At 38.2% G+C, this 72,089-nt stretch overlaps 2 pseudogenes; both read right to left on the bottom strand.

Moving 5' to 3' along the window:
* Window positions 1-1,089: 1,089 nt before the first annotated feature.
* Window positions 1,090-3,161, bottom strand: LOC149140284 (DNA (cytosine-5)-methyltransferase 1A pseudogene; annotated as a pseudogene).
* A 1,496-nt stretch (window positions 3,162-4,657) lies between these two features.
* On the bottom strand, window positions 4,658-36,054 carry LOC149140285 (DNA (cytosine-5)-methyltransferase 1A pseudogene; annotated as a pseudogene).
* Between the last annotated feature and the right edge of the window lie 36,035 nt (window positions 36,055-72,089).

Below are 72,089 nucleotides of genomic sequence, written 5' to 3' on the forward strand. Positions count from 1 at the left end.
TTCTTATATCCAGCACCAGAGTGTCAAGTGATGGTTGCAAATGGAGGAACAATAAATTGCTCTGGAAAGTGCCATAATATCAAGCTATTGATGGGAGAATATGTATTGACTACCCTAATGCTTTTCATTCCAATGGGAGGTGCTGATGTTGTACTAGGAGTCCAATGGCTACAATCCTTGGGTACAATAGCGTTTAATTTTCAAGAACTTTTCATGAAATTTTACGTGGAAGGTGTTAGCGCTTGGAATTCACCTAGGCTAAGATAGACAAACTCTCAAGGCTACATCAAACCATTTCACCTCGTAGCTAGCCCTACGAGGTATGAGAAGGCTCTCTCGGGTCAGATTTGATAGATATTTCAATATGATTAGGCTGACCAATTAAGAATAAAGATCTTAGGCTAGTAAATTGATGAGGAGGATTGATTTAGGGTTTTTAATTATATGACGGGGCTTTTCTGCGCTGCATGGGCAAAATCACAGCTTGAAAAGAGAAATATAATGACTACACAGGTTATCAACTGAGGCAAGGTAGGCATGCAATTTAACACCAAATCTAGATTTTAAATGAGATGGCAAGACTGGTGAGGAGCTGACAAGGGCAAACAATAACTTTGAATCCTTGTCAAACAGAGGAAAACATTGAATATGAGCAAATTTATAGGAGGAGCATACAATACTATGAATTCCTACCTAATCACTTCATTTGCTCAAATAGATATGATTATGAGGTGAATGAAACATAACAGTTTACATATGAGACAAAGGGAAAAACTTATGCTAAATCAACATACCACATGAATCTCAGCAAACAGAGCTGTGAAATTCCATTAAATTCTCTGCCAAAAACTGTACAATGAACGCTCTGTTCCAGCACTCAGCACTCAGAAAAAATCTCTCCTTTGGCCCACTGAACCTCTCTCAAGAAGAAGGATAAAATTTGATTTGTTTTGACTCGCCCACGAGATTGAATAAAGCTCCTTTCAAAACGAATGACACAGCTACAATTTCGCACATCAATGTCTGTCCTGACCATTGCAGTTTAGATCAAAAAAATTGGAGGATCGTTTTGCATTTCCGCACTCAACTTTAATCCACTGCTTCCTTTAGTTTTCTGCCTAGAGCCAATGCCAAAGGTGGAGGCACTGCATTCCCAATTTGACGATACATGCTTTGTATATTACCGCAAAACTTGTATGTGTCTGGAAAACCTTGGAAGCGTGCACATTCTCGAACAGTGACAATACGGTCTTGCTCAGGATGAAAGCACATGCCTACTTTGCCCATAGGTTGTGGATCTATAATAGACGTAGGGAAGTTCCCTTCCCAGTCTAGTCTTCCAAACAGACCTCTCCACTGATTATGCCAATCGGCAGTGTAGGGCAAGCACCAAGGAACGAGATCAACTATTTGCCCAGTAGACAATTTAAACTTTTCCTCTGGAAGATCTCGCCAATCAGCACCTGGGCGCTTAGGGATTCGTTGGCAACGTTTGAAATTCAATTCATTCAATTCCTTGGATATATGGTCATAAAGGACAACTTCCGCACCACGAACTTGTTTCTGAAACCAAGAGTCTGAACCATTCCCATATGTTGTTTCCAACTGAACTGCACCATTACCAACAGGTGGCAAGTCACCAATTGTATCTCTCACTGTTATAGGACGAAAAGGCGCACCCAGTGCAGCATCTCTCACAGTAGCATACTGTAAACCTCCAGGCAAGGATATTTTTAGCTGTGAACTAGCAAAAACATGCATAGGTTCTGGCCATTCTGGAAGAAATTCCTCAGGCGAAGCTGCCCAAATAAATACCCTTTTACGTGATTGTGAAACCCCATAGTTTCCAGCTTGAAGAACCCCAAATCGCACCTGGTACCCCATTTCCAAGAGTGATGCCAGCATGAGACGAAATGTCTGACCTTTGTTGAAGGATAAAAAATTTCTAACATTCTCCAATAAAAGGAATCTTGGCCGAAAATAATCAGCATATGAGAGAAATGTCAATATCATCTCACATCTTACTTTGCTCCAAGCTCTTTGGTTAAATCTATTCATTCCAGAAAAAACCTGACTGGTCCACCATTAATGAAATCTACTTGTCCTGGTAAGGGAAGCTTAGAATTTTTCTCATCGGTAAGTTCTAAAGATAGCTCAACCGCCTCTTGCATTGAGATGCAGTCATCAATATCTCCTCCCTTTTCCATAATTGACCTTATTATAACGTTGCAATTCTGACAAAAAACCTCGGCCTCTGGGTGATTGAGCTTGAATGCTTCTGCTGCCACTTGATCATACTCAATGGCCCACTAGAAGCATTTTCATTACAGACCATGACTGGATATATGGGATGGGGTAGCTGGTTGTCAAATTGAACTGATGCTACTTAAAGAATAAGCTTCTGTTGATGTAAGCCTTGCAATATCTGGATCTTGATCCCTCTTGCACATGCAAAGGCTAGTTCCTGTGGAACGGAGTCTATAATAGAAAGTCCTATGAAAGGCAAACACACTGTGATCTTCTCACTTAAATCCATCCTCCAGCTGAGTATTTCACAAGTAAGCCACGGTAGAGAACTTCTGTGCCATGATAGTTGAAACCATATGAAGAAATCGCTGCCAGTTGAAGAGCTGAAGAACAAATTACATAATCTGAAAAGCAACATTAATGATTTCTTCTTCAAAACACTGTTTTGAAGAAGAATCAATCTCTGACATGAGACGGAGTCTAACATCGGCTCCATTTGGGATGGCAGCTGCAGCTTCCTGGAGGTGCCAAGAACCGTAGAACTTTGGGAGAGCAGACAGTGCCTCCATCCATTGGGCAATGGAGTCATCATCAACACAACTCTTAACTTATTTTCAAACTGAAATTGAACTCAAACTAAAAATAACTTAACAATCTTGAAGCAAACTAAAACAAGATGCTGCCCTTATGGCTGCTTATTTATTTACAAAGCTACCCTAATCTGCTGTACAAATAATAGATCAGGTAATGCTAAAATGCCATATTAACCATTCAAGTAAACCTGACAATGAAGCCACTTGAGAATGCTGCCACGAAGTCACAGATGCAGATGCTGGCAGCCCTTCATGCACATACTGACCCTGGTCACAGAAAATACAGCCTGATCTGTCAATCAACCTGAAAAATGTGTCCATGTATGCCGCAATAGGATCACGGACACCGGACTCTGTTGGCTGCCCCAACTCTGCAACACATGCTTCCAGCCGCACATTGTCAATGTATACCTCTATAGGCAAGTCTGTTATTGCTTGTTGTGAAGGAAGAAGGATTTCCAAGAACTTTTTAGGGTCTTGGAAATCATAAGATTGGATCTGCTCATCTAAATCTTGAATCTCCTTCTCGATTCTTTCAACGAGTAACTCATAGACGCTCGAATGATAATTCGGAGATTTCAAACATTGAAGGAAAAAACTTAAAACTTCTTCATTAATTTCAACATCCACTAAGCATTCTCTAAATTCGTTTAGAGCTTCACACAGTGCAGGGTTTGCCACATACCCTACCATTGCATGAACATATCAACAGGCACTGGAATGTCTGGATCAAGTTGGAGTCGCCGGGTGAATGGTTCAACCTGCATAAGTGTCTGACTGTTGTCCACCATCAGCATCAGATCTGAACTTGATACATGTACTGGGGTAAAATGCAATCGAAGTGGTCGTATTCACAAGCTCACGGAGATTGACTGAAGCAGCGTTTATCTACTAACGCTGATGTAAAACAAGAGCGTTTTCGAAGGCTTCTGGCGTAACTTCAGGCTCCGTCTAAGACTTATGAAACAAACACATCAACCCACAAACAAGTTTGTTCTCCCCAGTATGGTCGCCAATATGTTAGCGCTTGGAATTCACCTAGGCTGAGATAGACAAACTCTCAAGGCTACATCAAACCATTTCACCTCGTAGCTAGCCCTACGAGGTATGAGAAGGCTCTCTCGGGTCAGATTTGATAGATCTTTCAATATGATTAGGCTGACCAATTAAGAATAAAGATCTTAGGCTAGTAAATTGATGAGGAGGATTGATTTAGTGTTTTTAATTATATGACTACACAGGTTATCAACTGAGGCAAGGTAGGCATGCAATTTAACACCAAATCTAGATTTTAAATGAGATGGCAAGACTGGTGAGGAGCTGACAAGGGCAAACAATAACTTTGAATCCTTGTCAAACAGAGGAAAACATTGAATATGAGCAAATTTATAGGAGCAGCATACAATACTATGAATTCCTACCTAATCACTTCATTTGCTCAAATAGATATGATTATGAGGTGAATGAAACATAACAGTTTACATATGAGACAAAGGGAAAAACTTATGCTAAATCAACATACCACATGAATCTCAGCAAACAGAGCTGTGAAATTCCATTAAATTCTCTGCCAAAAACTGTACAATGAACGCTCTGTTCCAGCACTCAGCACTCAGAAAAAATCTCTCCTTTGGCCCACTGAACCTCTCTCAAGAAGAAGGATAAAATTTGATTTGTTTTGACTCGCCCACGAGATTGAATAAAGCTCCTTTCAAAACGAATGACACAGCTACAATTTCACACATCAATGTCTGTCCTGACCATTGCAGTTTAGATCAAAAAAATTGGAGGATCGTTTTGCATTTCCGCACTCAACTTTAATCCACTGCTTCCTTTAGTTTTCTGCCTAAAGCCAATGCCAAAGGTGGAGGCACTGCATTCCCAATTTGACGATACATGCTTTGTATATTACCGCAAAACTTGTATGTGTCTGGAAAACCTTGGAAGGGTGCACATTCTCGAACAGTGACAATACGGTCTTGCTCAGGATGAAAGCACATGCCTACTTTGCCCATAGGTTGTGGATCTATAATAGACGTAGGGAAGTTCCCTTCCCAGTCTAGTCTTCCAAACAGACCTCTCCACTGATTATGCCAATCGGCAGTGTAGGGCAAGCACCAAGGAACGAGATCAACTATTTGCCCAGTAGACAATTTAACCTTTTCCTCTGGAAGATCTCACCAATCAGCACCTGGGCGCTTAGGGATTCGTTGGCAATGTTTGAAATTCAATTCATTCAATTCCTTGGATATATGGTCATAAAGGACAACTTCCACATCACGAACTTGTTTCTGAAACCAAGAGACTGAACCATTCCCATATGTTGTTTCCAACTGAACTGCACCATTACCAACAGGTGGCAAGTCACCAATTGTATCTCTCACTGTTATAGGACGAAAAGGCGCACCCAGTGCAGCATCTCTCACAGTAGCATACTGTAAACCTCCAGGCAAGGATATTTTTAGCTGTGAACTAGCAAAAACATGCATAGGTTCTGGCCATTCTGGAAGAAATTCCTCAGGCGAAGCTGCCCAAATAAATACGCTTTTACGTGATTGTGAAACCCCATAGTTTCCAGCTTGAAGAACCCCAAATCGCACCTGGTACCCCATTTCCAAGAGTGATGCCAGCATGAGACGAAATGTCTGACCTTTGTTGAAGGATAAAAAATTTCTGACATTCTCCAATAAAAGGAATCTTGGCCGAAAATAATCAGCATATGAGAGAAATGTCAATATCATCTCACATCTTACTTTGCTCCAAGCTCTTTGGTTAAATCTATTCATTCCAAAAAAAACCTGACAAGGTGGTCCACCATTAATGAAATCTACTTGTCCTGGTAAGGGAAGCTTAGACTTTTGCTCATCGGTAAGTTCTAAAGATAGCTCAACCGCCTCTTGCATTGAGATGCAGTCATCAATATCTCCTCCCTTTTCCATAATTGACCTTATTATAACGTTGCAATTCTGACAGAAAACCTCGGCCTCTGGGTGATTGAGCTTGAATGCTTCTGCTACCGCTTGATCATACTCAATGGCCCACTAGAAGCATTTTCATTACAGACCATGACTGGATATATGGGATGGGGTAGCTGGTTGTCAAATTGAACTGATGCTACTTAAAGAATAAGCTTCTGTTGATGTAAGCCTTGCAATATCTGGATCTTGATCCCTCTTGCACATGCAAAGGCTAGTTCCTGTGGAACGGAGTCTATAATAGAAAGTCCTATGAAAGGCAAACACACTGTGATCTTCTCACTTAAATCCATCCTCCAGCTGAGTATTTCACAAGTAAGCCACGGTAGAGAACTTCTGTGCCATGATAGTTGAAACCATATGAAGAAATCGCTGCCAGTTGAAGAGCTGAAGAACAAATTACATAATCTGAAAAGCAACATTAATGATTTCTTCTTCAAAACACTGTTTTGAAGAAGAATCAATCTCTGACATGAGACGGAGTCTAACAGAAGGAAAGGAATTTGAATTAAGGGGTATTGCAGGGAAACCAGGAAAGATAATTAGCTCTAATGGTATGAAAAAGCTTCTAAAAAAGGAACAAAGGGGTGTAATTGCACAATTATGTTCGCTAGATGTTTCCACATTGCAATCATCTATTTCTCCAGATCTCCAAAAAGTCTTGGACAATCATTCCAAGGTATTTAAGACTCCCAAAGGTCTCCCACCTATTCGTGATCATGATCATGATATTCATTTGATTCCAGGAAGTGTTCCTCCAAACATCAGGCCGTACAGATATCCCTATGCCCAAAAGAGTGAAATTGAATGTATGGTTGCAGAAATGCAGAGGCTGGTATAATTCAACTGAGTCAAAGTTCTTTCTCTGCTCCAGTAGTATTAGTGCACAAGAAGGATGGATCATGGCACATGTGTCCAGATTATAGGGAGCTCAACAAGCTCACTATTAAAGATAAGTTTCCCATTCCTGTCATTGATGAATTACTGGATGAATTGCATGGATCAATTTACTTCACCAAGTTGGATCTTCATTCAGGATATCATCAAATCAGAATGAAGACTGAAGACATTCCGAAAACATCATTTAGAACTCATGAGGGTCATTATGAATTTTTGGTCATGCATTTTGGCCTTACCAATGCACCTTCAACATTTCAAGGTTTGATGAATTTCATTTTCAAACCATTCCATAGAAAATTTGTGTTAGTATTTTTTGATGATATACTAATCTACAGCAAGTCTTGGAAGGATCATGTTGAACATGTTGACAAGGTGCTACAACTATTGGAGGAGAAACAATTATATGCAAAAATATCCAAATGTTTCTTTGGAGTACAAGAGGTGGAATATCTGGTTCATAGTGTATCTCATGAAGGAGTTAAGGTAGACCCTAGAAAAATTAAAGCCATTAAGGAATGGAAAATCCCCACATCCATAAAGCATCTGCGAGGATTTCTCGGGTTGACAAGGTATTATCACAAGTTTATTAAGAATTATGGGAGAATAGTAGCACCTCTAACAACATTATTGAAGAAAGATGCATTTTCATGGACCCCAAAAGCAACAAATGCCTTCGAACATCTTAAAGAGGCAATGTGCCAAGCACCGGTCTTAGCTACACCGGACTTCACAAAAACATTTATTGTGGAATGTGATGCTTCAGGAAATGGAATTGGTGTTGTTTTAATGCAAGATGAAAGACCCATTGTTTTTGAAAGTCGTCCAATCAAGGGAAAGTTTTTACACAAAGCTATTTATGAGAAAGAAATGTTGGCAATACTCCATGCACTTAAGAAATGGCGACCCTACCTAATGGGAAGACACTTCAAGGTAAAAACGGATCATGATAGCCTTAAATACTTTCTAGAACAAAGATTATCCTCTAAAGAGCAACAAAAGTGGGTCACAAAGATGTTGGGTTATGACTTTGAAATCATCGAAAAAAAAGGGAAGCAAAATGTGGTGGCAGATGTAGTCTCAAGAAAGGATGAGGATGTGGAAGCATTGTTGTGCGCCATTTCTATTATACAACCAGATTGGATAAACGAAGCAAGGAAAGAATGGAAGAATGACGAAGAAGTGTGAGCACTTATTCAAAAGTTACAACAAGATTCCAGTACGTCTAATACATTTAGCTGGAAAAATGATTCTTTATGGTACAAAGATCGCTTATACCTCTGTAAGAATTCCCAACTAAAACAAAAGATTCTTATGGAATTGCACACTTCTCCCTTAGGAGGGCACTCAGGATTTTTAAAAACTTACCATAGGGTTAAGAAGGAATTATTTTGGGATGGCCTTAAATCGAATATTAAAAAATTTGTGGCGCAATGTTTGGTTTGCCAACAAAATAAAGTTGAAACAATTAAGACACCAGGGCTATTACAACCTTTATCCATTCCAAGCCAACGTTGGGAGGAGGTTTCAATGGATTTTATCACAGGTTTACCCAAGTCTAAGGGAAAGAGTGTCATCATGGTGGTAGTTGACAGACTTACCAAGTATGCACACTTTTGTGCATTATCACATCCATTTAAATCCAGTACAGTTTCTACTGCATTCATGGAAACAATTCAAAAGCTACATGGAAACCCAAAGATTATTGTAAGTGACAGAGATCCCATTTTCACTGGAAATTTTTTATAAAATTATTTTCTTGTCTGGTACTCAGTTAGCTCATAGCTCATCTTATCATCCTCAATCTGATGGGAAAACTGAGATAGTAAACAAATGTTTGGAAGGATATCTTCATTGCTTTTTATCTGATAAACAGACACAATGGGTCAAATCGTTGCCTCTGGCTGAATGGTGGTATAACACTTCCTTCCATACAGCAACAAAAATGACCCCATTTATGGCACTTTATGGATATCAGCCACCATCCATCACATCATATTTAAGAGAAAATTCTAAGGTTCAAGTAGTGGAACATCACATCGAACATCAACAACAAGTCCTTCAACTCTTAAAGGATAACCTTGTGTTGGCACAGAATAGAATGAAACAACAGGCAGATCAACATCGCATCGAAAGAAGTTTTGATGTAGGTGATTGGGTATTCCTACGGCTACAACCATATAAGCAAATGTCCCTCAAGCAAGCTGAGAAGGATAATAAATTATCACCAAAGTATTATGGTCCGTACAAGGTGTTGCAAAATATTGGTACTATGGCATACAAATTGGAGCTTCCTGCAGCTTCTCGATTGCACCCAGTTTTCCATGTTTCATGTTTAAAGAAGGTTATAGGCGACAAGCTCCCAGTTCAAACAATTGGCAGAACTTGACGACGAAGGAAAAATTATATTGGAACCGAAAGCAGTCACAGAAACAAGAACTCGACAGCTATGAAATCAATCAATTTCAGAGTATCTTATCAAGTGGAAGAACTTATCTGCTGAAGATTCCACATGGGAGGATGAGAATTTTATACAGAAGCATTCAAAACTACTCAAACGTTGAGGACAACACTTTTTTGAAGGAGAGGGGCATGTTGGGTCCCTATAATACTAGTGATTACCCCATTACTATTGTAGTTGCATCTCTTATTAATATTGTTGTGCCCCTATTATCCCCATATTGTTATTACTGTGCCCCATAGAATCCCTCTATTGTTATTTTTGTAGCTTTATATTATTATTGTTAGGTTGGCTGGGTTATATTGTGACTCCTTAGACTCCTATGCATAGAAAGGAGGTTTTGTCATTTGAATCATCCACAGAATTGTTCATTTATGTAATGTAAAGGAGGTTGCCCCCTCGAAGAGGCTAAATTCTAAGGCGTTGATCTATATTTTCTATCTTTTCTTGAGTTGGTTTCATAACAAACTCATAGTGCCAAACCAAGTCTGAAATGTAGTTTTTGGGATGTCACCTTCCTTAATCCTCAATTGATGGTATTGAAATCGCAGATCGATCTTTGAGAAAACCATTTCTCACTTCATCTAGTCAAATGGGTCATCTATTCTAGGTATTGGGTACCTATTCTTTATTGTGGCTCAATTCAAGTCCCTATAATCTATGCATAGCTTTAAGGAGCTATCCTTCTTCTTGATGAAAATCACTGGTGCACCCCAAGGTGAAATACTAGGTCTAATAAATTCCAAGTCTAAAAGCTCTTTTAACTGCATCTGCAACTCACAAAGTTCTAGATTTTTCATCCTGTAGGGTGTCTTGGATATTGGTTCTTCACCGGGTTTTAGGTCAATTGTGAAATAGATCTCCCTGACAAGAAATAATCCAGGCAATTCATTAGGAAAAACATCCTTAAATTCTGACAAAACTAGGTGTTGATATAGGGAGGGTCTTTTCTGGTCACTTACAACCTCGACCACTTATAGTTTACAATATTTCTAGACACAATGTTTTACCTTCATCGTTGAGATGAATTGTAGGGACACTCCTCTCTTGATACCACAAATCTCAATTGACCTACCTTCATCATCTAAACAAATCACCTTATTTTTGAAATAGTTTACTAAAGCTCGATGAGCTTCTATCCAGTCCATTCTAATGATTACATCGTACGTCCCTAGTGCTATGATGTGTTCCTTCAAATTAGTTATACACACCCCGAGGTTCCTGACATTGGTAAACACTGGGTCCTACTGCTTGTTTTATTCCAGAAGCCATTTCGCCTTGTTTAAAGTCATCGTGCTCATAGGCTGCCAACCCACATTTTCTAGTGTAACTGGTGAAATGAAACTATTTGTAGCACCAAAATCAAACAAAATTTTAACTTTTATATTTTTTATCATACTCGAGGTTTCTACCATGGTAGATTGGTGTTCAAATTGTTGGTTATCAAATGTTGTATAGGTTTTAGGGTGGCTACTTTCTCCCCCCATTGGTGATTTTCCTTCTCTACGGTTGTTACCAGTTTGTAATTCAAGAGAGTCATGCGAGTAATGAGGTCCCTCACATCCCCAACAAGTGATGTGTGGTAGACTTTAAATAGAATGTTGAGGATTTCTTTGGAAATATCTCCTTCCCCTGAGACCCTTGCCCCTACTTGTGGCTCCTCATGTTTGAGCATGGTTTTCATGAGTACTTTACCGGAAACCATTGAAATCCCCATTGTTTATATTCTTGGTAAAACTTCCTCCATATGGCAGTGGCCTCAAACTTACTTGATATGGAGGTGGCCTCAAACTTCATCTTCTAGAAAAGTTACGAGGGGCCTTCCCCATAAACCATGGTTTTTCTAGAAAAATGGTTTTGTTTCCACCTTTTAAGTCTAAGTGCTCTTCAACATAACGAGCATGTTCAACAACTTCTACAATTGAGGATGGTTTCCACATCCACACCACTTCCTTAATCTTAGGGTTCAATCCATAAATGAAACGATATACTTGGCACTGATCAGTATCCATCTAGGAGACAAACTTGACCAATTCCATGAATCCAATCTCATATTCCTCTACCTTGCAGTTTCCCTGTACCAAAGCATGGAAGGCTCCTACATGTTGTTCTTTATAATATGCTAGTAGGTATTTTTTCCTTAATCTCTCCTCAAATAATTCCTAGGTAACTTTTTCAAGAGTGAGGTGTAGTTGTCATTCTAGGTTACCCCACCAATTCATGGCACTATATTGGAGTTGAAATATCACTATTTTAGTTTTTGAATTTGAAGTATAATCTATTAGTTCAAAACACCTTCTCATTCCCTCTAACCAGACTTCTGCTCATTCACTAGCATGACCCCCCGCAAACTCTAGTGTTGTTGGGAAAAGTATCCAATACGGAATGACCCTATCCCACTCTAAGGGTGATAGTACCTCAGCAACAACTGATACCTCAGCAACAACTGAATACAAAGCTATTCAAGATTACTTCTTTATGAAATGTAAGAGAGAGGAGAAAGGGATCCACTAACCGTTGTCTTCCGCTAATGGTTGATCCAATCTTCCCTCTTTGCTGCTTGCTCCCAGCTCCTTACTCTTTCACTGGCCCAGCTACACAAAGATCCTGCAAAAGCGCAAGAAAGGGAAACTACAAGAAGCATACATCCATAATTGATTCAAGGATTAGAATAAATCAAATATACAAGCATCAATACACCATTAAGACACATGCATATAGAAGAACCTCAAAAGCTTTATTAATGGAAGAAGTAAAGTTCTGAGAGTGTTACAACCATAAGAGGCCCAATCCAGCAACACCTCCCAGCAGAACGAAATCTCCTCTTCACCTCCTTCAAAGCAATCACTCAATAGTTCTATGCACAAACCAACAGCACTTCCTTACATTCACAAAATTCCAGCCCCCTTAGACCTCATGAGAGAGCTCTATATATAGGAGTTTTGGAGAAAGGATGAGTCAGCTTGAGGCTGGCATGAAGCTGACTAGTGTCCTCTCCCACTTCAGTTATACTTCAGTTCTTGAGTCCACTTGGAGTTTCTTGCTTCCACTTGGAGATCTAGATCCTCTTACTCATCACAAGGCGAATTCCCTGATCCAAGTGTCATTTTGGAAGCTTCCTGGGCATTTGACACCTTGCAGAATGACTGTGCCACTTGGCCAATCTCGCCCAGCGCAGGTAGCCTTCATTGCTTTTGACATTCAGCGCAGGTACAGAGTGGAGCAGTTGACATTCAGCGCAGATGCTCAGTGGAGCAGTTGACATGATCCAGAAATAGCTTGTTTTTGAGTGTTTTCAGGTGGAGAACTGATTTTCAGTGCTGTGGTTTGCTGACCTTGTTCCTCTAGGGGTAGGAACAACATGTTTAGGGACTTTGGATCCCTTAGATTATTGACATTTCATGCTTCATGCTGTAAGGCACAAAAATGTCTATAACAGCTGCCCCCTAAAGTATGAGGTCGTTTATCGGGTGAAATGCTTTATCAGGAGGATCCAAAGTTCATTCAATCGCTGAGAGGTGCCCTGTAATAAAATACAATACAATACATTATTTTTCATTCTGCTTTCATGATCTAGCTGAGGTGGGCATTCCCATGCTCAGCTTTATAAATTCATTTTGGTACATGGAACAGACGATCGTCTGATGGTAGACTGATAATTATCGGCTGAAATTATCATCCTTTGAGTAGGATGATCATCTGCTGCAATGATGTACATAACAAATGTCTTTATATCCTGAATATATATCGTAGCCCGGATGGATGAAACTAGATCCGGGGTCTTCAAACTCGTTCGATCTTCACTCTAAGTACAAGTCTATCCATGTGAGAATTGCGCTGAAGTCGAACATGGAAAGACATCGCTTGATTACTGGTCAATAATGTAAACCGTTAACAAGTGCGAGAGGAATCACCAATAATGACAATGACCCTCAAGGTACTGCAGTACAATTCACGTGGTGTGAATAAAGGACTTGGCATCGAAGACCACGCAAAATCTTCTGGTCGAAGGTCATTAATGTATACCTGTCGCCGGAAGTGAGAAACTTGCCATTGAGGCATGCAAGCTTCAAAGTACTGAGGGGGTTGTTCCTAGATCAACTTCTTGGATAATGAGCTGAAGTCGACAAGAAGCGATCCGTCAAAGGAGGGCCTTAATGAATCCCACATCAGTGACACGGAACGGAGCTAATGATTTTAGTGGAGGTGAAAACAATCTGTGAAATATGATTCAGGGTGGCGATCATGGGTGGATGAAGGATAATGTATGGCAGTGGATGGGACACGGTTGACTCTTTCTGAACAACATCTCTTGAACATATAACGACACTGATGTGATGGATCGGTAGCATTACCCCAAATGTGGATGGTTTGGCGAGGACCATGGTGATGAGACCGGTGAATGAAACCACCCAACCCGATGTGATACGGAGGACAAAGTGTCATGTTCAAGAGCGACTTGCTACCATTAAAGCTTTGAGGTTCTCCCAATTTTTCCCCAGTCATTTCTGACCAGTACCTCTTTATTTTTGTCAAGCTTGAGGAGGATAACATATGCTTATTCTATAACCTGCCCTTCGGGCAAGCCCATCGCTATGTTTTAACGAGCCTAGCGATAGGGAAACACGTTCTCGTCTAAAGACAAGTTTGTCGCTATTTTAATCATTTTAACGAGTCTAACGACAAGGAAAACTCGGTCCTTTTCAATTTTAGAGAGTCTGAAAAGGCACAGAAAGTTAACTCCAAAATTCCTTTTTCGTCATCTAATCCCTTAAGTCCGAAAAAGTATAAAACAATACAGAAGGGATGAGTTTTCGGTAATTTTAACAAGCCGAATAAAACAAGCGCTCGACCTTTTTGTGTAATAATCCCTCAGGTCCAAAAAGATTAAAATCTAGAGGAGGGATAGCTCTTCCGGTCACTTTAATGAGCTGGAAGGCCAAAACTCGGCAAACTTTTCATATTTTACGAGTCAGGAGAAAAGAGCTCAAAGAAGACTCGTCTTTTGAGGAACGAGTGATAAACAGGGATAGCAGCAGATTCCAGGTACAGGTTGGAAATTTTCCAATCAAGGCAGTGTCACAAGGATGGCTAAGTGAAATCACTCTTCGCAGTTGTTCCTCAAAATGGGTAAACAATCATATGGAGGTGAACGATTGGCCAAATGAAATGGAGGTGGCGGGTGCAAACACGACCAAGGCTTTTTATGGCTAATAATTTTACGATCACAAATGGTTATTTACCGGGAAGTTCATTTTTTAACGAGCTTAAACTTGCTCAAGAGCTTATGTTTATTTTTTAATGAGCATGAACTATGACGCTAAAACTGCTCAGATCTCGCTTTTCTATTTTTTAGCGAGCATAAATTCCGCGGTAAAACTGCTCGATATACCAGTCATAAGATAAGAAATGTCTCCTGTGAGATAGCTATTCTTTAAGGAGCTTTATCTCACGAAGCTATGCTCCTAATTTGGCAATTTTTGACCTTTGCCCCACATCCTTTCTTTATGCAAGTTCGGAAACGGCTAATCCCAAAAACAGATAAATAACCGCTCCTAGCTTGCACTCCAAAAGGTTTGCATGCCCCCAGGTATAAAGTACAATTTCAAGGCTGCCCCTCCTCTCCTCCACCTCTGCTTTTCTTTGGGTGTTCACAGCTACTTGTCGTCTTGCTAGTCTAATGTTAACGATACTTGTCTTCTCGTTATTTTTAACGGGTCTTACGCGGTACTTGTCTTCTCGTCGGCCCAACTTTTAACAGATCTTTTGCAAGATTGCAAGAGAACAGCTAATTGCGACAAGAGAGCAGCTACTTGCGACAAGAGAAGAACACTACTCAAAGACAAAACATTAATGTTATTGAGGGAGGCTTGCCTCTTTCTGGTTACCCAAAGAATGGTTTTATTTGCTGCCGCAAATGAAACATTTTTCTTCGGCGATGTCTATCATTAGGTTACTCAAAGATGGTTACAATTTGTTGCAGCAAAGGAATCTCTTTCTTTGGAGGCTGCCCCTACTTATCCTTCAAAACATTTGTTTTAATGGGTGAGGCTTGCCTTTTACCCAAAGATGGTTACAATTTGCTGCCGCAAAGGAATCTCTTTCTTTGGTATTGCCTACTTATTTAGACAAAGTTGAATGACCTTTGTCAAACAAGTAACCTTGACAAAAGAATCCTGTTCCAGAACAACCCCTCTTCCTTCTTTCGGACGAGGTACGGACTAGTCATATTCTTTCGCGGAAATTCTACCTTATACCCAGGGTTTCCTCCGCTCGAAGCAGACCAGGATGCATGCCCCCTGGGTTCCAGTTCCATATTTCCGAATCACTCGCATTCATCGGGAAGGAGGACTGGGGGTGGAGACATTTCTTGGGTGAACAGACCATTGAGAGTTGGTATTTGACTATTTGCGATGCGTGATCCCGGAAATGAAAGTTGGTCTACGAGCTTGACCATTCTTCCTTCGTGTGGAAAACACATTACTCTAAAGAGTGAGGAGACTATAGCTCCCATGCAATATATATAGTCTCGTCCAAGGAGTAGGTTGTAATCCAAGGGTCCTTGAACGACCATCACGTTCATTTGAACGGTCTTCCCTTTCAATGTAACAGGTACATTGGGGAGGATCCCTAACGGTCGACTGGCTCCTTTATCAAAACCCGAGAGATTTCTTATCTCAGGCAAAAGCTCTGGGGAACCCAGTGCTTTCCAAGCAATAGAGGAAAGGATACTCACATATGCCCCTTCATCAATGATAGTTCCAGCCATTACCATTCTGTAGATTTGGACTATGATTCTGAATGGTATACTGGCTGGTAACCGGGGTCTGCCTAGTTGGTTCCAATCAAAGGACACAACCAGGTTGCTTGGTGGTGGGACCGAATACACGGCCGGATACGATCCTGACGATGTTCCTTCCTGCGATAAAGGAATGGGCGCATTGCCCTGATGCTCATCAGAATCTGTGTTGATGAAAAGAATCTGGATGGTGTCATCCTTATTCTCTTCAGTGAGGGTGTCATTTGAAGATGAATCTTCAGTGACGGTGTCATTTGAGGATGAAACCTCTGAAGGAAGAACCGGGTCAACTGCCGTATCGACCTTTAGACTTTCGTCTGGTCTGGATTCAGTAGGTTCATTTTCAATGACTGACGCTTCAGCTGACCACTTGAGCAGGCCAGCTGTATTTTCAACCAACGAAGGACTCGGCACGAGTTTTTTGTATCCAGGAGGAAGCATTACCGGTGAAACCGGACGATCTTCCAAAACTCTCTTCGCTTCGTCTAAGAAGGGACAACGATGGATGGCGTGACCGCCTTCACACAGTCTGCAGGGGGATCTTACTCCCCCTCTTCGTCTTGAACCTTCACTTTCGCTGGTTGACGGTAAGCATTCAACCTGACTATCAGAGGTTGACGCTCCCGAATTGTGCAACCGAGGGGACCAGTCCCTTAGTATCCGGGGAATACAGGGACAATCTCTATGGAAGTGGTCTCCTTTACATATGACACATGGCGATTTAGGCCCGGTCTGTGCTGTGTGTGGATTTTTGTCAGATGTCTTTTGCTTGCCCCCAGTCGCCTTAGGCTCCTTCTTCTTCTTCTCCTTCTTCTTCTTCTCCTTCTTCTCCATGGGAGCTTGGCTTTTGCCGGCTCTACCTTGCGAAGATGAAGGATTGGAGGAAGAGTTATAGGAAGTTGAAGGCTGGTGGGCAGCTCTAGATTGATCTAACTGTTGACTCGACTGCTCAGGAACCATGGTGGTCTGAACTACATTAGTTGAGAATAGCCAAATAGGCAGGCCAATTGTCAGCCCTGGAAGCGACAATGTGGCCATGTGGGGCGCACCAACTTCCCCCCAAGAGGAGAAAGGACTAGGATTTCCATCATGTGGAATTCCTTGGTTGGGGCGTTCCATGTTCTCAACTTTAAGATCAATGCGGGAATAGGAGGTGATTATGTTCTGTTTAAAATAAATTTTATAACGACGCTTAGACACAACTTGCTTTTTCACTTTTTAAGAGTCGAGAAAAAGCTAAAGATGACTCTAGTCTCCTTCGATGTTTTAACGAGCCCGAAGTGACAAATGCTCGGATGGACTTTTTCAGTTATAGAGTTTGAAAAAGGCCAAAAGAAACTGCTCTGGAGTTCTAGGCAGAGGGTGTGCCAAACTTTTCGCAAAAACACAGAATACGTTTTACGGTACGAGTGGTCGATCTTCGTGAATGTTGTGTTCACCGCATTGCGATCAGTAGGGCGGCCGACACGGTTTCCTATGGATAAAGGCTTTGTTCCTATAGGGGTCTCCCAATATATACGCGACGGTACGTGGGAGCAAAAGTCCGTATTGATACTTATCGCTTCACCGTGGAGGAATCACCCAACCACTCAACGCCAAGATATCACGTTTAACGACGCCGGAACACGTCTCTAGCTTAGACCTCTATGTGTTTGCGTTATGTTTCAATGCGTTGTTATGTAAATTCAATTCATTTTAAGGTTGATCTTGTTTAGCAGTTTGCCTTTATGGATCACCACGAGATGTATAGTAACACTCCTAAATGCAGTCTAAGATGATAAGCAAGCTTTTCAATCTTTCAACTTTGAAAATCTTAACTACTGAGGGAAAAGAAAGACAACATCTTTTCACACAGATCATAGAGCACACACTAATGCACTTTTTCCTAAATCAACATGCAAACTGTCATAATGCACATGCACAATGCAAGTATTTCTTTTCTCTTTCTTAATGTTTGTGTGACACAAAAAGAAAGCTGTTGTATAATTTTGAATTCAATTTCAAGTGAAAGCAAACAAGCTTGTCCAAAATCAAAAGACACCTTAAGATTTACTTGTTTCGACACTAGAAATATACAAACTAAAACCATATGACGAAAGAAAAAGCTCAATCAACTATGAACAGCAAACAAACTAACTCTTAAGATCAATACAACACTTTATCACAGGTCTAGATCTAAGAGGCCACAACAAGACTGGTTCACTTTCGTTATGGGAAACTGTAAATGCACAAGAAATACACAAAGAACAAACACAGTTTCTTTATACAACCGAGGCGGAATAGTGACAAGGAAAGTTGGTTTCAGATAGGCCCACTGACTGGTAACAAACAGCAAAAACATGAGTGAAAACAAGGCAAGAAACAGCAGGAAACCCCAGCGGCACAAGGCAAGACTGGTCCAGCGCAGGTGGGACACTGCTTGTTTGACCTTCAGCGCAGGTAGCCCCTTCGGGAACTACGCTGAAATGCAAACAGCCTTTGTACAGCCTGCACTGAAGAGCGAAACTTTCGTTTCTGGTGGTTTCCGGGTCACAGATTGCTCAAAAATTCACAGTTTTTGCTCAAATCAGAAGCTATCAGTCAAGGACACACTAAGGGATGAGAAGGAGGATGAAAAGCTATCACTAAGAGCTTATTAGAGTCTTTGTGGATCAGCTCTTCAAATCATAAACTTGCCCAGAAACTGAGCTAGAGTAGCTGCCCTCTACTTTGTATTTGAAGGATTCAAACACAGTTCGATTCGGTACTCCCTTTGTTTATGAAATGAATAGCAAAAGCACCAACAACCAACAAGATATGATCCCCAGTGGAGTCGCCAATTTGTTGTTGGGAAAAGTATCCAATACGGAATGACCCTATCCCACTCTAAGGGTGATAGTACCTCAGCAACAACTGAATACAAAGCTATTCAAGATTACTTCTTTATGAAATGTAAGAGAGAGGAGAAAGGGATCCACTAACCGTTGTCTTCCGCTAATGGTTGATCCAATCTTCCCTCTTTGCTGCTTGCTCCCAGCTCCTTGCTCTTTCACTGGCCCAGCTACACAAAGATCCTGCAAAAGCACAAGAAAGGGAAACTACAAGAAGCATACATCCATAATTGATTCAAGGATTAGAATAAATCAAATATACAAGCATCAATACACCATTAAGACACATGCATATAGAAGAACCTCAAAAGCTTTATTAATGGAAGAAGTAAAGTTCTGAGAGTGTTACAACCATAAGAGGCCCAATCCAGCAACACCTCCCAGCAGAAAGAAATCTCCTCTTCACCTCCTTCAAAGCAATCACCCAATAGTTCTATGCACAAACCAACAGTACTTCCTTACATTCACAAAATTCCAGCCCCCTTAGACCTCATGAGAGAGCTCTATATATAGGAGTTTTGGAGAAAGGATGAGTCAGCTTGAGGCTGGCATGAAGCTGACTAGTGTCCTCTCCCACTTCAGTTATACTTCAGTTCTTGAGTCCACTTGGATTTTCTTGCTTCCACTTGGAGATCTAGATCCTCTTACTCATCACAAGGCGAATTCCCTGATCCAAGTGTCATTTTGGAAGCTTCCTGGGCATTTGACACCTTGCAGAATGATTGTGCCACTTGGCTAATCTCGCCCAGCGCAGGTAGCCTTCATTTCTTTTGACATTCAGCACAGGTACAGAGTGGAGCAGTTGACATTCAGCGCAGATGCTCAGTGGAGCAGTTGACATGATCCAGAAATAGCTTGTTTTTGAGTGTTTTCAGGTGGAGAACTGATTTTCAGTGCTGTGGTTTGCTGACCTTGTTCCTCTAGGGGTAGGAACAACATGTTTAGGGACTTTGGATCCCTTAGATTATTGACATTTCATGCTTCATGCTGTAAGGCACAAAAATGTCTATAACATCTAGGAGCTTAATATTTTGGAGCTCCCTCATAATTCCGCGACTAGAGGTCCTCTATTAGAGTCTCTTGATCCCTCAAGATTTCCCAACCATGATGGGGGGTGCTCCACTTCCACCTCAGTTGCATGGCACACTCTCAGAGTGTCATAAATTGCTTCCAAGGAGCACAAGATGAGATCTAGCTTTGGTAATGGCAATGGGTTATTTGTAGGAGGTCCTTGGGATGATCCTCCTCAACCTTGATTTCCCCGTGTCTTCACCATTTTGAATGGTTCAATTACCAGTTGCATACAGTACTTATTAATGCAACTTAGGACTTGTTTTCTCTTAGTCGACTCACACACATATATAAATTATAGGCATAAGTAACTTTTTTTAACGATGCTCAGAAACAAGCATTACTAATACTAAGTAGATCCCCAACGATCTACTAAATCCTCTCATGGTGGAACTCTACATAACCTACAAATTTTCTGTTGATACTGTTAATTTTTTCAACTCTAGTAAAATTCCACCTCGGACAGCTCTAATTACCAAGATAATGATTGCATTAGATTCCTCTTTTCAAGAGGACTAAAATCAACCTAAATATCACCCAATTTGGTTACGTAGAAGTTGAGTTATGAATTATTTTATTCACACATGTATTATGGAATGGATCAACCCTAACCACGTCAGTAAGTTCTTGGGTCAGTATTAACCCCAAGTGACCCCTCAAAAAATCTTATAAATAGAAGAGACCTCAAGATCATTTCAACACATCTTCTCTTCTCTTTTGTCTTGGTTTGCATAGGTTTGATGGAAGGAGTTCACTCAAGGGTCCGAAATCATAGGCAAAAGGTTTGCTTTGGGATAGGGTCTTCTGGATCTCATTTGCTAGCACATAACAAGGCATTCTAGTCCTTGGTTGCTAACACACAAGCCTATGAGAGTGACTGTAGACCCTTGGACACTAGCACAAAGGATTATGGGAGCGACTCTGGATTTAGAGATAGATCAGAAGGTTCATGTCCCCAGTCGCTTGCACCAAGTAGCCTAGGGAGTGATACTGTCATCTTGGTCGCTCGTACAACTCGAAAAGGGTGCTACTTTGGTTTGTCGATTGCTCACACAACTTGGCTGGGTAGTGACTTCGGGTCTTTGCCGTTCAATGCCAGAATCTCATGCATAGAGACCTCCTAGGAGCAACTCTGCAGTCAAAGTCACTGGCATTTTGTATTCGTGAGAGTGACCTAGAAGTTTTAGTCACTCATACATAGTATTGATGAGGGCGACCTAGTTCAAATCTAGGGTTTGACATATTGGCTTTAGTTTACTTCAGTGATGAGGTAGATTTGGGTTTCTCTCTACTGTCATATAGATCTGTAGATCTGATTTGTTGGTTTCCACTGCAAACATATGTATCAAGCTCATTGACAGTGACAACAATAAAAAACAGTATTCGACACATTGATAATAGTGTTCAGCACAGTGAGAGCAATATACAATAATTGACATCAGTTTGTGACAACACATTACACTCATCAGTGTGAGGGTTCTGATGTCTAGCATGATTAGATCATTTTCATAGATATCATTATTGTTTTACTACATAGATAAAGCTATGGATCATTGTACTCTCTTTTGCTGCATCATTTGATGATGATCTAAGAAGAAGATTTGCAAATGTTTTCCCCATAGTGGGGTTTTCCCTAGTCTTAGACCAATCCTGGTGTCTATATGTGTGTGCATTCTTTCTTCTAATGTCCCTTTTAAATTGTTTCTTCCTATGTTATTACATATGATGATGTATAATAGCGTAGATCTGAATAATGTAGTGATGAAATGGGGAGAAATTAATGTATTAATGATGAAATGCAACCATCATAAGAAAGAACAATGTTTCCTTAAGAAAATTTAATATGGTATCAGATTTGGGATGAAGAAAATCCATGGAGATCACCCCAATGATGACACCATTGATGGAATCAAGAAGAGGATCTTGGAGAGCTAAAATAATTCTAGGGTTTGAAGGAAACCCTAGGCATCTTGGTGATTAGGGTTGATGGATTCTATGATGTTAGGGTTGGAGATAAAATCTTGGTTTATGGAAACTATATGACGTATAGTATGGTCAATGAGAAGATGCTCAAGAACTTGTGGGAGATTTAATGAAGCCCTACATGGGATAATCCCGGGAAGATCTAGTTAGATACTTGAAAACATCATTGGTATATGGACCATGGAAAATGATGGCTCTCGAAGATTGGTTCAAGAGGGAGAGTCTCACCTCTCAATTAAGATAATTATTTCTTGACTTATGATGCTTCTTACTTGTTAGACTTATGGATCTGATGATTATGTTATTGCTTGTACTTCCTACATATGTATATGGATGTTTCTAACCTCCTTGATGTGATTTGATGTGTAGATCCTTCTTGAGTATCTTTTTGAGATCTAGATCTAGAAAGGGACAAAGAGGTACTTAATGAAAATATGATAAAAGTGCTTCAAGTGGCCTATGTCTAATGAGTAGGTGCTCAGGTATTTGAATAACTCAAGGTATGTAGGGTATGTTGTGTTTCAACTATTGGATCGGTAAGCCCTAAGGTATGATGAGAATGCCTCTTTCTTTAATGGATCATACATGCATATGGAAGTGACTTGGATATATGTCTCCTATGATGAAATTATGCACTTAGTGTTGAACATATTGACCTTCTTGAATTCTACGAGGCTATCTAATGTTAATACATTGATACACTTGATGTTTGACTAAAATCTATGATCTATTTGTTGGATATCTTGATCCTATAAAGAAGGCTAGCACCATGGCTCTAGAAAATGATACTCTTGATACTTGTTATGATGGATTTCATATAGAAGGATCTTTCATTGGCTCCTATACATGTGTCTCCTGGTAATTCTTGCGATAAGCATGATGAAATCTTATGGAAAGCGAGATTGACACTCTTGTTGTTTTGGTAAAATTTTATTGAATGACCTAATTTGATATCATTGGTCATGAATAGCACAATAACCTTGATGTGAGAGGTGATATTCTAGAACTCTTACTACATGTGGTCTTGTCTTGATGGAATATGGTTAAACAGGATGCAGTAACTTGATGGAGTGACTTTGACAAAAAAATTTATTGTGTTCATAATATTTGAGATATGATGCTGCATACATCTATTGGTTTGAATCTAATCACTTGATGAAATATTGATGTCATGATGCTGATATCCATGATATATATATGTTTCTGATATAACATATCTAATGTTGCATGACCGTAGTAGAGACAGGAGGATGACATGAATGAAGATGAAGGATGTAGATCCTCAGTCAGAGGGAGAATCTCATCTCAATATTCTTAACCTTATTACTATTTTCATTATGTGTTTCTGAAGTATGATTTATGTGCGTCTGATAGTATTGATCTACAACAGAGTCTCAGATATGAAGGCCATACATAAATTAGGGTTTCTTCTCAGGTCACAATCACAGATCTGGGATATTTCATCCCTGGTCTCACAAATGCTAAGGCCTAGACAACGTGCAGGTAGGTAAAGTTGCTCCCATGCTAACTTGAAGAGAGTGACCAGAGGTTTAACTATTGTTTACCATCACCTGAAGCTTTCTGAAGTTGTTTGAACTTTGAATCATGATGTTCCTAACATATTCTGCCACTATTAACTGATTTCTAAACTGTCAGTTAAATTGTTGATCATATAATGAAGTATTGTGCATGAAATGAGATAGTCACTTGGAATATATCGGGACCACAGATGTATCCCAGATAACATCAAGATCTGCTAACATGAAAAGGTTGAATGTTTGCAATAACATGAACATGCAGGCTGAACTTGTCTTTTCATGTGATTGGGACATACATATAGATATGTCACTATGTTTGTGCTACAAGAGGTTGGCATGATTTGGAACTACTGATATATACGAAACATGTTTTGTCATGATGCTTGAAAATAACTTTGAATTAATGATTGAGATGTTCTTTGACTATAGATCTCTCTATGATAGGATTCAGACTTGACCTGATGCCTAGTGATTTGATTTGATGATTATCGATTTTCTGTTAGGTCCCTATACTACGAGTGTAACCCCTTATTGTTATTAGTACAACCCCCTTATTATATTGTTGTGCCTATGTAGTCCCCATATTGTTATTATTGTGCCCCATAGAAGCCCATTGTTGTTGTTATTGTGCCCTTACATTATTATTGTTATGTCGGCTTTGATTCTATTATGACCCCTTAGAGTCCTATATATAGAAAGGAGGTCTTGTCATTTGTATCATCTAAGAATTGTTCATTTCTGTAATGTAAAGGAGGTTTCCCCCTTGAAGAGGCTTATTTCTAAGGTGTTGATCTATCTTTTCTATCTTTTTGTGAGCTAGTTTCATAACATTTGGTATCAGAGCTTTGGATTCTAGGGTTTCATTGCTCCAAACAGGTCATTGTGGAATTGTCACTATAACTTTTTCGATACGAAGTTTCAAAAGCACAAAAAAAAAACCATTTGAGAAGAGATCAGTATGAACCTCGGTTGTGAATTTAAGATCTTGTCTCACTATATTTTCAGAGATATGATCTGAGGAAGTTAGGGTTTTTGCAAGCTCCAGAATTTCATCTCAAATAGGTCATCGTGGAAGTTTCGCTATAATATTTTTTCTACAAAGGTTCAACCTCTAAAATTAAAACCCATTTGAGCCGAAACCTTGGTGAAGCTTGGGTCCAAATCTCAGATCTTTGCTCACTATATTTTCGGAAATATAATCTGAGGAAGTTAGGGTTTTGGCAGACTCCTGAATTACATTCTAAATAGGTGACCTTGGGAAAATCGTCATAACTTTCTCTCTGAGAAACAAATGTAAATTTCTTAAGAAGTTGCAGAAGGAGGACATATTGTAGTTTTCTATGTATATTTTTTAGATCCGAAGGTTGAAACAGTGACACATGGAACATTGTACAAGTTCGATCTACCGAAACAGTATATAATAAAGTCATCTTAGGAGATTGGGCATAACTCTTTCTTGGAGAATCAAATTCTGATAAGACTTGCAGAGTTAGAAAGAGACCTTAGAGGGCTACTGCAGGATGCAATTTCAAAACTTGGAGATCTGAAATTACCGAGTTACAGTTGTTTCAAGATCAAGTTCCTAAAATCAAGAAAAGGAAATATCAGGAAGTTTGATGGCAAGGATCGGATAAATTGGATACTACATATGGAGCAATATTTTGATCTACATGAGGTTCAAATATTACAAAAGGTACATATTGCATATTTATATTTAGAACCAAATCAATTTTTATGGTGTCAAGGGCTTTGTTCTCGTAAAGCACTTGTCACTTGGTCAATTTTCATGGAAGAAATGATAGCACATTACGAGGATACAAAGAGTAAAACCTTCTTTAACCAATTGATAAATCTCGAACAAAAGGGGTCAATGGAAGAGAAAATTAAGGACTTTCAAAAATCGAATATAAGGGTAAATGATATTCCAGAGAAGCAAAGGATTGATGTCTTCATAGGGACTTTAAAGGATAACATTCAACATGAGGTTTGTCTTTGGGAACCTAATTCATTGGAGAAGGCATTCAGGTTGGCAAGAAATATTGAAAGCAAAATTATGGAAACAAGGAATCCCACCACTCACAACTATAATTATGGAAGTGTTTTTTCTCCTAGCCTTCCAAAACCTACAAGGTTTACATGACAAAAATTGGAAGAAAAAAGAGAAAAATGGCTTTATTACAATTGTGATAGCAAATACACTAAAGGTCATAAGTTTGTTGAGAAGAAATTATTTTACATAGATTATGAAGAGGAGGAAGAAAAGGATCAAGAAACATAAAAATAAGAGGATATACACCAGGAACCAACCCGAGAGAAAGAAGAAATGAATCTGACCATAAATCTTGTAAAGAATTGACAAAAATTACCACTCCTCAAACTCGCAAGATAGAAGGACATATCAAGAAGAAAAAGGTTCAAGAAGTGAAAGATCACATCTAGAAAGAAGAAATGAATTTGACCATATCTTATAATGCATTGGCTAGAATTACCACTCCTCAAACTATCAAGATAGAAGGACATATCAAGAAGAAAAATGTTCAAGAAGTGAAAGATCACATCGAGCATCAAGAAATGAAGCCAACCATATTTTGTAATGCATTGGAAGAAATTACGATTCCCTCAACTCTTAAGATAGGAGGACATATGAAGAAGAAAAAGATTCAAGAAGTGAAAGATCACATTGAGCATCAACAACAAGTTATCCAACTTTTAAAGGATAATGCCACTTTGGTGTAGAATCGAATGAAACAACGAGAAGATCAACATCGCAGTGAAAGAAGTTTTGATGTAGGCGATTGGGTATTTTTACGGCTATATCTCAAGCAAGCTATTTATGAGAAGGAAATGTTGGCAATACTACATGCACTTAAGAAATGGAGACCCTACCTAATAGGAATACACTTCAAGGTAAAAATGGATCATGATAGTGTTAAATGCTTTTTACAACAAAGGTTATCTTTAGAAGAACAGAAAAAATGGGTCAGAAATATGTTGGGTTATGACTTTGAAATCATCTACAAAAAAGGGAAGCAAAATGTTGTTGCAAATTCACTCTCAAGAAAGGATGAGGATGTGGAAGCATTGTTCTGTGCTATTTCTATTATCCAACCAAATTGGATAAACGAAGCAAGGGATGAATGGAAGAAGGATGAAGAAGTGTGGCCACTCATTCAAAAGTTGTAGAAGATCCCAGATCAAACAATATTGCCAGAACTTTACAAGGAAGGAAAAATCATATTGGAGCTTGGAGCAGTCACTGAAACAATAACCATATATATACAAAATCGATCAATTTCAGAGCATTTGATCAAGTGGAAGAAATTACCTGCTGAAGATTCCACATGTGAGGACAAGAATTTTATACAGAAGCATTAAGAGCTACTCAAGCGTTGAGGACAACACTTTCTGAAGGAGAGGGGCATGATAGGTCCCTATACTACGAGTGTAACCCCTTATTGTTATTAGTAGAACCCCCTTATTATATTGTTGTGCTCATTTAGTCCCCATATTGTTATTATTGTGCCCCATAGAAGCCCACTATTGTTACTATTGTGCCCTTACATTATTAAATTGTTATGTCAGCTCTGATTATATTATGACCCCTTTCACTCCTATATATAGAAAGGAGGTCTTGTCATTTGTATCATCTAAGAATTATTCATTTGTGTAATGTAAAGGAGGTTTCCCCCTCGAAGAGGCTTATTTCTAAGGCGTTGATCTATCTTTTCTATCTTTTTGTGAGCTGATTTCATAACATTTTCCCTGATATCGATACTATGTGGGCATGATGACTTATTTGGAGATTGGCCTCCTTATTCTTAGGAAAACGGTTGAAATAATGATAGTTGTGATTTGGCATGAAAAATGGAACCTGCAAGACTCATCCTTGATGTATGCATTGTCACTAAATATATAGAAAGGAGGTCTTGTCATTTGTATCATCTAAGAATTATTCATTTGTGTAATGTAAAGGAGGTTTCCCCCTCGAAGAGGCTTATTTCTAAGGCGTTGATCTATCTTTTCTATCTTTTTGTGAGCTGATTTCATAACATTTTCCCTGATATCGATACTATGTGGGCATGATGACTTATTTGGAGATTGGCCTCCTTATTCTTAGGAAAAGGGTTGAAATAATGATAGTTGTGATTTGGCATGAAAAATGGAACCTGCAAGACTCATCCTTGATGTATGCATTTTCACCTAGTGACAGGAAGACTTATATTATGACTCTGAGAATGACTTAGTCAAGTTTAGATTGATAACACATGGATTATTGGCATGATGTAGTCATGATTTGATATGAGCTACACCTGTCTCATGGTTGAAAGTATTAATACTATGATAATGATGAGTTTGATAATGGTTTCGATTTGGCTTATAAACTCTTATTAGTTGATCTCATTGATTGACGGTATAACATTGAGTTATGTATGGATAATTATGGTGGCTTAGAAAGGCATGGTACCTATAGAGAGCTTTGCGTGAAGCAAGCTCCCTGATCTAGATATGTTTGTATTTGATAGTTATCTGATGAAGTCAGGATGATGAGTTCCAAGGTATGGCTTTCATATTGATTACAGTTTTGGTTTTATATCCTGATGATCTAATTGTGACAGGTGATGAGCCTCTGATGATCTAAATCAGAGGGAGATGGCTTATGAAGCCTAAAATAATGTATCATGGCATGATGAATCAATTTATAGAATATGAGAAAGAAATTCCATATTGCAAAGTTATTGAAAAATGTTTTTGAATAATGAATATTGCAAATCCTTGAATACTCGGATTTGAAGTTCAAGATGTTGTTGAACTTGACAAGGCATACGACGTTTGAAGCATCGATGTTCTGTTTTGAACATCCATCTGTATATGTATGATGTGCATAGAGCCTTAATTAATTCATGAGGGAGTTTCTTCACGCACATAGATTTGCCTCTGAGCATGCTTTGAAATATCTACATGAGGTGTTCTATTTTGAGAATGTGATATCTATCCTATGATATGTATCTACATATATTTATTCCTTATATTTGAGATTATTATTGATAAGCACATTTGGATGTTGATTTAGTATACAATATGCCATGATATCTTGGATGAGAGGTCCATAGCATAACCAAGGTTGATCATGATGCTGCTAGCATGGTTAGCTATGAGGTAGGATACAAAAGCTCCTTAGAGAATTGTTTGATCATGATCTAGATATGACATGGATACCATAGATACCATGGATACATTGTGATGATCCGATTGGTAGTAAGTCCCAAATTTATAGTTGGGACCGACAGAATCTCATATATTGAGACAATACAGTTGTTCGAAACCAGCTCGGGCTTGTGGTTGGCACCTCCTCAGGAGAGAGGATGATTATGCTATCCTTTTATGATTCATATGATTATATATTATTTGACATGACATTTTAATTGTTGTTCTGTATGAACAGGAAACAACTGTTATTGAAACAAGTTGATGGTGAGAGCAATGTTGATCGAGGAAACTGAGGAAAATCTCCCTACCCTGCTTGAGCTTCGAGGGTGAGGAATTGAGATAGAGGGCTCCTGGAATTGAGGTAACTCTCGACAATAGGGATTTACCCTATATGGTACCCAGGGTATAAGAATGTTGCTCCCCTTTCTTTATAGGGTCGGAGAATGATGCTCCCCTCTTGGTATTTACAGAGTATACCCCAGTTGGCATCATACCCACAAGCATACCATCTTGATGGGAATACAACTCCTCATTTTGTCCAATGAGTTGAGAGTGTACATGGGGTGTACAACCCAAGTCGATTATGATGCAGGTGTTCTACTACATGACTATTCTGGGTCATCGATGGGAATATCAGTAGGCAATAGGATGGGTTGAGATAACCCAATATGATTCCGAGTTGAGGGTAAGATCCCCGATGAAATTCTAGGGTTGAGGATGTACTCCTTGATGTGATGAGTTATCATATTGCTTGGTATGGTTGGAATCTATTTCTCCCCAATGTGGTTCCAGGTTGATACGTGCTCCTTGATGATATGCTCTCGGATGATGATTGATGACGATATTCCGGGTAGCAGCCTGCTAGTAGAGATTCCAAATAGTAGCATGATGGATGGAGGGTGGTAGTTTGAGCTCCCCTCCGGTAATAGATTATTTGTCTTCTAGATTCGAGAATGTTCAGCATACAAGCAAGAACAATCAAGAGATAAGCAGGAATAGATGAAGGATAGATCAAGATATACAATGATGATTTCTGATGATGAGAGACTTGAGATGGACATGGCACGATGACTACATGACAAATATGATCTGTGATGATATGCGATGACACTCGAAGATTCCAGAATGGCATATTGTTCGATGGAAAAATATTGAAAAGTGGAATTCTCCCTGGTTGAGAAGGAGTGTTAATTTTTGCAACTGCGGTAAAATTCCAACATGGACAACTCAAATGACCAAGATAATAATTGCATTATATTTCTATTTTTGAGAGGACTAAAATTGACCTAAAGATTACTCAAAGTGGTTAAGCACAAGTTGATTTATGAATTATTTTATTCACACATGTATTATGGAATGGGTCAGCCCTAACCACATGATTAACTGCTTGGGTCAGTCTTGAACGCAAGTGACCCCTCAGGAAATACTATAAATAGAAGAGACCTCTGATTTATGAATTATTTTATTCACACATGTATTATGGAATGGGTCAGCCCTAACCACATGATTAACTGCTTGGGTCAGTCTTGACCGCAAGTGACCCCTCAGGAAATACTATAAATAGAAGAGACCTCAAGATCATTTGAACACATCTTCTCTTTTCTTTTTTCTTGGTTCACATAGGTTCGATGGAAGGAGTTCGCTCAAGGGTCCGCAATCATAGGCAAAATGTTCCCTCTGGGATAGGGTCTTCTGGATCTCGGTCACTGGTATAAAACATGGAATTCTGGTCCCTTGTCACTAGTACACAAGCCTATGAGAGTGAATATAGAACCTTCGATGCTAGAACATAGGCTTATGGAAGCGACTCTAGGTTCAGAGGCAGATTGGAAGGTTTCAGTCCCTAGTTGTTGCAGCAGGCAACACTGGGAGAGACCCTGTCATATCGGTCACTCACACAACTCAGAAAGGGTGTGAATTTGGTTTGTTGGTCTCTCCCACATCTCAGCTAGGGAAAGGCTTTAGGTCTTTGTAGTTCATTGCCAGAATCACATGCATAGAGACCTCCTGGGAGCAACTCTACAGTCACGGTTGTTAACACATTGTATTTGTGAGAGTAACCCAGACATTTTAGTCACTCACAAACAATGTTGATGAGGGTGACCCAATTCAGATCTAGGGTTTGACATATTTGGTTCAACTGACTTCATTGATCAGGAAGATCTGGTTTTCTCTCTACTGTTATACAAATCTATAGATCTATAGATCTTATTTGTTAGTTTCTGCTGCAAACATATGTATTGGGCTCATTGGCAGTGACAACAATACTCAATAGTATTTGACATTGTGATAGTAGTACTCAATAGTGTTCGGTAGAATGTCAAAAGTATACAATAGTTGACATCAGTTTGTGACAACACATTATAGTCATCAGTGTGAGGATTTTGATTCCTAGCATGATTAGATCTATTTCATATACATCATTATTGTTTTGATGCATAGATAAAGTGATGGATCATTGTACTATCTTTTTCTGCATCATCTTATGACAATCTAAGAAGAAGAAGATTTGCAAGGGTTTTCCCCATATTGGGGTTTTCGCTCGTCTCGGACCAATCCTATTATCTTTGTGTGTGTGCATGTTTTCTTCTACTGTCCCTTTTATATACCACTATATTGATGATGATGGTGATGTTGTTTCCTCCTATCTAATTGCATATGTTGATGTATAATGTCATAGATCTTAATAATGTAATGATTAAATGGGGTGAACTTAATGTATTGATGATGGAATGTAACTATCATAACAAAGAACAATGTCGCCTTAAAAAAGCTAGGTTACTAGTGCAATGTACCTGCCAATCATGTTGTGATGTTTTCTTAACACCAAATTACTCTCTTTAATAACTTTAATTATTATTATTATTAAATATATTTATATAATTAATATTAAAGTTAATTAATGAAATGGTTTAATACATATTCAATTAATTAAATTAATTACTAATGTAAATAATACCATTTTAGTCATTCCTTTCTTCTTTGGCCATTAGTTGCTCCTTCCCAACCTTTATAATATGTTTTATAATAATTTATGTCCATTTTATGAATCTTAGGATCTCCTAGAGGCGATATGAACAATTGGTCTATTCTCCCCTTTTTAAGAGGCAGTGTCCTTCAAGCAAGATTTAGCAAATAATCATGAATACATTTTTTTTATCCATCATTTGACATCATAGATCAACAAGTGGCCATTTGAATTTACACTATTATAACTCAGTCACCCTTTCAAATTCCAATAATTAATCTCTCTCTCTCTCTCTCTCTCTCTCTCTCTCTCTATATATATATATATATATATATATATATATATATATATATATATATATATATATAGATATATACACACATAATTAAATAAAAGAGTTATATAGACAAAATCATATAATAATAAAAAGAATATTACAATTATTAAAGAATATATCACCTTAAACCAACCATAAAATTTCAAACATATTCTTCAACTAATATAACCTGTAAATACCATGGGTTCTCATAAACATGGAGCTCAAAATCACTACCAACTTCACCAAGTCAAGTTTACCTTAGTCAAGTTTACCTTGTTTCAAAGTTTTTGTTTTAAAAGTAGAGTTATTTTTAATATCATTTATTTTATTTTTGATCAAGTAGATTTTTTTTAATATAACTATTAATTGTATGATTTTGTTTTCTTTTTATTTCTAGATTCATTTCACTAATTTTCATTTCATTAAGGGACAACGATGCCAGACATCTCTATCTCTAAACAATGAACACAACTTCTTTTGAAGAGGCAATCATCAAATTTTCCTAGCCTTGATTTAACTTGGGATACAGTAGTGAGCTTATCCTTCGTCAATGAAGTCCTTGAATCTCAGTGCTTTGCAGTTTTTGCTCATAATGTTGATGATGAAAGTTGTCATTTATTGCAGTTTTTGCTCATAATGTTGATGATGAAAGTTGTCATTTATTTTATAAGTACTTGAGAAATATACATTCCGAGATCAACATAATTTTGCTGATTTTTCTCATATTGTTGATGATGAAAGCTGTCAACATAGTTTTATAGACGTAAAGAATCACATCCCCTATCAACTTTCAATTCTCCATATTACGTAAAAAAAATTGTACAAAATTATAGCTTCGCACCTAAAATTTTTCGATTAACTTAAAAAAATCGCATCCCTTTCAACTAGATTTGTTTTTCAGTAAAAAAAAAATAACACCCCTAGATAAAGGTCTTTTCAATGAAAAGTAGTTTACGTTAGCATTTGGGAACTATTTGACTCTCTTTTACAAAAATTGGGATCGTATCATTAAATAAATAAATATATTCTTTTAATTAAAATTAAACTCAAAATTTAATAATTCATAATATTCATTTTCAACTGTACTTTCCTCTCATATATATATGCCCGCTTACACAAATCAATGTAAGCGTACGCTATGAACTATATAAATTGTTCAGTGAATCACCATCCCACGATTGCAATTCAAGCCCTTTCTTTTATCTTAAATTTCCGCCAAAATTAGAAAAATAATGTACAAAAGAAAGGGAACACTACATCGACATTCAAATTTCTATTTCTAGTGACCAGCTTCTTGGAATCCTATAAATCTAATTTATTCCTGAAATTTCAATTAAATCTTATCGAGTTGTAAGTTGAGTAGTTGAAGTGAGTCACATAAATTTACTTTCATTATAATCTCGTGAAATGGAGCATTGCAGATGGTTCCAAAGGGTTGCACGAGCAAAGTGCATTGCAACCCTAAGTTATTTCCTATCATTCTGCTAGAAAAGAAGGAAATTAAAGACAGGGACAACATCCTATTTACATAACTGCTCTCGGCTTGGCTAGCCTTCATCTTCTCAAACACCATCTTCATCTTCACTCATTAAAGTGAATTTGCAAGGCAAATTTGCAGTAGTGGTTAGCTTATATGAAAGTTGTCTGAAGGTTATCTGATATCCCAGATCCCCGGTGGTCGGGAGGGTTTAATGATAACCTCTCCACCTCATTCCATTCTTATGATGATAACCTCTCCACCTGAGTGGTTGGGAGGGTTTAATGATAACCTCTCCACCTGGATTCCATTCTTATGATGATAACCTCTCCACCTGAGTTCCAGTCTATCACCCGACTATGTTGTGACTATGTTGTAAATATCTAATGTATGTACTGCTTCGTGAATTAAGCCTGAGACAGGCTTCTTTTAGGGTTTCACAACCCTTTAAAAGAAGGTTGTCTAAAACTTTGAAAACTGGAGACAAGACATTCAGCTGAAGTCCTTAAATGAACCTTTTTTAAGCTCAATTACTCCGTAGTCAATCATCAATGATGAAGTTCGTTAAAGGAATATGCTCAATAAATATTGTTAATTATTTTGTACGTTAAAATTTTAAATTTAGTGTCCCTGATCGAGGTGCTTGCTCACTTAATGCGCCCACTGTTGTACCCCATGCCAGCACAACATATAACATGTTTAAAAACAATATAAAAAAATCTACCACTGGTTTGACAAAACTTCATTATGCAGACTCTGAATGTGACCTTCCTTGACTAAATGGATATTTAGATCACCCACAAAGCGATGATTAAATAAATCATTTTTCTTTTTTAATTTATAATATATATATATATATATATATATATATACTAATTTTAATTGTATGCATGCACAATCCTGAGATTTTGGGGAGTTATTGTGTTTTATTGATTGGGAGCACTTGAATTTAAGAAAAACCAAATCTTGCTTATGTTTTCCTCGGAATAAAATGTAGTTGTCCTCCTTACAGCCATGGAATTCCTTCAAGACTTAATTCTTCAAACTGTAACAATCCACATTATACATTTTGAACACACATGTCGAAAACATTAAAAAAAACTAAGTTCCCAAAATGGAACTTTAGCTATAGGAAATCTAGGCAATTTAAGCAAAACATTTATGCGGGTATGGGCATTTTTGGACCCCTGTGGCTAGTGACCATGTAACTAGGAGAATCCTTGTAGCTTGACAGTACGAACCACTATATACCAAGTTCGTAATAAAATAAGTAACTGTATTGGGTTTAGTTACAATTCATCACAGTTTCAGACTCTTTCTGTGATTATTTTAGAGTCCTGTTGAAAGGTAAATAAACATTGGGGAATTGCTATAATAGTCTAATAATAAATATATGTACCATGAACTACACAGGCTCTAATCATGATTTTCGAGCAGAATAAGGAGTACAGAAGAGCACCTCACTTGAAATAAAAATTAAAATTCTAGTAAAGAAGGGTACCAGCTCCTAAAAGTAGAGCCATAGTAAGATTGACCATTGTATTTTGGAGAAGTGAATGGAGGAAAATGCGTGGATTTGAAACCTATTTCTTCATTTGAAATTTCTCATTATTACATTTGACTTTAGTATATATCCATTTCATCCATACGATAGCTCAAAAAACATAAACATTCTTTATTATATTTGACTTTGATAGCTTAAATTAACAACAACACTTAATGTGAAGAGCCATCCTAATTAACTACGTGCCATTCTTATTAACTACTTATATAATATTATACAAAGTCAATTCAGTTTAATTTTAACTATCCAACTAATTTGGATATATATATATATATATATTTTGTAAAATCTACACACAAAATTTTATTCAAATTGTATGGTCATAACCATAGGGGTTTTAGTGGCAGCAAGTTTATATTTCTTGCAGTTTATATTGACTTTTCTATAGATAAAACCATGATAACAAGTGTTTTGCAACACCTTCATTAAAAAAAATGTCACAAAAAAATATTCAATGACAACAAGGGCATATGTTTTTGTATGTCTCAATGTCTACACTCCAGATTTTGAATTTTGAATTTGGGCTCTGATACCATATGTGAGGACCTAACATAGGTCTTCTAACTAAACCAAATTTATCATTTAATTTAAATGCAATAAAAAGGAAAATAACATATTTATAGCTCAACATTTATTTGATGATAATATACAAGTAAAATTTATTCTACAACATATTAATAAGTAAGAAATTTCATTGCAACAATTTACATAAGTAGTCAAAAAATGGAATAATACGTGTATCAGTAGCTTGGTTTGGATGCTTCTGACTCTATTGAAATGCTCTTGCTGGGCTACCGGACTGAATTTACATCCTAACAAACTAGGAATGTTTTCCTAGCCTAGGGAACCTCGACAGTTTCCCTAGCCCTTCGAACCCAAGTCTAACCAGTTGTAGTGTGTCCAAGTTAAAACCAACATTGTCCAATAGATCCAAGTTTTAATTCTCTTATTTTTCTCTCCGTTCTTCTCTCATCACATTCCTCCTCCCTAAAATAAAATAGGATCTTCCTTTATTCTCCTCCCATCCTCCTCCTTTTTATGTCTCTTTCTCTCATCCACTTCAACAACTTACCATTAATGCCATGACTACCCCCTCATATTTTTAATTTAATATCTTTGACTCATGTCTCTTTCTCTCATCCACTTCAACAACTTACCATTAATGCCATGACTACCCCCTCATATTTTTAATTTAATATCTTTGACTCTATTGAGATGCTCCTGCTCGGCTACCCAAACTAGGAATATTTTCCTAGCCTAGGGAACCTCCACACTTTCCCTAGCCCTCTAAGCCCAAAGTCCAACAAGTTGTATTGTTTCCACGTTAAAACCAATACTATCCAATACATTCAAGTTTTAATTCTCTTATTTTTCTCTCCATTTTCTCCCTTCTTCTCTCATCACATTCCTCATCCCAAAATAAAATCCTCTAATGCCAAAATAAAGAACAAGGATCTTCCCCCATTATCCTCTCATCCTCCTTCCCCTTATGTATCTTCCTCTCCTCCACCTCAACAACTTACCATTAATGTTATGACTACCCGGTCATCTTTTTGATTTAATATCTTTGACTTTCCTTACCATATCCTATCCAAAAGTAGATTTGAGAAAATACGTTGAGAATAAAAATATAGATATTTGATTTAGAAATAAATTTGAGAATACCATATCTTATCCAAAAGCAGATTTGAGAAGACACCTTGGGAATAAAATCATAACAAATAATAATAATCATATTAGTAAAATAAAATTACGGATTCACAAGTATAGGTATATACCAATATTACTTAATAATTGTAAGTCAATATCTGCAGTTTAAGTAAATACTAATAAAAAATAGCATGATTAGCATGATAGGATCAAGTAGGGCATTACAATAAACCTCCAAAGAAAATTGGGAGACATTCCAAGTGAACTCAAAGACAGAGTGTTGTGAGTGAGATTGTCGGTAATTAGAAAAATTTATAGAACTTCACATTGAATGATATTGATTAGGATTTGATGTGGAATAACATTGTTTATATCCCCATTTAGGAAAAAAAAGGATGAATGTGCCGTTTAAGTTGCGGTAATGTGGTCCTAAGGTGACTTAGTAATAATTATTATAACTAGTCTATGCTAGTATTAACTACAAATATATGCCTAATAAATGAGCTTTATGCTCATTGGACTATTATTGAAAGGAACACTAAGACCAATTGAGGTTCCATTGCACGGTTGGTTTTTTGGACTGTTGTTGAGACAAACATTAAAACCCATTAAAGCCCTTAGTGGACATTATACATAATTGGTGGACTAATTTCCATGTTGGGCTTGATGCATGGGTTGGTGTAGGCATGGACTAATGGAATACATGATCCAAATATGCATTAATGATTGGACTTCTCATGGTGGTTATCAATTGTAAGTACACTATCAACTAGATAGGATGATTTTTTTAATCAAAATAAGTATCCATTTTGAATTTCATTGTGGGATACTAAATTCTTCCTCCTTTCAGGCTTAAGCTATACTATAAAAGAAAAAAAAGAAGAAAACAATTGAGTAAATTTCATTGTTGGACACTAAACATTTCCTCTTTTGAGGCTTAACCTACACTATAAAAGAAAAGAAAGAAAAAAGGGCAATTGAAGTCACTCAGGAAGTTTGCAAAGTGGAGAGGTTCTAATTTAGAGATGCCAAGACTTGGTCAAATTATTGTTTCCAAGGAAATATATAGCTTGTTTCTCTTGTATGTATGTTTCGGGATGTTGGAAATAATTATCATCTGTCAACTCACTGAAAATCGCCTCATCGAACGTCGCCTCACTGTCACTTCCATGACCTGCTCAGGTTTGAAAGGGCACCACTACCATCACCTTTCAACTTTGAATGGGCATCACCGCAATAACCCTTTCAAATTAAAGGGGCAATAAATGACTCAATTTTGTATAAATGTAGATGAGGCATAGAAGCAAGATGTATTGTCCAGACGCACAGTCCGAGTAGTTGTATGCAGTTGTAGTTGCTACTTTGTTCTTTCAATGTTATGAGTAGTGTTTTGTTAACAGCCGAAACCAGGTGTTTGAGTTATGTACGCCTTGTTTTACTGTGATCAATCTTTCATTTGGTATGGGAGGCAATTAGTGAGTGAGATAGAATTTATTCTATGAGAATCCATTGTTGTTCCTAGTCAAATAGAGTTACAGAGTTGCTAGTCGAATGGAGCCTAGTATAGTGTGTAGGTAGTGGAATTGGGCAGAATCATAAATTCCTCTGAGAGTATCTGTTCAGTGTGTCTTTCAACAAAGAGCGGCAAACGAATTCCATTTTTTTGTTCACTTGGTGAGTTGGGAGAAAGAAAATGTAATGATGTAACGAGAAAAACATTGGAAGCAGAGCATATTTCTTCTAACAAGTACATGGCAAAGTTCGCTGGAAAGGACATGTTCCATCTCCGTGCTTGTGTGTATCCTTTCCATGTTCTTAGAAGTGTTGAGTTGAAAGTTTAGAAACACTATAAACTGTAATGATGAATTGATGAGAGTTGTTTCCGAGACTCGAGTAGCGAGGATCGACTTGAATGTCTCATGTTTTGAATAAACGGGTGATACATATTGATGACTTCATCGATTCTTTAATAGCTGATGTATCTGGTAGAGTGTTTTCAATTTTAACAAACTCGGGTATGAAAACAAAAGCGAGCAGCACCAAAAATTCTCATTGAATTTCAATTGTTTTCGCTCACTTTCCTGTTTTGTATTGTAAACCCGATCTCCAAATCCTTGAAACTATTGCTCAACATATTATGAGAATAAGCTTTGTTGATGCTTTTGGAATTGAACTCGAGACTCATCACCACTGTAGGAATTATCGTTTCCAACTCACTTCCATATTTGGAGCAAGTTCTTTGCACATTCTATAGATAGTGATTCCACAGTTCTGCACAGTAGTCCGTACAACCTCCTCCCATCACTTCAGATTAATTGGAGACAAAGTATTCATTGTAGCATCGTTAGTGTATGGAAACTTGTATATCGTTGGTCAAAATTCTGGATCATCCACCATATTAGCTGTTGTCATTAGCCAAAATTGTTGTGTATTGAAGTTGCCTATTTTGATTTGTTGAGTTCTTTCCTTTTGTTGTAATGGAGCTATCAATCCCTAGTCTCGTTTAAATATAGTTTCAATCTACAGAAATCCCCGTCATTATTTTAATTGATTGGATTTATCTTTTTATTTTAAGGCAGACATATGAAGTTTAGATGTGTGGAATTATAAATTTCTTTATGATGTGATATCTGGTTTTTTTTCTTATATGTGATACAAATTTTCTCGGCCTGTTGAGAAATTCATGAGCCTATAGAGCTACAGCCATATCAAGAAGGATCGTTGAGGCATACTGTTTGTCACTTTGAATTGATCCACAGAAGAGTTAGGTTGATTTCAACACGCTGTGTTATGAAGATGAATGTTGCTGGAGAAAGAAAGTAGACGTAGAGAAGCTTTGAGTTTGTTTGGAAACGGGAGTGACAACCGGGTAAAGAGCATTGAATGTGTAGTGTTCAACCTGTTTGTGAAGAAACTAACATCAAATTTTTGTGAGCTAGAGAGCAAAGGTGTATGTACAATTGAGTGGAATAGATTCCCCATGGAGTGATTAACATCTGAGAACTTAGCGAGGTGTGAAATTACTGTGGTCTTAACTATAAATTTAAAGTTTTTGAATTCTTGAAGTAAAAACTAGATAGAAATATGGTGAACAATTACTGAGGAAAAGGCGTAATCATATTCTGCAAGAAGAAAGAAAATCTTTGGTTTTACATTGTTCATTGTTTTATGAACATTTTAAAGTACAACGTGACTAAATAAATGGGAAAAGCTAAAATGTTAAGAAAGTTAAAGCAACAACAAGATCTGTTTGTGGTCGATTTTAAAGAGTTGGAAGTCAAAAGGAAGAAGAATGCCTTGGCATTAAAATGCATAAAGGAATGTGTAGATGACAATATTCTTCCCCTCATTGCAGATGCAAAGACAACAAAGGAGGCTTGGGATATCCTTGAAAGGAATTTTGGTGTAAGGGGGAGTAATCAAGTCAAAGATAGTAATGTTGTACAACCTATTGTAGAAGTGCTTGAAGATGAAAATGAAGATGGATCTGTAGCAACAGATCTACAAAGAGATGAAGAATTTGGTGAATCTCACTTGAAAGTGGATCACAATGTTGACGGTGTGTTACCGGGAGCTGATTTTGACATAGATAATGCTACCAATGGAGAAGCAACTGATTCAGAGGATCCAACAATTGAAATTGTTGATGTTAACTTTGATGAAGAACAATTCACTAGTGATGAGTGGTTGCAGATGATGCAACAGAAACATCTTATTGATATGTTGTTATTTGGCAAGAGAAACTCACTTGTGTCTAGAAACCAAGTGGAAGAAAACCTGTTTATAGAAGAAGAGGTGGAGAATCAATATTATGAGGCATTGACAAAGTCGAAGAAGGAACAAAAGAAGAAATCTCTCATTCCAGAGAAGAATGAACAGAGCCAATATGGTTCTGAATATGTTTTTTCATATGAACTTAACATTGCTTTTGTGTGTGCATATGTTATAAGTAACCACGATGAAGCAACAAAATATGAAGAAGAATTAAATTTCCTTGAAGCATGGCTTGAAAAACCATGTGTTGATGATTTATGCATAGAAGTTGCAGCAATGAATGTCGAAGACAACATGGACAATGTAGAAAATGAAAATGTCATTGAAATTTTCATGTATTGGAGTTCTAAAGAGATAAAATTATATTATCAACTTATGTTGTAGAAAATTGAAATGAGAAGATTGATGATGAAGTTAAAACTATAGAAGATGTCATGTGGTAGCAATCCACATACAAACAAATTTTTGAAGACGTAGAAGACATCCATGGACAACCTGAAATGATTTTCCATGTTTTTATGATAAAAAAATATTTAATGATGGACGAATTGCAACAACAAATGAAGAAATTGAAATTTGGAACCTACACCAAACAAACAAAGATGAGGGAGTTCAAAGGATACACAATCTGGAAGAAACAGAAAAATAAATCCAATGTAAGATTTTATGTCAAAGTTTTGAGTCATTCTAAGCCTAGCTGACAGTTAGACCTTTTAGTGTTAGTATCTGCATACTTCCATTAGGGATCAAAATTCGCTATTTCCATTTTCATTTTATGGGTTCCATACTAAAAATTTTGCATCATTCCATTAGGTCATGATATACTGATCCATTGATGGTTGTTTTCTCTTCGAAAAATATTTCCCTCATAGAGTATACTTGTTGATCCTTCTTCAAGTTATCTTCAGTTATGGTTTTATGATCAATCTGTAGTCATCATTTCATTAGGTCATATGGGATGATTTCATTAGGTCTTAGGGTTTCACCACCAAGGTCAAAATTTTGATGTTAAAAGGTAATTGAAGGTCAGCAAGGGTATGAGGATGACTGATAAAACAAGCATGATGATTTGTAACTCATAAGCTACTGAGTTATTATTTGTTTTAACCTACTGTAATTTTCACCTCAAAAACATGTTCTGAGGTGAAAACAGAGTATTTTAATTTTATTTGTATTTCATATGTAATTTTAAGTTCCTATATGTAATAATGGATCTCAGCTGCACTAGAGCATTTATCCTCGCTGCAAGAGGAACAAACACTGCAAAATTCAAGTCAAATTGAGCATTTATCCACCTGCAAAGATACAAGAAAGAAAAGGCATTAAAACAGAGTTTTGAAAAAGAACAAGAAACATTAGAAAAGTGGGTTTTTCAAGTGAAAAAATCAAAATCTTCTCCTATTTAAGCCCTCACATTTCATTTTCAAAGATCATTTTTCTAATTTAGCAAGCAAGAAGTCAAAAGGTGAGAAGAAGAGGCAAGCTTGAGGGAGTTTTAGGCATTGGAAGCTTGGCGTTGTGTGTTGGCAGAGTTCCATTGCACTTCTGGGCAAGGCAAGTTGGCACTGTGTGTTGAGGACCTGGTACTGCGCGTAGAGGCCGGTGCTGCGCATCTGGAAAATTTCCCCAATGTATTTTTACACTGGTGTTGTGCGTTGAGGGTGGCGTTGCGCCTCTATGGGGTGGTGCTGCGTGTTGAGAAGAAGGCCCAAAAACCCTCCCATCTCTCAAGCAAACTTCCTCTCATCTCTCAAATGACCCTTTCATCCCGCTAACAAGTAAGTATACTCCCTTTACTTTGTCATTACATTTGCAAATGCAAGGCTTAAAGTAATTTACCATGATCAAATCAAACCCTAGTTTCACTCCATATTATCCTAAAAGAGCCTAAATCCCTATGTTTTTCCCCATCACCTATATCTCTTCCCTACATCACTACACATCCCCTCTATACATATCCCCTCATTATATTCTCTCATCCTAAAACCCCTCTCCCTCACTCTCATAATTCACATCTTATCCTTCATTCTCTAGTCTACCCTAACACATCCCTTCACTCCTAAAACACTCCTATTCATTCCCCGTATCCCTTTTTGACCCTTATTCCTTTTCTAGGAGAGTACAACCTTAGAGCTTGCAAACATGGATAGAGAAGACCGAGACTATGAGTAGGAAAATACAGATAGTGATACCTCAGCAGAGAGAGCTAGATAGCAGAGAAAACCTCATAAGGGAGGCAGGATTATCAAAGAAGAGCCATCAAACCTTATGGAATTGCAGGCTTCTCAGTTGGTTGTTTCATGTTTTAGATATATTGGCTGCTACGAGTTTTGTGAACAAGTGGAGAGAGTCCAATACCAACCGGAGCTCACTAGACTCTTTGTAGCTCATCTTCAGAACAATAAAGTCGCTCTTGCTGGGGTGACATTCACAGTCTCATCTTCCATCATTTCAGATGCAACCAGGATTCCTAATGTTGGTGAGAAGGGGTACAAGGCCCAGGACCTAGATGAACACTATTATGAGCCTTATATCAAACCCTAGTACAAAAATGAGGTGAAGAGATTGTTTCCTTTCAGATTTCTTGAAAACAAATATGTCCCCATGATGAAAATCATCATGAAATATTTGACTTGTGAGGGCAGATTCTCCAGGTTGTACACATATCACATCAAGCTTCTCATGCATTTTACCAGGGTGAGGATGTTGAACCTCCCTTATTTCTTGTTCAAAAACATTGAGAAGATGGCTCATTTTATGCAGAAGAAGCCCTACCCTCAGAAGATGAGCAATCTTTATCATTACTCTCTGATCAAGATGATTGTTCTCCCTCTTCTTAGTCTCCTCAACATCTCTTGGGAGACATTTATTGATCATGACATATTCAGGGGTCCTCAAATTCCTTCACCAGTGTCTCAAAAAGCAGGACTACCTTCTAGCCAAGTGAAAACAGATGAGGAGGCCAAGGAGACAAGAACTACTGAGGTGTCCATCTACTTGACATATCAGAGGGGCACTAGGAGATTATTTGCAGAAGATAGGCAAGTGTTTTCTCCACGGGGTGTGGAAGGGGGCTTGCCTTCTTCATCAGCTCATAGGCAAGTGTTTTCTCCATAGGATGTGTAAGGGGCCTTGCCTTCTTCATCGACATAGCAGGTACAGGTGCAACAGTTTCACAAAGGCAAGGAAAAGATGCCAGAGCAGAGTCTTGATGATGAGGAGGAAAGGGAATTTGACTTGACTGAGCATGAGGAGCCGCAGCAGCGTTATACTCGTCATGGGGTGGAAATCATTGACTTAGAGGCTCAGGATGAAGAAACCATCAAAGACATCATCATACAGGAAAGAGAAGCTCAAGTGCAAGCTTTGGCAAACAATTTGGAGAGGGCTAAGTATTTCATCACATACTTGGAGCAAGAAAACAAACAGTTGAGTGACAAACAAGTCCTCATGGAACTGGAAGTGCTCAAGGCAAAACAACAAAGTGGCAAAGAATCACGAGTCACTTTGACCCATATTGAGCAGGAAATTGAAAATGATATAGAGACTTGGCTTGAGAGAGTCAAATTGCACCTTGAGAAGCTGCTACAGAAGGCCAACAGAGACAATTAGATGATCAAACACATCACCTATCATTACAAGACCAGAAACAAAATTTGCAACATGAAGGTCAAGAAAATGAAATCTAGGCTAAGGCGGGCCCTAAAGGGAAAAAAAGAGGAGGATAGGTTAGGTTGCTTGCTGAAGCTTCCTTGGCTCATCAAGATGCTTAATGGTGGTGCTCCTCACCAATTTTGGACAGGTTTTAAGCAATATTTGTCATTTGCAAATTTTGAAAATTGCACACACAAGAAAATTGCCTAGGCGCTGCTCTTTTCCTAGGAACATCCAATGAGGAAATGGCTTGCATTTTTGGATTTAGAGCAATGAGGACATGCACCCTAGCAAGTTCCAAAGTTTTTGGGGCAGAAATGGTTCACCAAAAGGTCAAAAAACACCCTAGAAATGACCTTTCTGCCACTTTTTGGACACACAGAAGCAGCCTTGGGAGAATCACGTTTTGAGTATTCAAATAAGCTGTAAATGCATAAATTCCAAGTGTTCTGGAAGTTAGGCTTAAAGATCTTTCCATTGAGATATCATGGGCTCAATTTGGATGTCAGGGAGGTCTCCAAAAGGGACCTGAAAGTGGCGATGCGTGTTGGGCCAGTGGCACTGCGCGTTGGGCAATTTTGCTCAGGATGATCATTTTCTGAATTTTTTACTGTTTTTCATGGATTCTCTCTCATGGTGGATAATTTACCTATGTAAATGATGTCATGGCTTGTAAATATGATAGATAAATAGTAATATAAGGTAGATTCATTTCTTTAGGAGTTAGTTTGAGCTCAAATGAATCAGTTTTTCACTTTTAGAGGCAAGTTGTTGAGATGCCTATATCCCTATTTTCCTGTTCAGTGTTGGTTAGATTAGCTCCTCATCTTGGGGATTCGATCCTTGAGGATGGAAGGAGGTTGAAACAATGTCTATATCTTCTTCTTCTTCCTCACTGTAAAGGTTTGGACTCAGTTGGATGCTTAGACCTTGATTGAACATCTTTGTAAGCAGTTTGGTAGGAGACTAATAAGAATTGCAGCTATTTTTATGGGATCCATGTGGTATGGAGTTTTAGTACAGTTTCTTCTTTTGTGATCAGATGTTAGGATTTTTTGTATGTTTCATTAATCATTCCATTGCTTCTTAGCGAATGTTTTCAAGTTGATAGGAAGAATCCATCACAACACTCCTCTGGTTTGGGTAAATATTCACATTTATATGTTTTCTACTGTTTAAGAAGGATCCTTGATTGTCACATGCGCTTCTTAGCTTCTCACCAGTCTTAAACATCTCACCTCATCAAGCCCTAAAATGCTAAAGCCTATGCCTACCTTGCCCCATAGAACACCCTACATTTCTGACCTAATTTCCCAGAGCTAAACTACCCAACTCCTCCTAATCCAGAAAAACCTCTACAAAATCCAATCAAAACTCTCGATCTACTATACCTAGCCTAAAATCCTTTACCTAATCCAGTCACCTTGACTGAGATCCCAAAGGAGAGAGCCATGTCCCGGCCTAGTAGGGCTAACTACTTGGCTAAGCTTGGTTTGTGGTTGCCCTGGAATTGCCTCCCTTTAGCCTGAGGTCAATCTAGGTGATAACATAGTGGCGACCATACTGGGGAACATGAAAGACTAATCACCTCGGTAATATCTTTCATTTAAATTCTTTAACTTTGGATGATGATTTTTGGAATTTACTAGGCTGAAATAGAAAGTTGTAAAGCAATATTAAAAAAAATCGAAATTTGAGCACACTGGCTTCGAGAAAGTACACTAGGGCAAATCCTGACCCCACTCCCACCCCAGTAGTGGATAATTCTAATTTTATTTCAAGAAGACTCAAAAAATAAGGAAGTTCAGTCAGTCCCGCACCTTCAATAAAATTAGATTCTTGCCTTGACCAGTGGTTGTATTTGGAAGACCTCCCATTTGATCTATCATTTCACGTTTCCTTGTTGAGAACTAAGTCTGAAAGTGCACTTGATGATATTTTTCTAGACCTGGAGTTTATTGTAGATCTTGAAATTCAAAAGGCAAACTAGTCAATTGATGAGTATATCATAAATTCTCCTTAATCATCCCTTGCTACTGCTAAGATCCCTGAGTTTTCTGAAACATTGTCCACTACCTTCAGTTCATCATTATTCTCATCAATCTCTGAAGTTAATTCCCAGCCTCAGTTTATACCTACCCTTCCCCTTCAACCTGTCATATCCTATCAAACACCTATTACCCCTACTTCTCCATCAACCACTCCATTAAACCCTAGTAGTCCAACCATTGTTTCAAATCCACCTCCAGTCATGGCTGCCCGGTATGCACCTGTTGTTCTACCTCTGAATCTTGGTGATATGCCCACTTATTACCAATGTAAAATACCTCTTTTTGATGCCACTCAAAACATTATAGCTCAATATTATGTTGATAGAATGAATGACTTTTTCGACCTTCATGAGGTTGAGATAGAAGATGTGACTATGAGATAGTTTATACAACGCTTTGGAGGTGAAGTTTGAAAATGGTTCAGAGCTTTACCCGCAACCTCTATCACCACTTTGCGAGTCCTACATAGGCAATTCTTGGATCGGCGAGAAGTAAATAAGAATCCACTCCAAATTTTGTCTGAGTACGAAAACATCAAAAGGAATGTCGGTGAAAGTGTGCAAGATTATTGTGTGAGGTTTAATGCAGTCTATAATGCTATTCCGGCCAACATTAAACCACCATAGGGGTTAGCCTTGCTCAAGTTTCCAGATGGTTTCAATGTTGATATGGCATATCAGTTACGGGAACATGATCCCACCACAGTAGAAGACATGCAGAAGAACGTTGTAAGCGTAGAAGCCAATCTCCTGGCCAAAAGAGCAAGAATGAGATCTGAAAAGAGAGTGACCATAAAAGAAGAAGCATCTACCTCAGATGTCAAGATGGACACTTTGATCCAAACAGTGGAGAAGATGGTTGACCGGCTGACCATTACAGATAGACCTGAACCACCAATCAGGAATCCAAATTTTAGAGGACAGCAACAGCCCCAATTCCAGATCAAGCAGAGGGAACAAAAGGCATCGAACCAACTAGCACAACAACAGCATATCAGAACTCCTTTGCATTAGAATTATTTTCAGGGAATGGAACGAGAAGATGATGATGATGATCCGGTAATTGAAGCAAACCATTTTTTCACTGCCGATGGTATGCCCATTTTTCTGACAGAAGATGAAGAATATGTAGAGGTTCCAAACATTCAAAGGGATGAAGATTACATATTAGCAAATGATGCAGTTTTGGAGCTGAGTTTGATGATTATTAGTGAGGTTATATGAATGCTTTGATAGCATAGCAGAGGCAGTATTCTTTGAGGAGCAGAGATGTACCGATCAATCCCATTCAGAAAAGAAGAGATCTGCAATCAAAGAATGACTCCTCAAACATTCAGAAGAAAGGGAAAGAGCCTGATGATCCAAGTTCCAGCAAAGTACCATCAATAGATAACATTGAAAATGAGAAGAATAATCAACAAAATACAGTGAAAGAGCAAGTAGAGAAGAAGGACCTTACTGTTAAATAGGTAGAAAAAGTTTCATCCTTTAATTTAGAAAGTGAAATTGCTAAATTAGAAGTGTCCATTCCTTTGATTGAGCTGGTAAAGAATAGCAATTATAAACACCATGTGTCCAGAATTTTGCAAATAGACCCTTTGTCAGACATGGTAAATGTCGAAGATGATCATCCTGAACTCATTTTTAGTCCAGCCATAGAAGGTCAGTCTGAAGATAGTGAAGTTCCTCCCTTTTATCTGAGTCTTAGATTGCACGAATATATTCTCCATAATGCCATGTTTGATTCCGAAGCTTCTCATAATTTGATGACTAAAGCCATTATGGAGAAGTTGGGCCTGGATATTACCCGGAAATACCATGATTTGTACTCCTTTGACTCCGGTAGAGTTCATTACATTGGTCTTATCAAAGATTTGGTAGTGTCTTTAGATCAAATCACAGCCAAAAATGTTTTGATGGATGTGGTTGTTTCTGATATTCCACCGTGATTCGGTATGCTTTTGTCTAGATCGTGGGATGCTAAACTCAAGGGAACTTTACAACTTGACTTCTCTACCATTCCTGTTTTCGGTCAATTGAGAAAAATATACCGGGAGAAGAAAATGAAATACATGATCACCAGCAAAGAGAAGCCACTGAATCATCCAATAAATGTTGTACATACTAATTTACAATCATTTGTTTTCTACTCTGATAGCGGATTAAATGATGTAAATATTCAGATTGTAGAAGTAGATGATGTACCCAAAATTTCGGAGAATTTTAGGGCAGTCCTTAATCAGGAAAAAGAGAAGGTAGCAAGTTCTTCTGAGTAGCAAAAGGTCAGTGAAGAGCAGAAAAATGAAGTAATCAGTCAAGGTAAGGAAAAGAAGGAAATAGAATTTCAGCATCTAGAAGATGAAGTCAGCCTTTGGAGCATGGAATTTGATGGTGCTGTGGGTAAGGACGACGCTGGTATAGGAATTTGGATTCACAGCCCTGCTTTCCAGCCTACCAAAGTCCCAAGTAATGTTAGAGTATGTTCTTACAAGTTGGCTTTTGATTGCTCTAACAATGAAGCAGAGTATGAGGCTTTTAATATAGGACTTAAAATTTTGAAGAAAATGAATGCAGAAAGGATTTCTGTCTATGGTGGTTCAAAGCTGGTGATCAAATAGGTAAAGGGAGAGTATAAAGCAAAGCATTCGTGGATGAGAGCCTACAAAAATGCAGTCCTAGATATTTTGAGAATGTTTCCTAAATATACCTTGACAACAGTACCCCGAACTCAAAACACTATTGCAGATTCACTTGCGACTGCTGCAATCAATTTGAAGATCCCAGTGAACTCCAGTAACAAATTTGAAATTCATGTCAAACATCGGCCTGCTGTTCTAGATAATTTAAGGTATTGGCAAGTGTTTTGGGATGATAATGAAATCAATGCCTTTTTGCAGAATGAAGGAAAATTCAAGAATGCTTCCATTGATGATGATTGTGATACCGATGAACAAGAGATTGAGGTGAATCAAATGGAGGTATTACAGCTGAAGGATAACATTATTCCTAGAGGTCTCATACCTTTAGAGAAGCTTTTCGATTAGGATGATGTGGCTAGAAAACCGAGCTTGGTTCCTACTGAAAAAGGAGTTGAAGATGTCAATCTTGGAGCAGCTGACATGCCTAAGCTTGTAAAGTTATCAAAAGAATTTTCTCCCGAGGTAAAAGCCCGATATGTTAGATTACTTTCTGAATTTTCTTATGTGTTTGCGTGGGATTATTCAGATTTGAAGGTGTATGACAAGGATATAATTCAACATACTATTCTTATCAAGCCGAATCAAAAGCCTTTCACAAAGAAGTTGAGAAGGATCAATCCAAAGCTGCTGCCATCCATCGAAAAAGAGGTAAACAGATTGTTCAAAGCTGGCATCATTGTTCCAATTAGATTTTCTAATTGGATTTCAAATTTGGTCCCAGTACGAAAGAAGACTGGAGAAATAAGGTTGTGCATAGATTTCCGGAACCTCAACAAAGTATCCTTAAAGGATAACTATCCACTTCCAAAGATGGACCATATTCTACAAAGAGTAGTTGGAGCATCACGGATGTCACTACTCGATGGTTACTCAGGCTATAATCAGATCTTGGTGCATGAAAGAGACCAAGACAAAACTGCCTTCACAACACCTTGGGGAACTTTTCAGTATGCCAAAATGCCATTCGGATTGAAGAATGTCGGAGCCACTTTTCAGTGAGTGATGGACATCTCTTTTGCTAATGAGAAAGATTTTTTCTTGGTTGTTTATTTAGATGATTTGATGGTATTTTCTGGTTCTGATGATGAACACTTGCACCACTTAAGGATTGTCTTTCAGAGATGTAGAAAGTTCGGGATTTCTCTCAACCCCAAGAAAAGTCTTTTTGCCATGGATGAGGGTAAGCTCCTTGGTCATATCATTTATAAAGATGGTATCCACATTGATCCTTCAAGGGTGGAGGCAATTCAGCATATAGACTTTCCGCGCAACAAAAAGGAGATTCAGGCTTTCAATGGTAAGATGAATTTCTTACGCAGATTTATACCCAATTTGGCAGAACATTTGTGTGAAATGAATAATATGTTGAAAAAGAACAACACTGTGAAATGGACTGAGGATGCCTTGAAGTCATTCAATTTGGTAAAGTTTTCTTTGACCATAGCCCCAGTCTTGATTAGTCCTGATTACACTCAAGATTTCATTATGTTTTCATTTGCATTCGAGCATACCATGGCTACGATATTGATGCAAAAGAGAGATCAAATTGAGCAACCCATTGCTTTTTTCAGTAGGACTATTCAAGATGCTGCGTTGCGGTATAATATCATTGAGAAACAAGTGTTGGCTTTCATAAAAGCATTGAAGGATTTCAAAGTGTACATTCTGCATTGACACACCATAGCATATGTCCCTAATGGAGCAGTAAAAGATGTTTTGATGCAAACTGATCCGGAGGGAAGAAGGGGTAAGTGGATAGCAGCAATGTTGGAATATGATCTGGAGATTAAACCCACTAAATTGATCAAGGGACAAGGCTTAGCAAAACTAATGGCAGAATCAAATCTGCATGCTCTAGACATAAATCTCATAACAACAATGTCGGAGGATGAGGATGGTGACTCGCTTATTCAAGTTTCCGAAATGTTTCTCCAATCACCGTGGTATTCTGATATAGTTTATGTTCTTCAGCATCTTTCGCCACCTCCTGGAATGTCAAGAAGCAAAGGTAGATCACTAAAACTCAAATCAGTGAAATTCTGCATTTTAAACAGTGCTCTTTTTTGGAAAGATCTGGGAGGGGTTCTTCTTAATTGTTTGGTTGAAGACGAAGCTCAGCAGGTGATGCATGATTTTCATAAAGGTGATTATGGCAGTCATTTGTTTTGGAAAACAATAGCTAACAAAGTGTTGAGAGTAGGATATTATTGGCCGACTTTATTTTCATATTTGTATAAGACAGTGATGATTTGCCATGAATGCCAAGTTTTTCAAGGAAAAGGGAAGCTGCTTCCTCTTCCTTTGAAACTAGTTGAAGTAAATGCACCTTTCCCGCAGTGGGGACTTGATTTCATAGGGGAAATCCATCCTATATCATTAGCTCATCATCGCTGGATCTTGACAGCTACCGATTACTTCACCAAGTGGATTGAAGCCATTCTGACAAGGCAGGCCACGTATACGGTAATTATTCAATTTTTAGAATCTAATATCCTGTCTCGTTTTGGTTTCCCTCGCAAGATTATAACAGATAATGCAGCAACATTTAAGTCTAAGAAAATGGTGGAGTTTTGCATTAAGTACAACATTACAGTGGGTCATTCCATAGCATACTACCCGCAGGGAAATGGATTGGTCGAGTCATCAAATAAGTCCTTGGTGAATATAATCAAGAAAATGTTGGAGGCAAATAAGAAGAATTCGCATTGAAATCTTGTTAATTCCTTATGGGTCGACAGAGTGAGTAGCAATAAATCCATAGGTATGTCACCTTTTGAGTTGGTTTATGGTACTGATAAGTATTTCCTATGTCACTTGTAGTCCTAGTCATGAGACTACTACAGGAAGCTGGTAGCAAAGAGGATGATATTTAGCGAAGAATTAATCAAATGATTCACCTTCAGCAAACAAGATAATAGGTTTCTCAAAATACTTCCCGATTGCAAGAAAAGATAAGGAAAATCTATGACCGCAAAACCAAAGTAGAAAAGTTTCAACTGGTGTATGTAGTGCTGCAGTGGGATGCATGAAATGAGGAGAAAGGAAAGCATGGTAAGTTTGAAAATCCATGGAAAGGACTGTACAAAATCTCAGCCTATCGAGAACAAAATGCCTTTTTGTTGAAGGAAATGGATGGTTAGGATTGTTCAGGAGGGCCAGTGAATGGTAGGCTCCTGAAGCACTACTACATTTGAGGTTGTTCCATGAAGTTACTTCACCTACATTGTATATACCAGTTTGATTTCCATTGCAAGGTTTCAAGTACACTGTCATTTGAGCTTGGGGTCCGAAGTGAAGGCTATAAAGTATGAATGATTAGTGTCAAGTTTGGTTGATTTGGTTTATAGTCAAGTTTTGAATCAGTTTGGTTGAGAGTCTCTTTTCAGTTGTATTGAGTCACTTTTCGTTTTTTTTTAGTTTTGACCGTATTGCCCAATGGATGAGGCACTTGGTCTATGGTGTTATTGACACCTCCAAGGAGCTTCCATCCCAAATAAGGCCAATGTTAGTTTCAGTATCTGCATACTTCCATCATGAATCAAAATTCCCTCTTTTCATTTTCATTTTAGGGATTCCATACTGAAAATTTTGCATCATTCCATTAGGTCATGATATACTTATCCACTGATGGTTGTTTTCTCTTCAAAAAATATTTCCTTCATAGAGTATACTTGCCAATCCTTCTTTAGGTTGTCTTCAGTTATGGTTTTATGATCAATCTGTAGTCATCATTTCATTAGGTCATATGGCATGATTTCATTAGGTCTTAGGGTTTCACCACCAAGGTCAAAAGTTTGATGTTAAAAGGTAAATGAAGGTCAGCAAGGGTATGAGGATGATTGATAAAACAAGCATGATGATTTGTAAGTCATAAGCTACTGAGTTATTATTTGTTTTAACCTAATGTAATTTTCACCTCAAAAACATGTTTTGAGGTGAAAACAGAGTATTTTAATTTTATTTGTATTTCATATGTAATTTTAAGTTCCTATATGTAATAATGGATCTCAGCTGCACTAGAGCATTTCTCCTCGCTGCAAGACAAACAAACACTGCAAAATTCAAGTCAAATTGAGCATTTATCCACATGCAAAGATACAAGAAAGAAAAGGCGTTAAAACAGAGTTTTGAAAAAGAACAAGAAACATTAGAAAAGTGGGTTTTTCAAGTGAAAAAAATCAAAATCTTCTCCTATTTAAGCCCTCACATTTCATTTTCAAAGATCATTTTTCTCATTTAGCAAGCAAGAAGTCAAAAAGTGAGAAGAAGAGGCAAGATTGAGGGAGTTTTAGGCATTGGAAGCTTGGCATTATGCGTTGGCAAAGTGGCATTATGCTTTTGGGTAAGACAAGTCAGCGCTGCATGTTGAGGACCTGGCGCTGCGTGAAGAGGCCAGCGCTGCGCGTCTGGAAAATTTCCCCAGTGTATTTTTAAATTGGTGTTGCGCATTGAGGGTGGCGCTAGGCATCTATGGGGCGGCGCTGCACGTTGAGCAGAAGGCCCAGAAACTGTCCCATCTCTCAAACAAACTTCCTCTCATCTCTTAAATGACCCTTTCATCCCTCTAACAAGTAAGTATATTCCCTTTACATTGTCATTACATTTGCAAATGCAAGGCTTAAAGTAATTTACCATGATAAAAATCAAACCCTAGTTTCACTCCATATTATCCTAAAAAACCCTAAACCCCTCTGTTTGTCCCCATCACCTATCATTAAAACTTAGATCTCTTCCCTACATCACTACATATCCCCTCCATAAATATCCCCTCATTATATTCTCTCATCCTAAAACCCCTCTCCCTCACTCTCATAATTCACATCTTACCCTTCATTTTCTAGTCTACCCTAACACATCCCTTCACTCCTAAAACACTCCTATTCATTCCCCTTATCCCTTTTCTAGGAGTGTACAACCTTAGACCTTGCAAACATGGACAAAGAAGACCGGGACTATGAGGAGGAAAATACAGACAGTGATACCTCAGTAGAGAGAGCTAGACAGTAGAGAAAACCTCATAAGGGAGGCAGGATTATCAGAGAAGAGCCATCAAACCTTAGGGAATTGCAGGCTTCTCAGTTGGTTGTTTCATGTTTTAGATATCTTGGCTGCTATGAGTTTTGTGAACAAGTAGATAGAGTCCAATACCACCCAGAGCTCACCAAACTCTTTGTAGCTCATCTTCAGAACAACAAAGTCACTCTTGTTGGGGTGACATTCATAGTCTCACCTTCCATCATTTCAGATGCAACCAGGATTCCTAATGTTGGTGAGAAGTGGTACAAGGCCCAGGACCTAGATGAACACTATTATGATCCTTATATCAAACCCCAGTACAGAAAACAGGTGAAGATATTGTTTCCTTTCTGATTTCATGAAAACAAGTATGTCCCCATGATGAAAATCATCAAGAAATATTTCACTTCTGAGGGCAGATTCTCCAAGTTGTAGACATATAACATCAAGCTTCTCATGCATTTTACCAGGGTGAGGATGTTGAACCTCCCTTATTTCTTGTTCAGGAACATTGAGAAGATGGCTCATTTTGTGTAGAAGAAGGCACACCCTCAGCAGATGAGAAGTCTTTATCATTACTCTCTGATCAAGATCATTGTTCTCCATCATCTTAGTCTCCTCAACATCTCTTGGGAGACATTTATTGCTCATGACATATTCAGGGGTCCTCAAATTCCTTCACCAATGTCTCAAAAAGTAGGAGGACCTTCTAGCCAAGTGAAAACAGATGAGGAGGCCAAGGAGACAAGAACTACTGAGGTGCCCGTCTACATGACATATCAGAGGGGCACTAGAAGATTATTTGCAGCAGATAGGCAAGTGTCTTCTCCACAGGGTGTGGAAGGGGCCTTGCCTTCTTCATCAGCTCATAGGCAAGTGTTTTCTCCACGGGATGTGGAAGGGGCCTTGCCTTCTTCATCGACATAGCAGGTACAGGTGCAGCAGTTGCACAAAGGCAAGGAAAAGATGCCAAAGCACAGTCTTGATGACAAGGAGGAAAGGGACTTTGACTTGACTGAGCACGAGGAGCCGCAACAATGTTATACTCATCATGGGGTTTAAATCATTGACTTAGAGGCTTAGGACGAAGAAAACATCAAAGACATCATCATACGGGAAAGAGAAGCTCAAGTGCAAGCTTTGGCAGACAATTTGGAGAGGGCTAAGTATATCATCACATACTTGGAGCAAGAAAACAAACAATTGAGTGACAAACAAGTCCTCATGGACCTAGAAGTGCTCAAGGCAAAACGACAAAGTGGCAAAGAAACACAAGTCACTTTCACCCCTATTGAGCAGGAAATTGAAAATGATAGAGAGACTTGGCTTGAGAGAGTCAACTTTCAAATTGAGAAGCTACTACGGAAGGCCAACAGAGACAATCAGATGATCAGACACATGGCCTATCATTACAAGACCCGAAACAAAATTTGCAACATGAGGGTCAAGAAAATGAATCTAGGCTAAGGTGGGCCCCAAAGGGAAAAAAAGAGCAGGATAGATTAAAAATTAAGAATAAATCCAATTAATTAATTAACCTCTAAATTATTAGTCAAAAATCGCATTAATATTCATTATAATTAATAAATTGATTATAATAATTATTTATAATAATAATAGTTATTATAACATTTATTATTTATAAATAACTAAAAAAAAATTATAATATCTATTAAAACTATTAATAAAAATTAGTAGTGAATATTTATTATTATAAATTATTACTATTAATTATTATTATTACTATTAATTAATTATGAGTATTATTATTAATTTATACTAAGAATTATTTATATTTAGATCAAGATTAAGAATAGTTCTATTAATCATATAATTAATCTCTTGATAATTAGATTTAATAATAAATCATTTGTAATAATTATTATTTTAATATTCTCCAATTAATGAATTAACTTCTAAATTAAAACATCATCATAAAATATAAATTATAGGAATTAAAATTAAAATAAAAACTTAATTTAATAAAAAACCTTAAAATATGGATAATAATAATTATTAAGCAGCCTACCTTCATCTCTTCCTTAAATCAAAACAACTCACCTCATAACTATTTAAAACTCTCATTTAGCTCTTCCACTATCAACATTCAGAAATAGTCTTGATGATGGATCTATTTTGGGATTTGAAATGTTGACAGAATATGGTTATTACTGTGGGTTCTCTGGTAACTAACTCAGAAGAGGAGGATAGGCTTAGGTTGCTTTCTGCAGCTTCCTTGACTCATCAAGATGCTTGATGGTCGTGCTGCTCACCAATTTTGGACAGGTTTTGAACAATTTTTGTCATTTGCATTTTTGGATTCACAGCAGTGAGGACATGCACCCTAGCAAGTTTCAAAGTTTTTGGGGTAGATTTGGTTCACCAAAAGGTCAAAAAACACCCTAAAAATGACATTTTTGCCACTTTTTCGACACATGGAAGCAGTCTTGGGAGAATCAAGTTTTGAGTGTTCAAATGAGCTCCAAATGAAGAAATTCCAGGTGTTCTAGAAGATAGGCTTCAATACCTTTCCAATGCGATATCATGGGCTCAATTTGGATGTCGGGAAGGTATCCAAGAGGGACCTAAATGTGGCATTGCACGTTGGGCTATTGGCACTGCGCGTTGGGCAATTTTGCTCAGGATCATCATTTTCTGAATTTTTTATTGATTTTCATGGATTCTCTCTCATGGGGGATAATTTACCTATGTAAATGATGTCATGGCTTGTAAATATGATGGATAAATAGTAATAGACAGTAGATTCATTGCTTTAGGAGTTAGTTTGAGCTCAAATGAATCAGTTTTTCACTTTTAGAAGCAAGTTGTTGAGATGCCTATATTCTTGTTTTCTTGTTCAATGTTGGTTAGATTAGCTCCTCATCTTGGGGATTCGACCGCTGAGGATGGGAGGAGGTTGAAACAATGTTTATAGCTTCTTCTTCCTCCTCATTGTAAAGGTTTGGACTCAGTTGGATGCTCACACCTTGATTCTACATCTTTGTAAGTAGTTTGGCAGGAGACTAATAAGAATTGCAGCTATTTTTATGGGATCCATGTGGTATGGAGTTTTAGTACAGTTTCTTCTTTTGTGATCATATGTTAGAATGTTTTGTATGTTTCATTAATCATTCCATTGCTTCTTAGTGAATGTTTTCAAGTTGATATGCAGAATCCATCACAACACTGCTCTACTTTGGGTAAATATTCACATTTATATGTTTTCTACTATTTAAAAAAGATCCATGATTGTCACATGCCCTTCTTAGCTTCTCAGCAGTCTTAAACATATCACCTCATCAAGCCCTAAAGTGCTAAAGCCTGTGCCTACCTTGCCCCATAGAACACCCTGCATTTCTGACCTAATTTCCGAGACCTAAACTACCCAACTCCTCCTAATCCAACAAAACCTCTATAAAATCCAATCAAAACTCTCGAGCTATTATACCTAGACTAAAATCCTTTACCTGATCTAGTCACCTTGACTGAGATCCCAAAGGAGAGAACCCTCTCCTGTCCTAGTAGGGCTAGCCACTTGGCTAAGCTTGGTTTGTGGTTACCCTGGAATTGCCTCCCTTCAGCCTGAGGTCAATCTAGGTGATAACAAGACCAACGTGCATGTTTAAGTTATGTTAATTAATGGTTAGGTTTCCAGTCATATTTAAGGGGGAATGTTAGAAATAATTACCATTCCTCAACTCACTGAACAACGCCTCATCGAATGTTGCCTCACTGTCACTGCCATGACCTACTCGGGTTCAAAAGGGTGCCACCACCATGACCTTTCAAATCCGAATGGGCATCACCACCATAACCCTTTCGAATTGAAGGGGAAATAACATACTCAATTTTCTATAAATGTAGATGAGGCATAGAAGCAAGATGTATAGTCCAGACACACATTCCAAGTAGTTATATGCAGCTATAGCTACTACTTTGTTGTTTCAATGTTATGAGTAGTTTTTTGTTATCCATCAAAACAAGATTGTTTCAATGTTATGAGTAGTTTTTTGTTATCCATCAAAACTGCTTGTTTGAGTTATGCACGCTTTGTTGTACTCTGATCAATATTTCACTAGAGAATGTTGAATGCGGTGGGGTAGACATTCACACAATTCAATCCAATCAATATAGACTAACCAATATAGACTAACCACCTGAGGGATCCCAACTCTAGAATTGCACAATAAAATAGGTTAGCTTATTTTTGTGCATTGAATAAGCTATAAAACTATTCTCCTAATTGATGCCATTATACCTAAATTATAAGAGCACTTCACTTCACTAGTTCCAATTATAATCCAGATACAATTATAATCAGAGTATTTAATTTCTCATTATCATTCCTCTTTCATCATATGAAATACTAAATGAGATTAAATTTCATATCAACTGTCGTTGGTATTTTAATTTCTGAGAAGCAAGCCTTCTTTGTACAATTATAATAAAAGTTTGTAACTTGTTTCATCATTCCCCTTTTCACCATTTGAAATTTTAAATTAGGTTAAAGGTCATAAAAGTGTGTACATGCTCTAAAATTCCAAGAGTCAACCTCAGTCATGGGCTCACACGTATGAACATTACTGATATTTAAGCTTTGTATCATTTCGTCTTCACTAGTGAATAAAGAAGCTGCAACTCTTTTAAAGTAGAAATTCTATAGACAATATATTTTGTTCCAAAGGATAATTGTGACACCTTATTGTCATGATTGATTATGAAGTGATCATTGTTTTAGTGTTGTTAGTGTCGGTATCTTCATCCCTCCATCAATGATCAAAATTCTCTTGTTGCATTGCATTTTAGGTGTCTCATCCGATCAGTTGCATTCCATTAGGATCATGGATCATCTGATGGCAGTGGCATATTATCAATTTTCCCTCATGGTCTTTACCTGCTGGCCCATTTTCATACATTCAAGTCATTTACAGTCATTTTTTGTCTTTACATCTGCAAAAGTCATTTTTAGGGTTTTAGGTCTCATTAGGTCTAGGGTTTTGTCATTAAAGTCTTGTAAAAGCTCAATAATGGTCAGCAGGCACATGAGGAGGTCAAATAAAGTCTCAGCAACAAAAATTTCAATAATCACATGCTCAGTGATTGATTTTTCCTCAAAACCCTATTTTGAGGAAAAATAGAGTTTTATTGTTTTATGTATAAAAATTTCATGTAATTTCATTTTTCCTATATGTAATAAGTCCGAGATGCAGCCCTGGTCACTTTGCCAAGCTCCTACACTCCAGCTCTTGCAAAAGAGTCAAAAATTCAAAGCATTAGTCCATCAAAAGGCAAAAAGCAAGTCAAACTTCCAAAACATAGTTTTAAAGATAAAGTGAAAAGGAAAACATTAGAAAAGTGGGTTTTTATAAGTGAAAAATTAAAGTCCTTTGTATATAAAGTTTCCCTTGTGTTATAAAATTCATTTTGCGCCAAAGAGAGAGAAACAAGAGCCAAATCATTTTTTTGAGGCAAAGAAGGCGATTTGCAGCAAAATCTAGCAGTCACACTCGGCGCGGCACACCTGGGTTGAGGCGCGGCGCACCTAGTTGGCGTGGTGCACAAGAGCTCAGAAATCATAAAGAAAATTCAACTGGCATGGCGCACCTATTAGTGGGCGCAGCGCACCTACCTCCAAAGCCCAAAACTCATCCAAATCACCTCATCAGCCTCCAAATCTTGCAAATTACTTCTTTCCAAGTAATTCAAGCATCCCAAAGTGCCTTTGCAAGGGATTTTCTCCTCTTTCATAGTGTGTAAATTGGTGAAAATTGAAACCCTAGTTTGCTGCACAATATATTGAAAAATTGCCTAGGGTTTTCAAAAAGTTGTCTTTGTTGCTGTTTATTTCCCTACCTCATTTTCACATCCCCTTCACTACATTTCCCTTGTTTCATTTTCCCTCCCCTTTCTCATTCACACTCATCCATTCCCCTATCCCCAAAACTATAAACCCTAATACCTAATCCCACTACTCCCAAACCCTAATTGGCATCTCTAAACCCTAATCCTCATTCCCCAAACCCTGCCACTCCCAAAAAACCCTATAGTCATCACAAAATCCCTCATTCACAGTCCCCACTCATCAATCCCTTTCATTGAACAGCAAACACCTATTGTTGATATAAAATCTCTTCATACTCATCATGGAACATCAATGGCAAACATGGAGACAGACAGACTCACCTTATGAAAGAGATGAAGAAACAGTAAGTGATTCCTCCCAAGAAGTTCATGCACCAAGAAAACCTCACAAGGGAGGAAAACACATCCGGTAGGAGCCCACTATGCTTATTGAGCTACTGGCTTGCCCTCTTGTTGTAGAATGTTTCAAACATCAGTCTTGCTACTAGTTTTGTGAGATGGTGGAAAGAGTCAAATACCACCATGAGCTTGCTAGATTGTTTGTCCTCCATATTCACAATGGTCAGGTCAATTTGGCAGGTGTTACATTCACTTTGACACCTGAAACTATAGCTGAAGCAACAGGTATTCCGAATGTGGGTGAACAGTGGAACAAGGGACAACTGGTGGACAAAGAGCATTATGAGCCTTATATCAAGGCTGGCTATCAGAGGCAAATCAGTAGGGTCTTCCCTTTCAGATACCTATAGGATACATATGCTCCCCTTATGAAACTCATAATTAAATATTTCAGCTGTGAAGGCAGATTTTCTCGCCTATACACCTATCATGTCAGATTATTGATGCATTTCACTAGAGTGAGGATGATGAACATCCCCTATTTCATATGCCGAAATATTGAGAAAATGACCACATTGGTGCAAAGGAAACCTCCTCATCAGTAGTATAACAGTATCTATCACTTTGCATTGATCAAGATTGTGGTTTTGCATCAGTTGAGTTTGTTGAATGTGTCATGGGATGATTTCATTTCACATGAGGTTTTCACAAATCCTCAAGTGACACCATCAGTTTTTCATGAGGCAGGAGGGCCTTCACATCAGAAAGAGGTGCATGAGACTCAAACCACTAGTGTGCCAGTGTTTGTCACTTACCAAAAGGGCACAAGAAGAGGAGGGCCTTCACATCAGCAAGAGGTGCATGAGACTCAAACCACTAGTGTGCCAGTGTTTGTCACTTACCAAAAGGGCACAAGAAGATTATTTGCAGCAGCAAAACGAGTACTATCTCCACCCAGGGTGGAAGGGGTCTCGTTTCCTTCAACAACAAAGCAGGTACCAGAAAAAGGTAAGCAACCATTGCATGATGACGGACCTTTTGAAGGTCAAGAGATAGATTTGATTCTCATTCAGGATGATGACTTTGATTTGGGCTCCCAAAGCTCAAAGCTTAAGGAGATCATCAAGGAACAGCAAGCTGACATTCATGACTTGTCTCTTAACCTGGAAAGATCCAAGTGGGTAATAAACTATCTTGAGCAAAGGAAAAAACAGTTGGAAGACCAACAGACTATCATGGAGCTGCAAAACATAAGAGAAAACCGGCAAGCAGCCAAGAGGAGGAAAATCAAGTTGACACCACTAGAGCAAGAGATTGAAGCTGATCGTGAATCTTGGCTTGAAAGGGAAAACATGCACTTGGAGAAGATGCTGGAGAAGGCCAACAAAGAGAAAAAGATGTTGAGGCACATGGCCTATCACTATTTGGCAAGAAACAAAGTTTGCAAAGCAAGAATAAGGACCTTGAAGGCCAAGTTGAGGAAAACTTTGAGGAGGAAGAAAGAGAAATAAAAGCTCAAGATTTTGGCTGAGGCTTCCTTAGCCCAACATAGCACTTGATGCAAGTCACTCAGCCCAAATTTCAAGAAATTTGGCACACTTTTTGTCAATTTTGAATTTTTGAAGCAAAACACAGATTTTTCTTCCTAGTGCGTAGCGCCACCCGGCGCTCGCTTTTGCTAAGGACCTCCTCTGGAGGAAAACTCTACATTTTTTCATTCCTCGTGAAAACTTATGAATCCCCAGAAATGGCTAGAAATTTTTGTCAATTTTTGAGCTTCCAAAAGGGTCAAAAACACCTCAAAAATGCCCTTTCTGCCCCTTTTTGGCCACAGAGGAAGCAGTGTTGGGAGAACTCACTTTGGAGGGGCAAATGGACACCAAATTCGGAAATTGCACTTGTTATAGAAAGTAGACAGATAGATCTTTCCATCAAGCCCACTTGGAGTAAATTTGGTGCACAGGAAGGCCTCAAAAATCAGCTGCAAAAAGGTGCTACACACAGGGGCAGTGGCACGACACACATGATGAAAAATTGACTTTTTTGCCAAAAAACTCTGTTTTTCGCCTAGTTTTTTCTCAGTTTGACTTTTCTCTCTCTTATGGTCAAACTCATGATGTAAATTGATGTAACTTGATGGAATTTGATGTAAAAATGTTGAAAATTCACTCATGGAGGTAGATGCAACATGAAAAGGTAGTGTTGAACTGAATGAATCAGTTTCTTAGGTTTTAGAAGCAAGCTGTTCCATTGCCTATTTTTCAGTTGTTAGTTTAGATATTGTTGAAATAGCTCCTAAACTCATGAATTCAACCCCTAAAGGATACCATGGGTGGTTTGTTGCCTATATCTAGTACTTTTTCAGTCATTTGTAAAGGTTGGACTCTTGTGAATGCTTTGAGCATTATTGTACATTCATCTCTGCAGTTTGGTAAAGGAATAGAACAGGGTTTGCAACATTTTGTGGGATTCTTGTGGAAAGTTGATTTGGTATTGTTTTTCCTTCTGTAATTCAAGTTTACATGTGTGCTCTACCTTAGGGTTTATTTGGTTGTACATGTTTTCAACTCTTTGAAGAGGATCCCTGAGACTTTCATGCCCTCTTCAACTCCTCACCAGTATTAAGACTCTCCATCTCACTTATTTCAAAATACTAAACCATTTGCCTACCTCGCCCCAAAGGAAAATCTGCAAGACTAAGTCCATTCCCTGGACCCAAATCTTCCTTTCACATTTGAGCCAGAAAACCAACATTAAATTCAATCAAACTCCTCTGAGCATATACCTAGCCTAAAATTAGTCTTTACATCAGTCATCACAAGCTTTATTTATCATATCTTCCTGAGATTGACAAGGAGAGAGCCCTCTCCTGACCTGGTAGGGCTAGCTACCAGGTTAAGCATGGTTTGATGTTACCCTAGACCTGCCTTTCTCAGCCTGAGGTAGATTTAGGCCATAACAAGTGAAACCATTTGGTTGGACATAATCCATTTAGTTTAGATTCATGAGATCTTGATAGCTTCAGTGACTTGGAATATATCTAAATATTTCTCGTTCTTCATGATTGGCTATGAGCTAATCATGAGTGTCACGGCTTTAGTGTTTCAACCGCTTTTGTTGGGTGGCCATAATCCATTTAGTTTGGATCATATGATGTTATCCTGGCAAGGATCAACGAATGAGATCTTCCTGCTAACTTCACTAACCTCGAATCTACTTTAAAGATTTCCTATAATCATGCGCAATCTTTATGCTTAATTGTTTTTTCTATTGAATTTTTTTTAATTACAAATTTCTTGAACTGTTAAATAGTGTGTAAATTTTGCACTTAGTTAGTACAAAAACCGCGCAATTTATGTCAACCTTCGTATCCTTGAAATTTCAGGTTATGTGTGCATTTTTATGAGGTTGGGAGTGTGCAAGACATTAATGAACCAACAACTGTGAGAACTGAATGGCGTTGACCGAGGCCAAGTGTGACCATTCCTTTTTAAAAATTTAAAACGATTTTTTTAAGTAGCGGTGGTCTAATATAAGTTTTTTCATAATTCGTAAGGGTGTTTTATGAAAGTATTTGTTTTGAAGGATTTTTATAAAGTTAATTTTTGAAAGGATTTTAAAAGGAGTATTTTTTAAAGAGTTTATTATAAACAAAATTTATATATAATTTTTTTTATATATAAAATATAAGCAAGGTTTTATTCCAAGGAGTTTTAACGAATCTCTTAGGTATATTTTTGAAAAAGAGTTTTGTAAAGCTTATAAATGGAGAAATTTAGAGTTTTTTGAAGAAAGATGGCTTTCTCAAATTTCTAGCCCCAGTTCCCACCGTTCACAGGGAAAGATTATGATGTGTCGACCATTAAGATGATGAGCACGTCGCAGGCTCATGATGACTTTGCAAAAGTTTCAAACTTCTACTTCAAGAAGTAAACCCAAGTGTTTCTGCTATAGTCATTAATGAAAGTGAGGAAGTAACAACTTCCACCAATCGACTGTGTCCTCATCGGTCCACACAAGTTTGTATGCACTATCTCAAGAGGTTTCCTTACTCTATATTCAACTCCCTTTGGAAAAATTTCATGTTGTTTCTTTCCCAAAATGCAGCACTCACAAGTACTATCAGGTTCTTTGATGGGAGGTAATCCTCTAACCATTTGTTTTTGCTACAAAAATATTAAAACAAAAAAGTGAAAGTGTCCAAAACGAAAGTGCCATAACCAATAATCATTAGAACATACAACTGTAAACGAACTGGCTTGATCACCGTAATTTATAATTAGAGGAAAGTGTTGAAAATAGAAACAAGAAATGCTAAAAATAGAAGTGCTAAAATTAGCACTGCTATAAATAGCATTTCGGGATACATTCCAATTTTAGTTAGTCCCTAAACTAAAATTGAGAATTAAAATTCGAATTTGATCTTAGCAGCTATTTGTAAAATAATTAATTAATTCATCTTGAGTTAATTAGTTGTAGAAAATCAAACATGAAGTCTATGTGAAGACATGCAATAATTTCTCCATTGATTGAGGAAGTTATCCCTTGATTAAAGAAGATCAGGATGAGTTGTACTTTGAGTTATAATTAGTTAGCTCAGATAACTAAGTTAAGTCCAGATAGATTAGTTCAAATAGTTTGTTGAACTAATTGTGAGTTCAGTTAGTTAATGCATGCATGCAGGTAACTACTGCACTTCGGATAACTGAATATTCTCTCATAAATAACTCATGCATGTTAGTTCAGACAGAGACCCAGTTGAGATCATATGATGGGATAGTGTGCTATCAGTTGCAGGAATATTCCATGGAGGATATCTCTTGCATGCAGAAGGAATTCATTCCTTGGAGATTTCGAAGTTACTTTTGGGTTTAATGAGTGTGTGATGAAGCCAATTCACATAGGTGGCAGCATTGGACCCCAAGGAAAGCTCCGCAAGGAAATAGGAGTTTTGGAGGGTTGAGGGAAGGCATATCTTATGTCTATTCAGTCTGTGAGCTATATTTTTCGATTGTACTAAGAGCAGGATATCTTGTGAGCCGATTCTTTGTGTAATCTGAACATATTTCCACTTGCATGATAATATAGAGATCGGGGTTTTTAGCTGAGGCTTTCCCCAGAGTATTCTTATGTGTTCATGTGTGATTGCTTTCTCATTCTCAGTTATATGTGTTCTATTTGATCTTGCTCATAATCGATTAAGCTTCCGCAAGTTTGTTTGTAGAAGTAGATCAAGTATTCTTCTTTAGTATATTGCATAATCTGTTGATCTACAGTGGGAATTTCTACATGGTATCAGAGCAAAGGTGATCAAAGCGAAGAATAGTATATAAAGAAGGGAGAAGTTCAAAGTTTTAAGTTCTTGATTATAGAAATTGAGTTCTTATCACATCTCAATTTCACGAATGGCATTCAACGGTTTAAGACTCGAGTATGCCCTTGATGGCAACTCAAATTATATAGCCTCGAAGGATCGCATGGAAGCAGTATTAGAGGATGATGGTCTAAAGGACTTCATTGATCAAGAAGTCCCCAAGCCGGCAGTAGCTAATGCTACAGAATTGGTGGAATGGAAGAAATATGTGGCTAGAGCAAGGAGAATCCTCCTGGAGGGAGTTCGAGACCACATTGTCTCGAGCCTCCATGGGAGGAGACACCGTTTTCGATGTGGAAAACATTGAAAGATCTATATCAGAACAGTAGTGATCATAGGAAGCTGGTGCTAAAAGAAAAGCTTTAGAAAATCAAGTGTGAAAAGGGCGACACGATCTCTACATATCTGAACAAGCTCACCACCTGCAGGGATGAGTTTGGCAGTGTAGGGATCACGATAGTCGATGATGACATGGTGAGTCTTGCACTCCTCAATCTTCCTAAGAGCTGGCATATCTACCAAGGCTCAGTTAATGGAAGAGAGAAATTGCTAGATTGGGAACAACTTTGGTCGGATTTGATGCAGGAGGAGATAAGAAGAAGCACCAGAGATGGATCTTCATCAAAACAAGATGATGAATAAAATCTAGCCTTAGCGAGTAAGGTGAGGAAAGGGAAAGGGAAGGTTTCCCATCCCAAATCTAGTTCTTCGCATGGTGGGAAGAAGTTTGACAAATCAAAAGTGTGATGCTTTCATTGTCATGAGGTGGGCCATTATGCTACAAATTATCCATAGAAGAAATCCAAGAAGGGATCCTCGAAGGGATCAGACGGTGAGGCACTAGACTTACAGTTCGAGTTGGATTTCTCTATCATTGCATGCATGGTTTCATCCATGGTGGGATGTGTTTGGTACCTGGACAGTGGATCCTCTTTCCACATGTCCGGTGACAACAATATTTTCAGTGCCCTAGAGGAGAAGGATCTCCAGATGTGGATCGAGATGGGCGATGATGGAAAGTATCGTGTTTCAAGTGAAGGTACGGTTTGTTTCAGAGGGAGCATGGAGCTCCTCTCATCCTAACTGATGCAAAGTATGTACTGGGTCAAAAGAAGAATCTTGTGTCTATCACTATGCTGGAAGATAAAGGCTATGATGTAGTCTTTAGTAAAGGAAAGGTATTCCTGAGGCATATTGGTACTGGACAAACCAAGAGGATTGGGATTCGAGTAAAGAATCTCTACAAGCTGGAGGTAGACAACTATGCTGCATTGAGTTCCAAAGTAGAGGTGGTGCAAAGCCAAGATGTTGGCGAGCTATGACATAGAAGATTGGGCCACTTGCACCATGGGGCCTTGAAGATCATGCAGCAGATTTCTACCGGACTTCCCAAGGGAAAACTGGAACATACAGATACATGCAAAGGTTGTAACTTGGGTAAGTATGCGAAATATTCCTTTCGGGATCGAGACAACAGAGCTGGAGCAATCCTAGAGCGAGTTCACACAGATGTTTGTGGACCATTCTCTACAGCCTCTGCCGCTAAACCATGGGGGCTTCACTCAATGAACCTATAACATATCGCGTGCGTTCGTGGCATATTAAACAATACCCTTAATTTGACTACATATTGGAAAATACCTGGAAAAATCACATTATTTAACCCCCTACCAATACAAACCCAATACACCTTCCCAATTTAAAATATCCCCAATTTCACTAGATATTGTAGGTATCCATTTTTTCATTAACATTTTTTATACCCCTTTATATTTTTTCATTAACTTTGAGCTCCATTTTTTATACCTGCCAATATAAAAACCCTTCACCCCTATATATCCCCTAATATATTATGCCATTTTTTCCTCAATATATATCCCCCAATATGAACCCACGTGGTATGGTATTGGTCTCCCAGTGAAGCCCCCGCGCACTAAACAAAGGTACTATGTTATTTTTATTGATGATTTTTCTCGTAGATGCTGGATCTACTTTATGCGAAAGAAGGATCAAACCTTCTTGAGGTTTTGTGAGTTTAAAGCCTTGGCAGAGAAAGAATCTCGAAAGAAAATAAAAGCCTTGCGTAGCGACAATGGTGGAGAGTATGTCTCCAAATAGTTTAAGGACTTTTGCGCTACAGAAGGAATTAAACTGGAGTTGACAACACCCCATAACCCACAACAAAATGGGGTGGCCAAAAGGAAAAACAGATTTATTGTGGGAGTAGCTCGAGCGATGTTGCATGACCAAATGCTACCACTTCATTTGTGGGATGAGGCATGCAATATAGCAGTATACTTGCATAATAGAAGACCACATCGTATATTGGGAATGAAGACACCTATGGAGGCCTTTTCTAGGATGTGACCAGATGTGAGTCACTTCAGGATCTTTGGATCATCGGTTTATTACCATGTGACCAAAGATGCCCGGAAGAAGCTAGATCCAACAACTAAGTTAGGAATACTTGTGGGGTACACTGATACACCCCACAACTATCGGGTGTGCCTGCCTACTAGTCAGAGGACAGTGGTACGCAGAGATCTGAAGTTCAACGAGCAGAAAGCCATGTGAGTATCACTTGAGATGGAGCTCAAGTTGCATGCAGAGGAGGAACTTTCAGTTCCTAAGGAGGAGGAGCCTCAAATTGATGTAGAGTAGCCACATGCAGAGGATCTGGGAGTGGAGACATCCACTCATGCTCTGTCTTCCAGAGATGGGCGAAAATGCGAAAGGGAAGCTTACAGGTTGATGAAGGATGTGCCAGAGAATGTGGGACAACCATCTTCTCAGCGCAGACGGAGGAGGTCACCCAAGTGGTACAATGGTTACATGGCCCTGGTTGGGGAGTGTGTAGAGTTTGAACCTTCTTCATTCGAGAAGGCAATGCAGCAACCAGTTTGGGTTGATGCCATGGTAGATGAGTACGACTCTATCATTCGAAACAGTGTGTGGGATGTTTTCCCAAGACCTCAGGACAAGTGAGTGGTTAGTTCCAGATGGCTTTACAAGGTAAAGCAAGCAGTTGATGGCAGTGTTGAGAAACATAAGGCAAGGTTTGTTGCCCTAGGTTTCTCATAGGTCAAGGGGATCAACTACGATGAGACCTTGCTCCTGTAGGAAGGTACTCATCTATCATATCGATGTTGGCACTATCAACTCAAATAGGTTGGAAGATCCATCAGATGGATGTGAAGTTCGCGTTCCTCAATGGGAAGATTAAGGAAGAGGTGTACATTGAGAAGCCGAAAGGTTTTGAGACCTTCGATTGTGAGTCGCATGTGCGTCGACTCAAGAGGGATTTGTATGGGCTAAAGCAAGCACCTCGTGCTTGGTACACCAAGATCGACGGCTATTTCACCGGGTTGGGCTTCACCAAGAGTGAAGCATATGCGAACCTTTACCACATCATGGTAGAAGGTAAGCCATTTATCATTGTTCTTTATGTGGATGATCTGATTTTGACAAGTGATGATCAGTTGATCAAGTCTTGCAAGGGAGAGTTCGAGATGAAAGACATGGGTCTTATGCACTAATTGTAGGCATGGAAGTGTGGCAGAAGGATGGGGAAGTATTTGTGTCTCAAGGCAAGTATGCCAATGAGATACTCAGGCACTTTCACATGGATAAGTGCAAGCCCATGCAGACTCCTCTAGCTGGGAACTGCAGGAAGGAGGATGCTACTTCAGGTGAGGTAGTAGCTGCTACTATTTATCAGCAGCTTGTGGGTTCACTTATGTATCTAGTGAACACATGACCAGACTTATGCTTTGCAATGAACCAGCTGAGTCAAGCTATGGTTCAGCCTACCAAGCTGTTTTGGAAGGCAACGAAGCATGTGCTGAGATACCTCAGAGGCACATCTCAGTATGGATTATGATACAGACAGATAGAGGGAGTGAAGCTTCAGGGCTTCACAGATGCAAATTGGGAAGGGAGTCCATCAAACTAGAAGAGCACTTCTGGAGGAATCTTCAACCTTGGTTCAACGACAGTTTCCTGGTACAACAGGAAACAAAGGTTAGTTTCACTTAGCTCAATAGAGGCTGAATACATGGCTGCGAATCAGGCAGCATGCGAGGCCATTTGGATGTGGAAGATTCTAGTGGGATTGTCTGGTCAGAGGATGGATCCAACTGTGATCTACTGTGATAATCAGAGTTGTATCAAAATCTATGAGAATCTAGTTTTTCATGACGGGTCCAAGCACATCAATATCTAGTATCACCATCTTCGAGGTTGTGTGGTCAAGAGGATCATGTTGTTGCTATATGTTTCGATCGAGGAACAGGATGCAGATATTTTGACTAAGGCATTGTCAAAATTCAAGTTCGAGTTCCACAGAGATAGGATTGGTGTTACTGATAATCCCTTTCTTGTTGAGAGGGAGCACTGAAAATAGCAACAAGAAATGCTAAAAATAGAAGTGCTAAAATTAGCACTACTATAAATAGCATTTCGGGATACATTCCAATTTTAGTTAGTCCCTAAACTAAAATTGAGAATTAAAATTCGAATTTGATCTTAGCAGTTGTTTGTAAAATAATTAATTAATTCGTCTTGAGTTAATTAGTTGTAGAAAATCAAACATGAAGTCTATGTGAAGACATGCAACAGTGTATCCATTGATTGAGGAAGTTATCCCTTGATTAAAGGAGATCAGGATGAGTTGTACTTTGAGTAATAATTAGTTAGATTAGTTAACTGAGTTAAGTCCAGTTAGATTAGTTCAAATAGTTTGTTGAACTAATTGTGAGTTCAGTTAGTTAATGCATGCATGCATGTAATTGTTGCACTTCAAATAACTGAATATTCTTTCATAAATAACTCATGCATGTCAGTTCAGATAGAGACCCAGTTGAGATCAAATGATGGGACAGTGTATTATCAGTTGCAAGAATATTCCATGGAGGATATCTCTTGCATGCAGAAGGAATTCATTCCTTGGAGATTGCACAGTTACTTTTGGGTTTGATGAGTGTTTGGTGAGGCCAATTCACACAAGTGGTAGCATTGGACCCCAAGGAAAACTGCGCAAGGAAATAGGAGGCTTGGAGGGCTAAGAGAAGGCATATCTTGTGTCTATTCAGTTTGTGAGCTGTATTGTTCGATTGTACTGAGAGCAGGATAGCTTGTGAGCTAATTCTTTGTGTAATCTGAACATATTTCCACTTGTATGATAATAAAAAGATCAGGGTTTTTAGCTGAGGCTTTCCCTAGAGTATTCTTCTGCTTTCATGTGTGATTGCTTTCTCATTCTCAGTTATATGTGTTCTATTTGATCTTGCTCATAATCGATTATGCTTTCACAAGTTTGTTTGTAGAAGTAGATCAAGTATTTTGCCTTAGTATATTGCAAAATCTGTTGATCTACAGTGGAAATTTCTACAGAAAGAGTGTGTTCCTCATCCTCTGCACCTTTGCTATCAGTTTCTTGCTTGGAGTCTTGTAATATATAACATATTCTTGTCCTTGAAAGATAACTATGTATCCTTCTATGTCAATTAACCAACACTTATCAAATTATGTTTGAGACCAAGGACGTAATATACCTCTGAGGTTGTCTTTGGCTCCCCCTGCTTGGTTATAATGTTTACCACTCCTTTTCCATCTACATCTATATTCTTTCTAGTCACCAACTTTACCTCTATCTTGAGAGATTGATCCAAATTTGCAAGGAAATTCTTGTTTCCTATCATGTGGTTACTGCAACCACTATCTAAAAGCCACACATTATTAGAAGGTTCATGAATGGTATGGAAAGCTACGAACATGGAGTTAGTACTCTTTGTAGTGACATTAGCTCTTGGGCTCCCTTGATCAGCTATCCTCTTCCTGCAATCACGGGCATAATGAAACTATTTATTACAATAATAACATCTCACCTTTGATTTGTCAACTCTTCAATTATTGTTGAAGCTTTTATAGTTTCTTCCACTTTCATGTTCATGCTCTTATTAACCATATCTCTAACCACCATGTCTCTTGCCTCATCCTCTACCTCTCGATTTACTTCTGCCCTGACCTTCGTCTCTTGAAATAGAAACCTGACTTTTGAAAGGTGTCTCTAAAGTTGAATCCTTATTTTTTTCTATCCTTGCCTCATGTGATAGAAGTGATGCCATCGACTCGTCAAATTCAGTGATGTCAAATCCTTAGCTTCTTCTATGGATGCTACCACAACGTCAAATTTGGTAGACAAATATTCGAGGACCTTCTCAACCACTGTTTGATCTTTAATTTCTTCACCATAAATTTATAACTGATTTACAACAGTTATGACCCGATTCATGAAAGAAACGATGTCCTCTATCTCCTTCATTTGCAGACTTTCAAAATATCTCCTAGTATTACGAAAGCTAAGCCATACATTTATAGCTTGTCACCAAAGTATCCCATGCTTCTTTTACTGAAGAAGTGATCTTAATATTTTAGAACACTGCTCGATCCACTCCTTGCTAGATAGTCTACAATGCTTGTGCATTCTTTGTCTTGTCTATCTTCCATTGTTCCCTCTTTGCATTAGTGAGAGATCATTCTTATGCTTCATCCTTAGGTTCTGAAAACCCAAACTAGACATAATCCAAAACATCATGAGCTTGCAATGTGGTCACCATATTTATGGCCCACACATCATAATATTTTCCTGTAAATAGTGGGAACTAGTGTTGGAATTATGATGCATGTGTTGTCCTTGATGG

This window comes from Pinus tabuliformis, chromosome X, assembly GCF_031772625.1.
Source record: "Pinus tabuliformis cultivar Carrire ecotype Pingquan chromosome X, CPIR1, whole genome shotgun sequence".
NCBI lineage: Eukaryota > Viridiplantae > Streptophyta > Pinopsida > Pinales > Pinaceae > Pinus > Pinus tabuliformis.